At 32.1% G+C, this 72,089-nt stretch overlaps 3 protein-coding genes across 7 annotated transcripts; all 3 read left to right on the top strand.

Annotated features, from left to right (window-relative positions):
- The first annotated feature begins 3,308 nt into the window (after positions 1-3,308).
- On the top strand, positions 3,309-15,890 carry LOC148598193 (uncharacterized). Of its 4 annotated transcripts, XM_088562022.1 has the most exons (9): positions 3,310-3,413; positions 4,150-4,227; positions 5,058-5,298; positions 5,551-5,625; positions 6,546-6,617; positions 8,547-8,660; positions 9,459-9,556; positions 13,065-13,152; positions 15,315-15,890. In XM_088562022.1, the coding sequence occupies exons 3-9, from the start codon at positions 5,070-5,072 to the stop codon at positions 15,536-15,538; spliced, it is 900 nt and encodes a 299-aa protein (XP_088418148.1). In that variant the 5' UTR covers positions 3,310-3,413; positions 4,150-4,227; positions 5,058-5,069; the 3' UTR covers positions 15,539-15,890. The 4 variants fall into 4 exon arrangements, with proteins under 4 accessions (XP_088418149.1, XP_088418148.1, XP_088418150.1 ...); XM_088562023.1 differs by lacking the exon at positions 4,150-4,227 and having other exon boundaries at positions 3,309-3,413; XM_088562024.1 differs by lacking the exon at positions 8,547-8,660.
- A 9,702-nt stretch (positions 15,891-25,592) lies between these two features.
- Positions 25,593-35,351, top strand: LOC148598192 (perlucin-like protein). Of its 2 annotated transcripts, XM_088562020.1 has the most exons (7): positions 25,593-25,786; positions 26,057-26,131; positions 27,052-27,123; positions 29,053-29,166; positions 29,966-30,063; positions 32,490-32,577; positions 34,776-35,351. In XM_088562020.1, exons 2-7 carry the CDS (start codon positions 26,092-26,094, stop codon positions 34,997-34,999), a joined length of 636 nt encoding a protein of 211 aa, XP_088418146.1. In that variant the 5' UTR covers positions 25,593-25,786; positions 26,057-26,091; the 3' UTR covers positions 35,000-35,351. The 2 variants fall into 2 exon arrangements, with proteins under 2 accessions (XP_088418146.1, XP_088418147.1); XM_088562021.1 differs by lacking the exon at positions 29,053-29,166.
- Positions 35,352-45,532: 10,181 nt separating this feature from the next.
- Positions 45,533-48,357, top strand: LOC148598191 (perlucin-like protein). Its single transcript, XM_088562019.1, has 3 exons — positions 45,533-45,626; positions 46,439-46,526; positions 47,226-48,357. Exons 2-3 carry the CDS (start codon positions 46,454-46,456, stop codon positions 47,447-47,449), a joined length of 297 nt encoding a protein of 98 aa, XP_088418145.1. The 5' UTR covers positions 45,533-45,626; positions 46,439-46,453; the 3' UTR covers positions 47,450-48,357.
- The last annotated feature ends 23,732 nt before the right edge of the window (positions 48,358-72,089 follow it).

The raw sequence follows: 72,089 nt of genomic DNA, 5'->3' as shown, positions 1-72,089 counted from the left end.
ATAGCGAAAGGGTGAAACGGACAAATGGAAAATCATAAAAATAGCATCAATTTTCTTCTTAGACTACCAACATAGTACCATAATGCGTCAGATATTCCGAATTAATTGGTGCTCGTAAAAGATTTGACACACTATTTATGAATTAATTGTTTTGTGGAAAAAAGGAAATGTTGTGGGTCAAAGTCGAAATGTTTTATCGGATCTATACATTTAATGCAATCGCAATTTTTTAGGTTGCTTTCTTATTAGTAAGAAACAAACATTCCCATTTGTTAAGCATATGTACTTCATTTCAATTTTTGGCACCCTTATGATTTCTTATTTAGCTAAACCACTGATCCAACCCTCAGTTTTTAAATTCCTAAATGCTTTATTGACTAAAATTTATTTCAATAGGGTTAGGGACATAACTCCAGAAAACAGTGATATGTTTGTATCATATTCAATTTCACCAAAGTATATCAAGCTTTCATTTGAAACAGTATGAAATCAATTCAAGTTACTTTGATGTTTACTTGAAATTGATGTAACATACTGAATACAAACTAGTTGTGCCTCTACCCTAGGTCTATCACCTCAAACCATGCAGCATACGACTGATTAAATTGTCAAGTTTAGGTTTGCTTGGACACCTGACACATATAACCAGATAATTACATGTACGTCTCAACATGTTGATCGATATGATGTATCCATCTGCACCATAAATATCAATTTGTTCATCCTGTAATTGTCAAGACAAGGAAATTTTTCTTTTTCGGAAAGGAACGTTTTTGTTTACGTGGTAGGCACTTTAAATTAAGTTTGAATTCATTTCCGTTTTTATATATACGGTTTAAGGAGATTGGTTTACCACATACCACAGATTTTGTCTAAAAATTGACTTGAAGGATCAGATTACTTTTATTTAAATTATTCCATCTAATTATAAGCCAATACTTCTAATATGCAAAATGACTTGCTCAGATTTGCTAACTACAAATTACAACATATTTCTTTTTCTATACTTCAGCATTATCATATATTTCAAACCTGATTTTCCTATCAGAATTATAAATTTTGAAGCATTAAAAGGTAACCTAATCTCACCAAATGGCTCATTCTACTACATTGTATATTGGCATTTTACCCTCTCCTGACTCTGGAATTGAACCGCTCATGGTTTGACATGTATAATAATATTTATATGTTTAATACTGTAATGTGTCATAAGACCTAGGGTTAGGGACATAACTCCTGAAAACAGTGATATGTTTGTATCATATTCAATTTCACCAAAGCCTATCAAGCTTTCATTTGAAACAGAATAAAATCAATCCAAGTTACTTTGATGTTTACTTGAAATTGATGTAACATACTGAATACAAACTAGTTGTGTCCCCTACCCTAGGTCTACCTCCTCAAACCAAGCAGTATGCAACTGTTTAACTGATTAAATTACCGGTATAGCGAAAGGGTGAAACGGACAAATGGAAAATCATAAAAATAGCATCAATTTTCTTCTTAGACTACCAACATAGTACCATAATGCGTCAGATATTCCGAATTAATTGGTGCTCGTAAAAGATTTGACACACTATTTATGAATTAATTGTTTTGTGGAAAAAAGGAAATGTTGTGGGTCAAAGTCGAAATGTTTTATCGGATCTATACATTTAATGCAATCGCAATTTTTTAGGTTGCTTTCTTATTAGTAAGAAACAAACATTCCCATTTGTTAAGCATATGTACTTCATTTCAATTTTTGGCACCCTTATGATTTCTTATTTAGCTAAACCACTGATCCAACCCTCAGTTTTTAAATTCCTAAATGCTTTATTGACTAAAATTTATTTCAATAGGGTTAGGGACATAACTCCAGAAAACAGTGATATGTTTGTATCATATTCAATTTCACCAAAGTATATCAAGCTTTCATTTGAAACAGTATGAAATCAATTCAAGTTACTTTGATGTTTACTTGAAATTGATGTAACATACTGAATACAAACTAGTTGTGCCTCTACCCTAGGTCTATCACCTCAAACCATGCAGCATACGACTGATTAAATTGTCAAGTTTAGGTTTGCTTGGACACCTGACACATATAACCAGATAATTACATGTACGTCTCAACATGTTGATCGATATGATGTATCCATCTGCACCATAAATATCAATTTGTTCATCCTGTAATTGTCAAGACAAGGAAATTTTTCTTTTTCGGAAAGGAACGTTTTTGTTTACGTGGTAGGCACTTTAAATTAAGTTTGAATTCATTTCCGTTTTTATATATACGGTTTAAGGAGATTGGTTTACCACATACCACAGATTTTGTCTAAAAATTGACTTGAAGGATCAGATTACTTTTATTTAAATTATTCCATCTAATTATAAGCCAATACTTCTAATATGCAAAATGACTTGCTCAGATTTGCTAACTACAAATTACAACATATTTCTTTTTCTATACTTCAGCATTATCATATATTTCAAACCTGATTTTCCTATCAGAATTATAAATTTTGAAGCATTAAAAGGTAACCTAATCTCACCAAATGGCTCATTCTACTACATTGTATATTGGCATTTTACCCTCTCCTGACTCTGGAATTGAACCGCTCATGGTTTGACATGTATAATAATATTTATATGTTTAATACTGTAATGTGTCATAAGACCTAGGGTTAGGGACATAACTCCTGAAAACAGTGATATGTTTGTATCATATTCAATTTCACCAAAGCCTATCAAGCTTTCATTTGAAACAGAATAAAATCAATCCAAGTTACTTTGATATTTACTTGAAATTGATGTAACATACTGAATACAAACTAGTTGTGTCTCCTACCCTAGGTCTACCTCCTCAAACCAAGCAGTATGCAACTGTTTAACTGATTAAATTGTCAAGTTTGGGTTTGCTTGGACACCTGACACATATAACCAGATAGAGTTTCATGTCATCTAAACATTTAACATGTTGATCGATATAGTGTATCTATCTTCACCATAAATATTTATTTGTCCACCATGTAATTGTTTTCGATTCCTTTTTCGTCTTCCCCGGAAGTAGGTCTTTAACATTTAAATTTTATAGGTGGTGTTGGGTTTAAAATATCAAACTTTCATAGAGGACTGCGAAATGTAAACCAAGAAATATGCTATTGCTATTAGAAAGTCGAAGTTCATGCTGATAGGTCCTTACATTGACAAAAATATATAAATAAAACCGTAGATGGTATAGAACGACTCAGTTTTATAATACTCATTATTATATTTTTGTCACGACAAGGAAGTTTTTCTTTTTCGGAATAGACCGTCTTTGTTTAGATGGTAGGCACTTTAAATTAAGTTTGAATTCATTTCCGTTTTTATATATACGGTTTAAGGAGATTGATTTACCACGTACCACAGAGTTTTTCTTGACTTGAAGGGTGAGATTAATTTTATTTAATTAATTCAATCTAATTAGAAACCAATACTTCTAAATGAAAAATGAAGACTCAATAATGCATGGTGTTATAGTTTTATTGATTGGTTAACTAAAAGAAGATGGTGCCGTGTTGGTAAATTACTGCTACCAAATGTATTTTATTATTTTAAATTTGTTTAAAAATTTTTATCATAATTTCCAGAAAATTTAAAAATGAAATTCAAAACCGTCTTAATCATTAACAACAATATTAATCAAGTTCTATTTTTAGATGATAATTCTAAAACTAAATTGAATAAATGTAACAAGGAATGTACTGAAGTTTAAAATAATGTCTTTTACGCCGTTTTGTGTTGCTGGTAGTTATTGTCCTGTAGCTAGTTTCTTTGGGTTTCTCGCTATCTTTTCGAAGGCTTGAAATGGGGCTGTGTGTATCATGAGACCGCAATTGCTCAAATTGGATGCAGGATTTTTTCTATAATCTATCATGCGACGGATACGATTAAATATAAGAAAGTAGTTGGGTATATATATTAAAACAAAACAACATACACGAAGCCGAAGTCATAAAGTGTATCAGAAATTTATGTAAAAATGATTATATTTTCATATGATGATATACCAATTCACAAGTTAAACTCTTTATACTTTTTTTCAGACCATTACTTATTATTGATTGTTACATTTCATGTGCCAAATCTTTTGAAAAATATTCTTGTTATATGGTTTTATTTAAGGAGGTAGACCAAGGCTAAGGGAAGCAACTGTACCAAACCATTGGAAGGTTTGCATTCATCATTTTACAACAATCTCATGTAAGCATCAAAGTAACTTGGATTCATTTCATTCTGTTTCAAAGGAAAGCTTGAAAGGTTTTGGTGACATTTAATATGATACAAACATATCAGTTATTTCAGGAGTTATGTACCTTACCCTAGGTCTACTTCCTAAAAACGAAATTTGAAGTTATGTTTTGTGTTTTATGTCTAGTAAGACATCATACTGCCACAAGAATGTATTGAACAATATTGATTTGATCGAAATCGGAAGCGTGAAATAATGTTTTATGAAGAAGTACAAAACGAGACATACATCATGTCAAATTTCAGACACGCAGGTAGACGCTAAAATAATATATACATTAACTTTATTAGTGAAACAATGAAATGGTATAAGTTTAAGTGGCAAATGTGAACACTTGATGGTATCAAACTGCAATTGCTTCATACAAACATTTTAAAAGCGAGTTCACATTCATACATTTTTTACACTACTGAAGGGAATAATACATGTTAATTACAATTAACGATTACTACAGTAAATGTCGTTTTTGTTCGTTGAAAAAAAAAATATCTGGTGTTGCGAAAACAAAACCATTTAAAAAGTCATTACCGAGGAAATGTAAGGCAGAGACATTTTATACATCCATGAGCAATTTTTTGTTTCATCTAAGGCGATTCTGCGCGTAGTTTTTTCAGTATGTAAAACAACTCGAAATATCTAGACTTTTATGACCATTTTTGAAAAGGCATTTATGTAGACTTGCATTATTTGTCTCACTTATATTCTGAAGCCCGCAGTGTGATATTTAAATGTTTTCATCCTAATGTTGTTATAAATGACGTTGATTCAATCATTGATGTAGATTTAAACCGCCATGCAAGTTGACGACACTGAGCCTGCCTATGAAACTTCTTTTATCGAAACTGATTTGCATGAAAATCATTATGACACATTAGAGACAAGTAGAAAACAAAGAGGACTGGTTGACCTAGCAACACAAACACAATCAAAGTCAAAAGTCAGAAGATATTTTACAACAACTGTTGTGATCTCTGTGCTGTTGGTTTGTACTGCCGGTGCACTATACGTCAGACTGGAAATAGGTATGAAGTTCATCACTAAGTTAAATGGAGACAAATAATCCTGTGTATTTGTATAGCGATTAAACATCCACGTGTTTTAAGATTTTGCAATAATCAAGTAATAATATTTTTGCTTCATTTCGAAAAATTTACTGTCCAGCATTAGAAATTTGACATAAATTTTGGACAAATACTTCTCCCTATTCCTGTTTTCGTTAAGATTAGCAAGTCATTAACTGCATAATAAGTTTGCTTTACAACACGTTTTTATAGATACGTTCCCAAAGATACAGAAGAAACTATACACAATGGAAGGCAAACACAGAAATTTGACAGACATACTCTCAGGTATTAAATGTCTTATCAAAATCAATTTCCTGAAGATGAGGGTTTTTGGTCTGTTCCATCATTTTTTTATTTTCAGTATGCAAGTGTGCGATCCTGCTGTAATACTGACACCTAAAGGAATAGAATTATACTAGTGAAGTTCCAAAAACCTGTATTGGGTAAACATCCCATTCCATGGTATATGTGTATAGGGAGGGTAAAAATTGGGATTGCGTATGGGGAGATTGGGAAATTCAATCATGAAAAAAGGTCTTGTTTCGTTTTTACCTTTAGTGATTTTTTTATGTTAAAGTAAATAGGGGCAACCTTTTTCGTTGTACCTGTTTATACTGATGTTTTTTGGTCAGCTGCAGCCTGCCCTGTGGTGCCAGGGTATCCTCGTGTTTCATTGATCACAAGTGGGAAGCCTTGGCTAGACATTTTCATTCCAGTGGTGTTGTTGTCTCTTTGACATATACACCAAACTTATTTTCGATGCATATTTATATAAAAGATATTTTGAATTTAAATACATGTATGAATTAAAACTAAATCATTGAAAATTCTAAAAGTATAAAAATTTTAGTACAAAATACAATATTATAACAACGACAATTGGGAGTTTTGTTGGAAATTAACGTATACGTCAATGGAGGAATGAGGATAATGGCACTTGGAAATTAGGATGGTATATTGTTAGAAAATTGCAGATGAATATGCATTAATAATTGTATCGCAGCATTGCGCTATCTGCTGTTTAAATATACCATATACAAAAACCACAATGAAATCTTTATTTTGATATTGTTGTTTTATGAAGATTCCTTCTATTAAATACAAACCAAATAAGATGATTTTTGTTTGGAAGCATGACATTGTCAACGAAAGTGTCTTTTGTATTACATGTATAAAGCAAATCTCCAGTATGTTTATTTTCACAGATATCACATCTACGATGCAGAAACTAGAGATAATTGAAGGAAAACGAAGAAATGTAACAGATAACATATCAGGTATTGTAACCGAGATCAAGTACTTGGTGATATTTGATATTCGACATTCATTTTTTTTCAATATCAAACTAAATATCAAACGGTAAAATTTTACCTTTGGAAATTCGTTTTGTGTCTATTTCTTGTTAGCCTGAAGAATGTAAACTTTAACTTATACGTTATGCCAGAGCTTGCCGAAACCACGCAGACTTTTTGTATCGCGCTAGAACTCTAACAAATAGGCTTCTGGAACAGGGTTATGTTGCTACAAGATTGAAGTCATCACTACATAAGTTATATGGTCATCATCATGGATCGTTATGATGTGTCCATCAGCACCATGAAAACTGATTTATTCAACGGGTAATAGTTTACCTTTCCTCGTTTGTCTATCCGGACTTGACTTTTTATGAATAACTCGGCGGGTGTTTCTAGAAAAGCAGAGGACGCTTACCCTACCGGTGTACCTGGTCCATGCTCCCAGTTTTTAGTGGAGTCCGAGTTGCTCATTTACTTTTGTTACTTTGTATGTATGATTTTAGTTACTTTATGTTCTTTGTTGTGTATGTGTTTTCCATGTCTGGTCTTTATCCCTGGATTACATTCTTTTGATTACCACTATAACCTTGGTTCCCTTGATTACTCTTTCATATCCTACCTATATTCAGTAGATAACCCGAAAACGAATATCAAACGAGCATCGAACAAACAAAGAATCCTGTTTATTTTCCAATATGATATTCTAATCCGTTCTATATTTAATATATTACTCGGAAATGAATGTCAATCGAATATCGGACTGACTAAAAACATCAGTTTGATATTCAATTTGATATTCATAACCGTTCTATATTCAATTTATAACCTATAAAGGAATCTCAAACTAATATCGACCTGACTACAATTGATACTCTATTCCCTGCTATATTTAATATATAACTTGGAAATGAAAGTAAAAAGAATATCGGACTGACTGAAACTGAAACTCCAGTTTAATAAAATTTTCGAACCCGCTCAACATTCAATATATAACAGAGAAACGAATTTCAGACGGATATCGAATTGAAACAATCTTGTTCGATTGTAAATATGGTATTCATTACCGTTTTATATTCAATTTAAAACCCGGAAACGACTGGCAAACCAATATCTTCCTGACTAGAAATCCTGCTGATATTCCAATCCGACCTATATTCATTATAAAATCCGGTGAAGTATTTCAAACGAATATTAAACAGACCAAAAATACCACAGTTTGATATTCAAGTCGATATTCAAATTCGTTTTATATTCAATCTATAATCCGGGAATAAACGTCAAATAAATATTGGACAATAAAATCACGTTTAATATTTAGTTTGATAATCAATAGTTAACTTAGAAACGAATATCAAACAAATATGAAACAGAAAAACCGTAAATGAATATCAAATTATTTTCAAATGATAAAACTTTACCGTTTGATATTCAGTTTGATATAGAAAAGTTTGAATGTCAAAAATCGAACATCGAATACCAAACGTGCTTGATCTCGGCGTTATTGTTTAAATATGTATTATACCAAAATACATAAACGGCAAACTGTGATATTCTGTACGCTTGTTTCAAAAAATAACCTTGCATCAGCAGCATTGGAATCGAACATATAGGAAGATCTCAATCCAAAAAAATGATTGTATACAAGAAGTATTAAAAACCCAAACTATTGAGATAAGAAACCAAATAGGTTCTACTTGTGAAATACAAGTAAGAAATCCTCAGTGGTTTAGGTATGACCGACGTTGGAATAGTCATCGTTTTGAAATGCACATATAAATAAAGATATTTTTTTTTATGTTCAAATGTTAAGGAACAAAAGTAAAACAGAACCCCACGACAATTGTATCACAGACAGATTTTAGCTTTAAACAGTGTTATATGGTATATAATCAATATTTTTTTTTCTCTCAGAAATGATACTTCTGAAACAAAGATTTGACAATTACGATAAAGAAAAAATAATTCTTACTGACAAAATAAAGGAACAAGAAGAAACAATAAGAAATATACGGGAATCAATTCCCGGTAAGTTGAAAACTTGTTAAAAATTTTCTAACAATTTCCAAGCTCCGAACAGCGTCTGACGTTCGAAATGCACTCTAAAAGCTGCAACAAACCCTCTAAATAAGTGCAAAAAATTGAAAAATCTGAAAAAAATACTGATTTTACGCGTCTTTATCTTTGGATAATATCCAATAATTTCGAATGACCTGTCTGCAGCGGTAAGTAAGAGAGGAAAGGAACATCTGCTGCGAGGAGCTTGAAAATTTCGTTTGCTATAACATGGATTTTAGTTTTAAACTATATATTTTTGGCTTTTATGTTATCTTGTTTTGAATATCTATCCTACGGTTGTTATTGCATTTATAACTTTTGTTATTAAATGCATTCATTACAAGATAAGGTTAGCAACAAAAGTACCGAGCACTTATCAAATTCGTTTTTAAGTCAAGTCCTATAAAATGTTAGGGCTTAAAAAAAAACCCAGTTAAATTGCATTTTTATATCGCTGGTATAATTTTTTAATAACGTAATTATCTTCAAAAGTATTGTTTAATAAGCAAATGTTGTTTTTAGATTTTTTAAGTTAAAAAAAGGGCCACGAATAAAATCACAGTACTGTACTTAGTTTCGATGTATAAATCTGGATGATAACATTCTTTTCTACGTCGTTTGTTGAATACTAGAATAATACTTCAAATCAATCAAGTGAGAATAAACTTTGAAAAAAAAAAATGACTGCAAGTCTATTTTGTTACTAAATTGATTCAAACAAAGATGTGACGCATGTGATTGCGAATTCATGAATATTTATTTTTTTAGTTCTCATTTCATCAATTGCCTGCGGTAATAAGTGGAAATGGCTGTTCCGTCAATGCTACTATTTTGCCGAAGAAAAACTTTCCTGGGAATCTGCTCAAGTACGAAGTAGATATATTTCCATATTGACGATTTCCATTGAATCTAACATAAATATACAATATATTGCTAAAATATCAAATTTATTTGACAAGCTTTAGGAACAATAAGATTTCGAGGGTTTCCCGAGCTTATCGCTTCGAAGCGAGTACAACTAAACATCATTGATATATTCGGCAATGTTCATGTGTTTTTTTTATCCTGCAACCACGTTTTCTAATTAACATGCGAAATTTGTCCAAAAATTATTATTTTGTCAAGCCATCTTTTTGGCGCGGCGGTCGGTGAGTCCATTTTTAAACTAGGTATATTCGTGCTGTCTCATTACTTATAAACCATTCGATAAGTGTAAACACTTACAGGCAAGCGCCAATAGTAAAAAGGGCTCCCGTTAAGGTTTTTAATACACATACCTAACATATGGCTATTTTTTGTATGGATTGAAAGAAAAGTCTTCACAGCATAAGATTTGATTGGTCGTAAAAGTTTCCCATGGTCACGTTTCTTAAATATCTCGGGGGATCAAAGACAATCAACCCAATATGTCTTATAAATTCTTTTCATGATTGAAAGAAGGAAAATTGTCATAAATGTAGAAAATCTTAATAAAATAATATTAAAACATAAATAATCAATTGCAACGACATTATTGCCGACTTTTCTTATCGAAATAATCTATTTGAACTTTCATTAGTCTTTTTTATTCATATTTCGAATACATTTAAGCGATTAATACACTAAATGAAGATCAATGATGCTAATCAATATTTTTTGCAAGCCTTTAAAATAAATGGCGATGGTGCTGCCTTCTGGACTTATTTCATGTTTATCCCGCCTCGTTTTATTCATTGTGTAAATTGGAATATTCTTGGAAAAAATATTTACCTATAATGATTGAGTTTCAGTCCAGTTGAATGCATCATCGCCTCCAAAAGTTATAGGAAATCCCATAAACTGGCATCGTTGACTCATATGCCAAATTGTGACACAGCAGAATCTAACCGCGCATCAATGGCTAAAATATTCACCACTTCTATAAGTGCTTTAAGGCACGCGCACATATAGAATGTTACATATTGAATTTGATGCATTTTATGAAATTGCTTGGCCTACCGGTGCAGCTGGTCCATGCTCCCAGATTTTAGTGGAGTCCGAGTTGCTCATTTGCTTTTGTTACTTTGTATGCATGATTTTAGTTACTCTATGTTCCATGTTGTGTATGTCTGTTTTCCATGTCTGGTCTTTGTCTCTGGATTACATTCTTTTGATTACCGCTATAACCTTGGTTTGTCTTAATTACTCTTTCAAACAAAATCGGGTATATCAAAAGTTATTACAGGATTCATTCAAGTAAACGAAACTTTCAATCTCAAATTTTCCATAAACAGTTAAATCTAAGACCTTACACGATTGGTTGTCTTACTTTTATGTTAAAGAAAATTCATAAAGATCGTAATCCATCGTTTTCATTTGCATTTCAAAATAGTGTACCCTTAGCGTGACACATGTAGAATTGAAAAAAAAAATCAAATGATAATATGTTTGTGTACAATTCGCGGCACTTATTTAATTTATACGGTGGAAAAGTACAAATTATTTATGCAAACAGAAAAATCCTCTAAATACGTTTATTAGACTTCAAATCTTTCTTGGGGACAAAAAAAAGTTGTTGATGTGAATCATGGTCGAACTTTGTACCAAGAAGTTGTTTTCTCGCAGTCTTTGCCTTCTTTATCGACAGGGTCTTGATGCTAGCCAGGCCAATAGACAGACAAACAAATGTCCACGCTTAGTACTGATACAACCCAAGCAAAGAGCTGATCTTGTTCATGACGACTATGATTTTTTTCTAAGCTATTGGAATGTTCCCGTTTCATTGCAATACCTCTGATTACATGGTATTTCATTAGAAATTTACCAAGGAATTTTGTTGGGCAACCATGTTAAATTATCTACTATCAATAGACAGCTAATTCTTTCTGGACTGTGTTCAACTAGCATTAATGCAACATCAATATAACTTATCATGTTGTAAATCAAGCTATGAACCAATGACGAGATGTGATATATGCGGACAGACGTGTTGACAATTTTATATGCATACATGTTTGATTTTCAGTTACACATTCTGCAATTTGTTGACTTTTATACTCTGTCGTGTCTTATTACATCATTAGGAGAGACGTGGGTAATAGGTGTCTTTAATATCGGTTAGTAGATGTATGCAGCCACTCCTGTTTAGCTCTCTGAATCTGTTTTTTTTTTGGACATTGTATTAGGTAACAAGAATACCTTGAAATACCTGAAAGTGTTTTAACATGCCGCATACAACTTTTTACAGTTTCATAAGCCGTTCTCTCTCATTGGAGCATTAAAAATATTTTTGCCTACATATCCGAGGGAAAGTAAAACACAACATGGCCTACACTTGTTCGGACGGACGACGGAATGGACGTTTGGACTGACACTTGAAGGGATTAAAATACCAAAGCTTTGCAACTTTGCGTTGGATATAATAAACAAGTTTCTTCAATTGTAATACGCAAAAGTTGACGCTTTTTAAAATACCTTCTCCCGCGTTATTGCGTTTTAAAAAACAGCATTTCTTCCAATAAAGGGACGAAATAACCACGATATTACATTGAAAAAATAGTTAAAGATGTTCTTTAGACGAAAACATAAATTTTTCATGTTTATAAGGCAATGTCGTTTGATTTAGAAACCCCCAAAATTTATATATATTTTTTTACAAAATTGTGCGTTTTTTTCTTTAATTCTAGAGGATTTTTGAAAAGTAACTTTAAAATTGAATTAAGGTAACATTTAACTTGAATACAAAATATTTTTGATATTCTTTTAAAATATGGTTCCTTTTTTAACGACGTTCATCTTTAAATGTTATTTGATATTGAAATAATCATTTTCGTGTTTTTTTGCAGTTTAAAAAAAATGTGACCACTTCCCATGTTTACGACCAAACAATTCTGAGAATTCGACAAAAAAAAACCTTTTCAAAGATAAATAATATATCCGTATGTTAGGTAGGTGCTTTAATAAACTCACAATCCATTGTTCGATACTCGCCTATTAAGATACCAAAACTGAAAAAGAAGCACAGTATATAGTTAATGTTTGTATCTTCAAGATATGAATATCCTAACTAAAAAAAAAACAAAAACAAAAAAACAAAAAAACAATACATTTCATTTTTTGAAAAAGAAACACTGTTGAAATTACGCGTGACTGCGTATGGCTTCCGGCAACAAGGTATTTGAATGGGAAAACTCCTTAATTCGTTCACCGTCACGTCGAAAACATTTTCATTTTTGTTTTTACTTTTGCTAAAGCTAAGTGTTATTCCGTTACAGAAACGGGTTTTCATCTTATTTTATTTTTTAAATGTAAATATTCATTATCTCTAGAGAATAAAGGCAGCGAGAAAAATATTTACTTCAGTTACACGCATTAAATAGTGAAATTTATATAACCTAACTCAAAAAATGTTTGCAGAATAAATGTCAAGATATGTCGGCCAATCTCGTAAATATTGGTTCAAAAGAAGAAAATGACCTTATTGTTGAAACCATTAAAATCTTAGGTAAGAGTAATATTACTTTAAAATTGTTATCACACATTCAATAAATTGGTATTATTCATTCTTTCTTTGATTATCCGAAACAAACTAGTTTGTAATACACTGTCTATCAATTGATATTAATATGTTCATTGGTGGACTATGTCGAATCCCAAATGAGTTTATTGGTCAGTATTGATCCATCAGCATGCATTTTTGATGTTGTAAATTAAATAACATTGCTATATATTTGTATGTTGCTGAATTACTTAGTACTGCCGGGGTTTTCTATATATACACAAATACATAAAAAAATGTAAAAACGTGTTTAATATATATACAATATAGGTACAGTGTCGAAAATGTTTGAAGATATGTGATGAGGCGACTGAACGGGTAGGAAATGCGAGGCTCCGCCGAATAAACATATCTTCAATAATTTTCGACAATGTACCTTTATTGTTTTTATCCTGTTATATTAATAGTTTTGTGCGTGTGTACATTTTAAAAATAAAATTTTAAAATGCATATCCCCTGGGGAGCCCCGATCGTTAAACCCGAAGAAAAAAATTAATACGCATGTCGCATGACTCAGTAAACATTGAAATTCAATCCGCACCATATAATCTGTCAAAGCTGTTTGAAGAAAAAAAGCAATGCATCAAAATTTATTTAATTCCAAGAGACAAATATGTAAAATGAACAATAAATACAAATATTTTGAATGTTGTAAAGTCGATTTTAAGAACATTTAAGTTTTTAATTTCGCGAGGAAGGTGGAAGCTGACTTGTTTCTGTTTGGTACATGGCAGTAGAGTTCAGGAGTGAAATTTGTGCACTATTTTCTTTGGGATTTGAAATATTTGTTTGAAATTTTTGAAGAAGAGTTGTATGGGCAGATCTATAATGTAGTGTTCCTCTGATTCATTATCCTGGGGTTTATACTCGAATTCACCTCAGCCTGTTTGCAGTTTTTTTTAGATTATTTTTTTATTACTCATAAGTTCCTTTAAAAAATTGCCATTTAATTCATGTCGTTCTGTACTACAACTTTCATACAATTACTTCTCGTTCTTACCTCCGAGATTGAAAAAAATCAAAATTTATTTTTTCTACGAGAATTTTGCATTGAATGTATTGTTTATCCGCCGTCTTGTTTCTGTGGATATTTTGAGATGATCCCTAGTACCTCACAATTGAAGGGCTGAAATACCATGATTTCCCGCCATATATCTGGTTCCCCCCTGATTCAATACTTAATGTGGTAAGTCTCATATTAAGTACCAGTTGTAGCATTTTCATTCGGAACTTCTTTTTTTTTTACTAAAGGTAAAAAGCAGAAATATGGCGGGAAATCATGGTATTTCAGCTCTTCAATTGTGAGATAATAGGGACATGACATGACTTAAATGACAGGGGGGGTGAAGTCGTCTGTAAACTGATAATGAATTTGAACGAGATTTGGGATTTGCCATATATATGACGGTGAAAAAAATACAAAAAAAATTATTATTTGGTTAACATAAAATCTTTTATTTCATTCAGGTGTAAACGAAAAAAAAAAAAATAAAAATAAATAAACAAAAAACGATTAACCGGATACGCAATCGCAATTTGTTTATATGGTATCTATGGTGGCGGCTATGATTACTTTACGCATACCAGAAAAAAGTAGTTCCGCTGATTACGTGAGTGGGAGGAGCCCGAAAGTCGATAACCTGCTAATGTATGGATACAGCAACAAAAAAAAAAAAAAAAAAAAAAAAATAACAGTATACCTTTATTCGTTTAACAAATAACCTCATTGCAGGATAAAACATAATACATGTTCTGACAATCACAGTACTTTATCTGTTATTTTATAACAATATGGAGCCGTAGAAAAACAATTGAAAGTAAAATGTATTATAATGGTGGTGATTTTACATTTATGATACATAAATATCCGTTCTACGACATTGATGTAGATATAGCACCTTCATAGTATGGCCTTGTGTGCCTCAGTAAGTTTGTCGGTTTAAATTATATTTTGTAATTTGCTTCATTTGAACATTTTCCTTTGCTTTGTGTTTGTTATTTTAGTTTACATTATAAAATTATACTTGTTCTTTGATTCGTGTTTTCTGTTCCAAACATCTTGCGTTTAATTTTTTGTTTATATTTCACGCAGCTTTTTTATTGTATAGGAAATGTAAAAGAAAGTTATTGGATAGGACTCAGTGACCGCCAGAATGAGGGGAACTTTACATGGATCTCAGATAACTCCTCTGTTGGATACTCCAATTGGAACGGAAATGAGCCAAACAATGCCAATAACCAAGATTGTGGACGGCTATGGGGGAAATATTCACTAAGATGGGACGACTGGCAATGTTATTATAAACATCTATTTGTATGTGAAAAACATTGAATCGGAAAATTAATTTCTCATATCCTAGGTTAGTGAATACAAATTCACATAACTGTAATCCGTCGGCGGTAATTAAATTTCTGCGAGAGTTTTCTCGCCATTTATCATTTCCAAGTTTTCTACAGATTTCATGGGATGAAAGATCCCCGGCCCCTTCATCTTATTCTTGATTTAAACAATGTCTCCACGCTCTATGTTTAAATTTAGAGTTTTACATGCTCAATAAAGCTTGCATAGTCACAAAATTAATAGGACCACTTCATTTTGAATCGAAAAAATGTTTAACAACATTCTCTCCAGTTGGAAAAATAATATGCAAACCTTATTGTGACAATAAATTTCATTTATTTTTTATAGTTTATTATGATAATGTGGGTAAAAACCTGAAATGTTCTTAATGGTCTGAAATGAAATATTTTAAATGTAAAAATTGTCATTGTTTACATCATGTGCGTGTTTGCGACTCATATATCTCAGTCCAATTCTCCGAATAATAACCAGAAACGTGCTTTTAACTGTCTAAAATATCATACGACATTTCACTTAAACGCATTTTGATCTAAAAGAAATATATATATTGTTTATTGATTAGATGAAATACTCACATAATGGGATTAATTCTTCCAGAGAATCGACGAAATTAGTTGCATGATTTGTCTTTTTTTTTTGCTTAATGTTTGTTGTAATTATCGACTTCCGTGGTTAGTTAACAGCAAGTCCTCTGGAACGGCCCAAGATTTTTTTGTGAATTTTTAGTTAAAATCCCGACTTAAAAACATTATAAATCGTTGTTTTTTCCAAAAAAGATGGTACACATAGATACAAATATATAGTTCTTGGTAGAGATTTCTCATACTTTGTAAGAAATAATTCCAATTCGTCTTCCAAATATACAGAGAGAGGGACCAGGTTTATAGCGGTAATCAAAAGAATGTAATCCAGGGACAAAGACCAGACATGGAAAACAGACATACACAACAAAGAACATAAAGTATCTAAAATCATACATACAAAGTAACAAAATTAAATGAGCAACTCGGACTCCACTAAAAACTGGGAGCATGGACCAGGTGCACCGGTAGGGTAAGCGTCCTCTGCCTTTCTAAAACCCCCTCGCCGAGTTGCTCATAAAATGTCAAGTCCGGGGTAGACAAACGAGGAAAGGAAAACTATGATCCGTTGAATATATCAGTTTTCATGGTGCTGATGGATACACCATAACGATCCACGAGTTCATGATGACGACCATAAAACTTCAGTAGTGATGACTTCAATCTTGTAGCAACATAACCCTGTTCCAGAAGCCTATTTGTTAGAGTTCTAGCGCGATACAAAAAAGTCTGTATCTTACTAACAATACCGTTATGTGTATTTATGAAACAGAAAAATGCCACTACAAAAATACAAACTTTTTACGCAATTCACACATTTACATATACATGCATATGGTACAGTAAAGTTATGCTGCAACATGCGAATAAAAAAAGTATCTAAATATTATGCATTAGATTTAAAGAGAATATAACTTGCTGCATGAATACTCCTATACCCGAGCTTTTCAAATATAATTCAAAAGGAGGCCACTTACAAATAAAAGGCGGGAAAAGTTGACATGTAAAAAGAAATATCAATTAGAAGAGATACCTTACCGGAAGTCTGTAATCCGCAAAAAAATATTTCATTAAAACAATTACATCCATTCCCTAAATACAAACTGAATAAAAACCAAAGAAATATGGTCATTGAATGATTTATGACACACCAATGCGCGATCGCTTTCTTAAAAGAAGAACATTTCAGTGAAGATAACAATTATACAATAATATGGAGGCAGGTTATTACTTATTGTAGTTAAAAAAAATCAGTTAACTACAAACTGATTGATCAGATTACAGACAATGAAGGAAGAGTGATTCTGATAAAAATAGAATGATAAAATAATTCATTTACACTTACGTGTATATAATGCAGCTAATAATAAATCGAATAGAAACAAAAAATAGGTAACTATAGATACTAAACAATACTTTATAGATATTCCGGTTATAAGTATAATACCATAATTAAGGGAACCAGCCACTTGCATATACAAGAAAGTTGTTCGTAAAAAACAAAGTAGTTTATAAGATGCATTGTATATGTTGTGTTTTTAAGCCAGTATATGAAAACAGGGTATCATGTGAAAGCTAATCACACTAGGTACACACTGAATACAACAGTTTTGAAGGTTCCGCTAAAGGAAAACCAAAAACTGAAAGTTCAATATATCATTATTGTATGCCATAATAACACCATATCATACACCAAAATGTTCTTCATATTTAGAACAAGCTTTCTAGGCCATTTTAAAACATTTTTTTTTCAGTAACTGTAATCCTTAATTCTTGCATATAAAGATGCCAGGCTGCCTTTGAATACACATCTTTGTAAGTTCATATTTATAAAAAAATAAACAAAAATATTTAAAAACATGTATCTAGTGCAAGTTACTCTTTGCTATTGAAAATTGTTGTAAATCTTAAAACTGCACTTAATTATAATAAGTAAAATACTCAAAATGAATTAAAATGGAAGCCATTTATATTGGGACTACTTTCGATTCTATTTGTGGCTACTTTCACACTCTCTTTAGCGGGAAAAAATTGGAAAACCATTTGGATTTGATTCATGGCATTAGGATTAGATAACATAATTTAAATTAACTAATTAAGGCTACTATTACAATGTTTTAACAAATATAAAAGATGTTTGCTGGTTAAGAAACTGCTTGCTGAAATGATCAATATAGATGTACATGTACATGTATATGAAAAATATATACACATAACTTTATATAGATTTTGCAACCCTTAACATAAGGACAATGTTGTTGATTTGATGTGCAGACCAAAGACTTTAAAAGGGTAAATAAGGAATTGAGATTTGTTAATATTGTAAGAATGTTCATTCAGTATGACACTTTGGGAGGCACAATAAAGGGGTTAAGTTAAAGGTTTTGAAACAAACTTCCAAATTGTACACATTTGGCCCCTGAGGGATGGTTTAATCACACAACCTTGGTGAGCATGGCAACATAAACCCATGTGCACACATTTTCACTCTTAAGAAAAATTCAATTCAAAAATAAAAAAAAAAAAACAAAAAAACAAAAAAAAAAAAACTAACCCTCCTTATATGCTTTACTGTAGAATCAATTCTATTAATATAATATTGCTACTAGCTATTTAACAAATTTGAAGGTAAACTCAAATAAAACGCTTTGCAGGTTGCATGCAATATACATACTAATTTCTTATTGATAATTCTTTACAAACAAAAGCACAAAAAAAAAAATACAAAACAGAAAAAAAAACCAAAAAACAAGAAACAAGCAAACAAAAAAACCAAACAAACAAAAAGACATATGTTGTACAGATAATGCACATCTTTATAGATTATTCATTTTGACAAATTATATAAAGGAGCTAAATATAGAATTGAAAGATTCCTTATGCAATTCATTCCAATGATTCAAGGAATACTTAAACAAAGTGAATTGTCATATTCTATTTTTCACACACAAAGAAACGTTTGTAGTTACATTGGAAGGCATCCAATTTGAGTGCAAATTCACCCGCCAGTCGAACGCAGTCTTTTATATTATTATCCGGCATATTTTCTCTACAGGTAGAATATATTACAGTTGTGTTATCTGAGATCCAAGTAAAGTTGCCCTCATCCTGACGGTCATTTAGTCCTACCCAGTAGCTATTGTGTTCATTACCTATAAAATAGATAAAGTAGTGGAGAAGATGAAACAAATTTAACCAGATTAAAATATTCTGGTCCATAAATACACGAACTGTAGGCAAATGACTGCATCAATAAACTAACCCTTTTTTTATGTTCTACATGTAAATCAATAGAAGAACGGGCCATGGAGGGTGGGTACCGGAACCTCCTATGACACTATTTATATTTAAAGGGGGACTTCAAGGTAAACACCGGAGGTTGGGTACCGGAATCTATTATGACACTATTTAAAAAAATACTTTTATAATGTAAAAGAGCGATATATGGAGGGTCCAATTAGTAATTTTCATTTCCAAATACTACTCAAAGAGAAATTTAAACACACTAATCTTGCATGTTTTGACTTTAGTGATTCAATACCAAATTTAATGAGCGACAAATTTAAAATAGTATAACTAGACTGAATATCAGAGAATAAAATCAACTATAAAAAAAATGTTATTGTATGTCAATTACATGATGCATCGATTGGAACATGAAGATACTAGTTTCATGAAACCTCGATGATCTTAAAGGCAAAAAATAATCGAATGTCAAATTGCACTTTATTTGACAAGGCCTCAGGTGAATTTGTCTTCATATAAACAGAGTCAAATAGTTTACAACTATCTGTTTCATTGATAACTGGGTGGTGGTCGATTCTTCCCTTCCTGATACATTTTAATTCTGCTAGGGCTGCTTTGAAAGAAAACAAATAGCATCTAAAAAATCTGGGTCCTTGATAATATTGATTTTACGATTAAATGGAACACCCTAAAGATATCTGTTTATGGCGTGTTGCGTATGTGCAAGCGTGGTAGCGTTATAATGTTCGCCGTCGTCCTGCTTCCGTACATTCATGTAACATTTGTCCAACACATCATTCAATTGAACTGGCTCAAACTCTTCAAAATAGTCTTCCTGGCCGGTTTCCGTCAAATGAGTAATCGTGCGATCTTTTGATTACTTTTAATAGTTTCCTTTGAATTCAGCATCATTTTGTTTTTTATATATCATCTGCCGTAAGCGACGCAAAACGTTTGGTCGCATTTTGGTTGTAGTAAACTAAAAAAACGATTACTGACCGGATATTGCTAAAATAATGACCGAGTATCAGAAATACACCGTCTTCACGTGATCAAAATACGGAGCGCCGATTAGTTGATTTCAACTAATAGTTATCAGAGGTGGGGTAACTAAATCTATCTACATCTTCTAATTCTTCTTCACTTGGTTGAATTTTGTTGTGTTTTTCTCATTTATGGGCATAGTCTTTGTTTCCCCTAATTTATTTTGAGTCCAACCTTCTTAGCCTGTTGTTCAAATGTTGATAATGTATTTCAAGGTCTTTATGTATTTGTGATAGGAGGGCTATATGGTCTGCAAAGTCCAGATCTTCGAGATGTTTTGATAAGTCCACTGTATACCTCTGAATTGTGAATCTGTAGTTGTTTTCATTACCCAGTTCACTGCCAACAAAAAGAGGAAGGGTGGTAGTAGGTATTCCTACCGCACTGTTAAAATGTTGAAAGGTTCAGTAAGCGTGTTTGTTTTTGTGCGTGAATAACTTGGCATGTGCTTGGTTCATATGCCGATTTAATTATTTTTATGTATTTTTTAATAGAATACCATGATGGTATATTAGTTTCCAAAGTGATGATCTATCAATGCTGTCGAAAGCGTTTCCGAAGTCGAAATAGAGTGCAATAGCTGAAACATAATAAGCACACACACACACACACACACACACACACACACACTTGTTGATAAACATATTATTACTTACAATTTAATCAAAGTTTAAAATATAAAAGAAAAAAAAATAAATTGATGATTTTTCATTATAAGTTATGGATTACGGATAGTAGTAAATTGATGTGGGAAATGTTGAAATGAATGCATCCGTTTCAACACTTGTTTTGGTTAACGCTTGATCTATCTATAAACTAAGTAGCAAAAAATGACACTTTGTTTACTGAATAGCCTTCCATGGGGTTTTTGTGCATTCATTTCTAAATTGTTACTTTTTAAATTACAAACGTAATGCATAAAATTGAAATTTTCGATATGACTTACTTTATCATTGAGTTTCCTTCCGAGTTTATGATAATTATTACCGATTATTTCAGTAGACAGACTAAGGCCTTATCGGTCCTCATTCTTCCCTTTTCGTTTAGAAACAAATTTCGTGGTTAACAAAATCAACGAAACCACGACATTATTTTGTTTTTCATGTTGTTTGTCGTTGTTAGTTTATCAATGTAAGTGTTCTTTAAATGAGTGTGATTTAACCTCTGATATTTGTAATTGCGTTGTATTTTTTAATATAATTTCTTGGATAAATAAGGTTTTTCATTCGACATATTTTGACTTTAGCAATCACGACACTTATATAATAATATATAGTCCATTATGTTCTCTGGAGGTGTTTTAAGAGGCAATAATTTATAATCAGGCTTAATTTGCCACTTCTTTCATTTAATATTCGACAACAGTTCTTCATGGTGTTTGAATTTCTTTTTTTATGCCCAGTCGTACAGCAGACATAACCAAAAAAAAAAAAAAAATAAAGGAGGTCAAACATTACTCAATATATCCGAGTAGAATAATTGTTTGAATAAATTGAAGAATATCGTAATGTCTGAAAAAAATGAATGATGATATGTTATTAGCGGAAGTATGTGAATGTGCTGCAAATCCTATCAAAAATAAGTACGGTTATAAATTGGACGTCTTCTTCAAGATACTTGCGATCGTGAAGGATCTTCGTGTAAACAATTTCACGACGAGTGCATTTTTCCAGTGTAGTCATTGTTGTATGTTACCATCGTATTCGTACATGTCATGAAATCTCGAAGGAGGTAAATTCATAAATTTTTAGATATGTATGAACAAATTTTAAAATAAAATACACATCCTTATATATTGATCATCTCACTGAATACCATACTATATATGTTGTTAATCTTACCGATAATCGTACAAACATGTTCATATCTGGTGAAGTAACTCATGATTCAATTAATTCACACAACTTTTTTTACAATAAGTTGTAATACCTGCTTCAGATTTGCTAACTACAAATTACAACATATTTCTTTTTCTATGCTTCAGCATTATCATACATTTCAAACCTGATTTTCCTTTCAGAATTGTAAATTTTGAAGCATTAAAATGTAACCTAATCAAGTTGCTCATTCTACTACATTGTATATTGAAACTTTACCCACTCCTGACTTTGGAATTTAACCGTTCATGGTTTGACATGCATAATAATATCTATATGTTTAATACTCTAATGTGTCATCAAGAGGAAGACCTAGGGTAAGGGACATAACTTTGAAAAAAGTGAAATGTTTGTATCATATTCAATTTCACTAAAGCCTATCAAGCTTTCATTTGATACAGAAAAAAATCAGTCCAAATTACTTTGATGTTTACTTAAAATTGATGTAAAATACTGAATACAAATTAGTTGTGTTCTCTACCCTAGGTCTATCTCCTCAAACCAAGCAGCATGCGACTGATTAACCGATTAAATTGTCAAGTTTGGGTTTGCTTGGACACCTGATACATATAATCAGATAAAGCCACATGTACGTCTTAACATGTTGATCGATATGGTGTATCCATCTGCACGTAAATAGCCATTTGTTCACCCTGTAATTGTTTTCCCTTTCTTTTTCGTCTTCCCCGGACGTAACATACAATATGCAGCCCTAAGGGAAAGTGGAGGGTGTTCCCTTCCAGGACACATGTCCTATGCTTCTTGTTTTCAGTACAGTCCACATTGCTCAATTACTTATGCTTTGTGTAAGTGCTGTTTTGGTTTTTCATGTTCTTTGTCAAGTGTGTATCTCAAGTGTCTTGTCTTTTTCCTCTGAATACATTTTTCTCCTAACCGCTTGAATCTTGCTTTCCTCGATTACTCTTTGACCTTTGCTTGCATATAGTCTTTTACATTTAAATTTTGTCGGTTGTGTTGAATTTAAAATATCAACTTTCATTGAGGACTGCTAAATGTAAACCAAGAAATATGCAATTGCTAATAGAAAGTCAAAGTTCATGCAGATAGGTCTTTACATTGAAAAATCATATATAAAACCATAAATGGTGTAAAACGACTCAGTTTTATAATGCTCATTATTATACTTTTGTCACGACAAGGAACTTTTTCTTTTTCGGAATAGACCGTCTTTGTTTAGATGGTAGGCACTTTAAATTAAGTGTGAATTCATTTCCCTTTATATTCGGTTTAAGGAGATTGATTTACTACGTACCACAGAGGTTGTCTTGACTTGAAGGGTGAGATTAATTTTATTTAATTAATTCAATCTAATTATAAACCAATACTTCTAAATGAAAAATGAAGAATCGATAATGCATGGTGTTATAGTTTTATTGATTGGTTAACTAAAAGAAGATGGTGCCGTGTTGGTTAATTACTCCTACCAAATGTATTTTATTATTTTAAATTTGTTTAAAATTTTTGATCATAATTTCCAGAAAATTTAAATATGAAATTCAAAACCGTCTTAATCATTAACAACAATATTAATCACGCTCTATTTTTAGATGATAATTCTAAAACTCGATTGAATAAATGTAACAAGGAATGTACTGAAGTTTAAAATAATGTCTTTTACGCCGTTTTTGTTGCTGGTAATTATTGTCATACAGCTATTTTTTGGGGGGTTTCTCGCTATCTTTTCGAAAGGAGCTGTGTGTATCATGAGACCCCGATTGCTCAAATGGGATGCTGGATTTTTCTAAAATCTATCATGCGACGGATACGATTAAATATAAGAAAGTAATTTTGTATATATATTGCAACAAAACAACATGCACGAGACCGAAGTTATAAAGTGTATCAGAAATCTATATAAAAATGATTATATTTTCAGATGATAATTTACCAATTCACAAATTAAGCTCTTTATACTTTTTTCAGAACATTGCTTATTATCGATTCTTACATTTCATGCGCCACATCTTCTGAAAAATGTTTTTATTATATGGTTTTATTTAAGGAGATAGACCTAGGATAAGGGACACAGTTCTACCAAATCACTGGAAGGTTTGCATTCACCATTTTACATCAATCTCATGTAAGCATCAAAATAACTTGGACTGATTTCATTCTGTTTTAAAGGAAAGCTTAAAATGCTTTGGTGAAATTTAATATGATACAAACATATCAGTGATTTCAGGAGTTATGTACCTTACTCTAGGTCTACTTCCTTAAAACGAAATTTGAAGTTATGTTTTACGTTTTATGTCTGGCAAGACCTAATGCAGTCACAAGAATATATTGAACAATCTTGTTTTGATGGCAATCGGAAGCGTGAAATAGTTTTATGATATTTTATGAAGAAGTACAAAACGAGACATAAATCATGGCAAATTTCAGACACGCAGGCAGACGCAAAAATAATATATACATTAACTTTGTTAGCGAAACAATGAAATGGTATAAGCTAAAGTGGCAATTGTGAACACTAGATGGTATCAAACTGCAATTGCCTCATACAAAAATTTTAAAAGCGAGTTAACCTTCATACATTTCTCACACTAGTGAAGGGAATAATACATATAAATCACAATTAATAATCACTACATTTAATGTTGTTTTTGTTCGTTGAAAAAAATAAGTGGAGGTGCAAAAACAAAACCTATTTAAAAAGTCAATACCGATGAAATGTATGACAGAGACATTTTATACATTCATGAGTAAATTTTTGTATTATCTAAGGCGACTCTGCGCGTATTTTATCTCAACCATAGGTGACACGATAATCTAACATAGCATAGCGTGGAAGACGGTGAAGTCTCAAACACCTCACGATAAAAGTTATTGTACGAGGCTCATACTAGATGGTCTGACTTTTTTTGTCTGTCAAATTTGCCTATTTACAGATTTGATATATGTGCGAAGGGCCTATAAGGCCCATCTGACAGGGACTTTCATGTTTCAATTGATAATAGTTTTAGAGTCAACAAAGATAGTTCGTAGTGGTCTGTTAATCTCTTATGAATTTAAGAAAAAAATACAAAGTTTGTTTTTCAATATGTAAAATTACTAGAAATATCTTGACTTTTATGACCATTTTTGAAAAGGCATTTATGTAGACTTGCATTATTTGTCTCACTTATATATTGCATTTTAGCCCAGAGTATGATATTTAAATGTTTTCATCCTAATGTTGTTATAAATGACGTTGATTCAATCATTGATGTAGATTTAAACCGCCATGCCAGTTGACGACACTGAGCTTGCCTATGAAACTTCTTTTATCGAACCTGTTTTGCATGAACATCCTTATGACACATTAGAGACAAGTAGAAAACAAAGAAGACTGGTTGACCTAGCAACACAAACACAATCAAAGTCAAAAGTCAAAAGATGTTTTACAACTATTGTGATCTCTGTGCTCTTGGTTTGTACTGCCGGTGCACTATACATCAAACTGGAAATAGGTATGAAGTTCCTAACTAAATTGAATGGAGGCCAATAATCCTGTGTATTTGTATAGCGATTAAACATCCACGTGTTTTAAGATTTTGCAATAATCAAGTAATAATATTTTTGCTTCATTTCGAAAAATTTACTGTCCAGCATTAGAAATTTGACATAAATTTTGGACAAATACTTCTCCCTGGACAAATACTTCTCCCTATTCCTGTTTTCGTTAAGATTAGCAAGTCATTAACTGCATAATAAGTTTGCTTTACAACACGTTTTTATAGATACGTTCCCAAAGATACAGAAGAAACTATACACAATGGAAGGCAAACACAGAAATTTGACAGACATACTCTCAGGTATTAAATGTCTTATCAAAACCAATTTCCTGAAGATGAGGGTTTTTGGTCTGTTCCATCATTTTTTTATTTTCAGTATGCAAGTGTGCGATCCTGCTGTAATACTGACACCTAAAAGAATAGAATTATACTAGTGAACTTCCAAAAACCTGTATTGGGTAAACATCCCATTCCATGGTATATGTGTATAGGGAGGGTAAAAATTGGGATTGCGTATGGGGAGATTGGGAAATTCAATCATGAAAAAAGGTCTTGTTTCGTTTTCACCTTTAGTGATTTTTTTATGTTAAAGTATATAGGGGCAACCTTTTTCGTTGTACCTGTTTATACTGATGTTTTTTGGTCAGCTGCAGCCTGCCTTGTGGTGCCAGGGTATCCTCGTGTTTCATTGATCACAAGTGGGAAGCCTTGGCTAGACATTTTCATTCCAGTGGTGTTGTTGTCTCTTTGACATATACACCAAACTTATTTTCGATGCATATTTATATAAAAGATATTTTGAATTTAAATACATGTATGAATTAAAACTAAATCATTGAAAATTCTAAAAGTATAAAAATTTTAGTACAAAATACAATATTATAACAACGACAATTGGGAGTTTTGTTGGAAATTAACGTATACGTCAATGGAGGAATGAGGATAATGGCACTTGGAAATTAGGATGGTATATTGTTAGAAAATTGCAGATGAATATGCATTAATAATTGTATCGCAGCATTGCGCTATCTGCTGTTTAAATATACCATATACAAAAACCACAATGAAATCTTTATTTTGATATTGTTGTTTTATGAAGATTCCTTCTATTAAATACAAACCAAATAAGATGATTTTTGTTTGGAAGCATGACATTGTCAACGAAAGTGTCTTTTGTATTACATGTGTAAAGCAAATCTCCAGTTTGTTTATTTTCACAGATATCACATCTACGATGCAGAAACTAGAGATAATTGAAGGAAAACGAAGAAATGTAACAGATAACATATCAGGTATTGTAACCGAGATCAAGTACTTGGTGATATTTGATATTCGACATTCATTTTTTTTCAATATCAAACTAAATATCAAACGGTAAAATTTTACCTTTGGAAATTCGTTTTGTGTCTATTTCTTGTTCGCCTGAAGAATGTAAACTTTAACTTATACGTTATGCCAGAGCTTGCCGAAACCACGCAGACTTTTTGTATCGCGCTAGAACTCTAACAAATAGGCTTCTGGAACAGGGTTATGTTGCTACAAGATTGAAGTCATCACTACATAAGTTATATGGTCATCATCATGGATCGTTATGATGTGTCCATCAGCACCATGAAAACTGATTTATTCAACGGGTAATAGTTTACCTTTCCTCGTTTGTCTATCCGGACTTGACTTTTTATGAATAACTCGGCGGGTGTTTCTAGAAAAGCAGAGGACGCTTACCCTACCGGTGTACCTGGTCCATGCTCCCAGTTTTTAGTGGAGTCCGAGTTGCTCATTTACTTTTGTTACTTTGTATGTGTGATTTTAGTTACTTTATGTTCTTTGTTGTGTATGTGTTTTCCATGTCTGGTCTTTATCCCTGGATTACATTCTTTTGATTACCACTTTAACCTTGGTTCCCTTGATTACTCTTTCATATCCTACCTATATTCAGTAGATAACCCGAAAACGAATATCAAACGAGCATCGAACAAAAAAAGAATCCTGTTTAATTTCCAATATGATATTCTAATCCGTTCTATATTTAATATATTACTCGGAAATGAATGTCAATCGAATATCGGACTGACTAAAAACACCAGTTTGATATTCAATTTGATATTCATAACCGTTCTATATTCAATTTATAACCTATAAAGGAATCTCAAACTTATATGGACCTGACTACAATTGATACTCTATTCCCTGCTATATTTAATATATAACTTGGAAATGAAAGTAAAAAGAATATCGGACTGACTGAAACTGAAACTCCAGTTTAATAAAATTTTCGAACCCGCTCAACATTCAATATATAACAGAGAAACGAATTTCAGACGGATATCGAATTGAAACAATCTTGTTCGATTGTAAATATGGTATTCATTACCGTTTTATATTCAATTTAAAACCCGGAAACGACTGGCAAACCAATATCTTCCTGACTAGAAATCCTGCTGATATTCCAATCCGACCTATATTCATTATAAAATCCGGTGAAGTATTTCAAACGAATATTAAACAGACCAAAAATACCACAGTTTGATATTCAAGTCGATATTCAAATTCGTTTTATATTCAATCTATAATCCGGGAATAAACGTCAAATAAATATTGGACATTAAAATCACGTTTAATATTTAGTTTGATAATCAATAGTTAACTTAGAAACGAATATCAAACAAATATGAAACAGAAAAACCGTAAATGAATATCAAATTATTTTCAAATGATAAAACTTTACCGTTTGATATTCAGTTTGATATAGAAAAGTTTGAATGTCAAAAATCGAACATCGAATACCAAACGTACTTGATCTCGGCGTTATTGTTTAAATATGTATTATACCAAAATACAAAAACGGCAAACTGTGATATTCTGTACGCTTGTTTCAAAAAATAACCTTGCATCAGCAGCATTGGAATCGAACATATAGGAAGATCTCAATCCAAAAAAATGATTGTATACAAGAAGTATTAAAAACCCAAACTATTGAGATAAGAAACCAAATAGGTTCTACTTGTGCAATACAAGTAAGAAATCCTCAGTGGTTTAGGTATGACCGACGTTGGAATAGTCATCGTTTTGAAATGCACATATAAATAAAGATATTTTTTTTTATGTTCAAATGTTAAAGAACAAAAGTAAAACAGAACCCCACGACAATTGTATCACAGACAGATTTTAGCTTTAAACAGTGTTATATGGTATATAATCAATATTTTTTTTTCTCTCAGAAATGATACTTCTGAAACAAAGATTTGACAATTACGATAAAGAAAAAATAATTCTTACTGACAAAATAAAGGAACAAGAAGAAGCAATAAGAAATATACGGGAATCAATTCCCGGTAAGTTGAAAACTTGTTAAAAATTTTCTAACAATTTCCAAGCTCCGAACAGCGTCTGACGTTCGAAATGCACTCTAAAAGCTGCAACAAACCCTCTAAATAAGTGCAAAAAATTGAAAAATCTGAAAAAAATAATGATTTTACGCGTCTTTATCTTTGGATAATATCCAATAATTTCGAATGACCTGTCTGCAGCGGTAAGTAAGAGAGGAAAGGAACATCTGCTGCGAGGAGCTTGAAAATTTCGTTTGCTATAACATGGATTTTAGTTTTAAACTATATATTTTTGGCTTTTATGTTATCTTGTTTTGAATATCTATCCTACGGTTGTTATTGCATTTATAACTTTTGTTATTAAATGCATTCATTACAAGATAAGGTTAGCAACAAAAGTACCGAGCACTTATCAAATTCGTTTTTAAGTCAAGTCCTATAAAATGTTAGGGCTTAAAAAAAAACCCAGTTAAATTGCATTTTTATATCGTTGGTATAATTTTTTAATAACGTAATTATCTTCAAAAGTATTGTTTAATAAGCAAACGTTGTTTTTAGATTTTTTAAGTTAAAAAAGGGCCACGAATAAAATCACAGTACTGTACTTAGTTTCGATGTATAAATCTGGATGATAACATTCTTTTCTACGTCGTTTGTTGAATACTAGAATAATACTTCAAATCAATCAAGTGAGAATAAACTTTGAAAAAAAAAAAAATGACTGCAAGTCTATTTTGTTACTAAATTGATTCAAAGAAAGATGTGACGCATGTGATTGCGAATTCATGAATATTTATTTTTTTAGTTCTCATTTCATCAATTGCCTGCGGTAATAAGTGGAAATGGCTGTTCCGTCAATGCTACTATTTTGCCGAAGAAAAACTTTCCTGGGAATCTGCTCAAGTACGAAGTAGATATATTTCCATATTGACGATTTCCATTGAATCTAACATAAATATACAATATATTGCTAAAATATCAAATTTATTTGACAAGCTTTAGGAACAATAAGATTTCGAGGGTTTCCCGAGCTTATCGCTTCGAAGCGAGTACAACTAAACATCATTGATATATTCGGCAATGTACATGTGTTTTTTTTATCCTGCAACCACGTTTTCTAATTAACATGCGGAATTTGTCCAAACATTATTATTTTGTCAAGCAATCTTTTTGGCACGGCGGTCGGTGAGTCCATTTTTAAACTAGGTATATTCGTGCTGTCTCATTACTTATAAACCATTCGATAAGTGTAAACACTTACAGGCAAGCGCCAATAGTAAAAAGGGCTCCCGTTAAGGTTTTTAATACACATACCTAACATATGGCTATTTTTTGTATGGATTGAAAGAAAAGTCTTCACAGCATAAGATTTGATTGGTCGTAAAAGTTTCCCATGGTCACGTTTCTTAAATATCTCGGGGGATCAAAGACATGTCGAAACGGATGTAATTTTACAAAGAGAATCAACCCAATATGTCTTATAAATTCTTTTCATGATTGAAAGAAGGAAAATTGTCATAAATGTAGAAAATCTTAATAAAATAATATTAAAACATAAATAATCAATTGCAACGACATTATTGCCGACTTTTCTTATCGAAATAATCTATTTGAACTTTCATTAGTCTTTTTTATTCATATTTCGAATACATTTAAGCGATTAATACACTAAATGAAGATCAATGATGCTAATAAATATTTTTTGCAAGCCTTTAAAATAAATGGCGATGGTGCTGCCTTCTGGACTTATTTCATGTTTATCCCGCCTCGTTTTATTCATTGTGTAAATTGGAATATTCTTGGAAAAAATATTTACCTATAATGATTGAGTTTCAGTCCAGTTGAATGCATCATCGCCTCCAAAAGTTATAGGAAATCCCATAAACTGGCATCGTTGACTCATATGCCAAATTGTGACACAGCAGAATCTAACCGCGCATCAATGGCTAAAATATTCACCACTTCTATAAGTGCTTTAAGGCACGCGCACATATAGAATGTTACATATTGAATTTGATGCATTTTATGAAATTGCTTGGCCTACCGGTGCAGCTGGTCCATGCTCCCAGATTTTAGTGGAGTCCGAGTTGCTCATTTGCTTTTGTTACTTTGTATGCATGATTTTAGTTACTCTATGTTCCATGTTGTGTATGTCTGTTTTCCATGTCTGGTCTTTGTCTCTGGATTACATTCTTTTAAATCCCGCTATAACCTTGGTTTGTCTTAATTACTCTTTCAAACAAAATCGGGTATATCAAAAGTTATTACAGGATTCATTCAAGTAAACGAAACTTTCAATCTCAAATTTTCCATAAACAGTTAAATCTAAGACCTTACACGATTGGTTGTCTTACTTTTATGTTAAAGAAAATTCATAAAGATCGTAAGCCATCGTTTTCATTTGCATTTCAAAATAGTGTACCTTTAGCATGACACATGTAGAATTGAAAAAAAAATCAAATGATAATATGTTTGTGTACAATTCGCGGCACTTATTTAATTTATACGGTGGAAAAGTACAAATTATTTATGCAAACAGAAAAATCCTCTAAATACGTTTATTAGACTTCAAATCTTTCTTGGGGACAAAAAAAAGTTGTTGATGTGAATCATGGTCGAACTTTGTACCAAGAAGTTGTTTTCTCGCAGTCTTTGCCTTCTTTATCGACAGGGTCTTGATGCTAGCCAGGCCAATAGACAGACAAACAAATGTCCACGCTTAGTACTGATACAACCCAAGCAAAGAGCTGATCTTGTTCATGACGACTATGATTTTTTTCTAAGCTATTGGAATGTTCCCGTTTCATTGCAATACCTCTGATTACATGGTATTTCATTAGAAACTTACCAAGGAATTTTGTTGGGCAACCATGTTAAATTATCTACTATCAATAGACAGCTAATTCTTTCTGGACTGTGTTCAACTAGCATTAATGCAACATCAATATAACTTGTATCTTCAAGATATGAATATCCTAACTAAAAAAAAAACAAAAACAAAAAAACAAAAAAACAATACATTTCATTTTTTGAAAAAGAAACACTGTTGAAATTACGCGTGACTGCGTATGGCTTCCGGCAACAAGGTATTTGAATGGGAAAACTCCTTAATTCGTTCACCGTCACGTCGAAAACATTTTCATTTTTGTTTTTACTTTTGCTAAAGCTAAGTGTTATTCCGTTACAGAAACGGGTTTTCTTCTTATTTTATTTTTTAAATGTAAATATTCATTATCTCTAGAGAATAAAGGCAGCGAGAAAAATATTTACTTCAGTTACACGCATTAAATAGTGAAATTTATATAACCTAACTCAAAAAATGTTTGCAGAATAAATGTCAAGATATGTCGGCCAATCTCGTAAATATTGGTTCAAAAGAAGAAAATGACCTTATTGTTGAAACCATTAAAATCTTAGGTAAGAGTAATATTACTTTAAAATTGTTATCACACATTCAATAAATTGGTATTATTCATTCTTTCTTTGATTATCCGAAACAAACTAGTTTGTAATACACTGTCTATCAATTGATATTAATATGTTCATTGGTGGACTATGTCGAATCCCAAATGAGTTTATTGGTCAGTATTGATCCATCAGCATGCATTTTTGATGTTGTAAATTAAATAACATTGCTATATATTTGTATGTTGCTGAATTACTTAGTACTGCCGGGGTTTTCTATATATACACAAATACATAAAAAAATGTAAAAACGTGTTTAATATATATACACAAATACATAACAAAATGTAAAAACGTGTTTAATATATATACAATATAGGTACAGTGTCGAAAATGTTTGAAGATATGTGATGAGGCGACTGAACGGGTAGGAAATGCGAGGCTCCGCCGAGCTATTTCCCCCGTTCCAAGCCGAATAAACATATCTTCAATAATTTTCGACAATGTACCTTTATTGTTTTTATCCTGTTATATTAATAGTTTTGTGCGTGTGTACATTTTAAAAATAAAATTTTAAAATGCATATCCCCTGGGGAGCCCCGATCGTTAAACCCGAAGAAAAAAATTAATACGCATGTCGCATGACTCAGTAAACATTGAAATTCAATCCGCACCATATAATCTGTCAAAGCTGTTTGAAGAAAAAAAGCAATGCATCAAAATTTATTTAATTCCAAGAGACAAATATGTAAAATGAACAATAAATACAAATATTTTGAATGTTGTAAAGTCGATTTTAAGAACATTTAAGTTTTTAATTTCGCGAGGAAGGTGGAAGCTGACTTGTTTCTGTTTGGTACATGGCAGTAGAGTTCAGGAGTGAAATTTGTGCACTATTTTCTTTGGGATTTGAAATATTTGTTTGAAATTTTTGAAGAAGAGTTGTATGGGCAGATCTATAATGTAGTGTTCCTCTGATTCATTATCCTGGGGTTTATACTCGAATTCACCTCAGCCTGTTTGCAGTTTTTTTAGATTATTTTTTTATTACTCATAAGTTCCTTTAAAAAATTGCCATTTAATTCATGTCGTTCTGTACTACAACTTTCATACAATTACTTCTCGTTCTTACCTCCGAGATTGAAAAAATTCAAAATTTATTTTTCCTACGAGAATTTTGCATTGAATGTATTGTTTATCCGCCGTCTTGTTTCTGTGGATATTTTGAGATGATCCCTAGTACCTCACAATTGAAGGGCTGAAATACCATGATTTCCCGCCATATATCTGGTTTCCCCCTGATTCAATACTTAATGTGGTAAGTCTCATATTAAGTACCAGTTGTAGCATTTTCATTCGGAACTTCTTTTTTTTTTACTAAAGGTAAAAAGCAGAAATATGGCGGGAAATCATGGTATTTCAGCTCTTCAATTGTGAGATAATAGGGACATGACATGACTTAAATGACAGGGGAAGTCGTCTGCAAACTGATAATGAATTTGAACGAGATTTGGGATTTGCCATATATATGACGGTGAAAAAAATACAAAAAAAATTATTATTTGGTTAACATAAAATCTTTTATTTCATTCAGGTGTAAACGAAAAAAAAAATAAATAAAAAAAAAACGATTAACCGGATACGCAATCGCAATTTGTTTATATGGTATCTATGGTGGCGGCTATGATTACTTTACGCATACCAGAAAAACGTAGTTCCGCTGATTACGTGAGTGGGAGGAGCCAGAAAGTCGATAACCTGCTAATGTATGGATACAGCAACAACAAAAAATAACAGTATACCTTTATTCGTTTAACAAATAACCTCATTGCAGGATAAAACATAATACATGTTATGACAATCACAGTACTTTATCTGTTATTTTATAACAATATGGAGCCGTAGAAAAACAATTGAAAGTAAAATGTATTATAATGGTGGTGATTTTACATTTATGATACATAAATATCCGTTCTACGACATTGATGTAGATATAGCACCTTCATAGTATGGCCTTGTGTGCCTCAGTAAGTTTGTCGGTTTAAATTATATTTTGTAATTTGCTTCATTTGAACATTTTCCTTTGCTTTGTGTTTGTTATTTTAGTTTACATTATAAAATTATACTTGTTCTTTGATTCGTGTTTTCTGTTCCAAACGTCTTGCGTTTAATTTTTTTTTTATATTTCACGCAGCTTTTTTATTGTATAGGAAATGTAAAAGAAAGTTATTGGATAGGACTCAGTGACCGCCAGAATGAGGGGAACTTTACATGGATCTCAGATAACTCCTCTGTTGGATACTCCAATTGGAACGGAAATGAGCCAAACAATGCCAATAACCAAGATTGTGGACGGCTATGGGGGAAATATTCACTAAGATGGGACGACTGGCAATGTTATTATAAACATCTATTTGTATGTGAAAAACACTGAATCGGAAAATTAATTTCTCATATCCTAGGTTAGTGAATACAAATTCACATAACTGTAATCCGTCGGCGGTAATTAAATTTCTGCGAGAGTATTCTCGCCATTTATCATTTCCAAGTTTTCTACAGATTTCATGGGATGAAAGATCCCCGGCCCCTTCATCTTATTCTTGATTTAAACAATGTCTCCACGCTCTATGTTTAAATTTAGAGTTTTACATGCTCAATAAAGCTTGCATAGTCACAAAATTAATAGGACCACTTCATTTTGAATCGAAAAAACGTTTAACAACATTCTCTCCAGTTGGAAAAATAATATGCAAACCTTATTGTGACAATAAATTTCATTTATTTTTTATAGTTTATTATGATAATGTGGGTAAAAACCTGAAATGTTCTTAATGGTCTGAAATGAAATATTTTAAATGTAATAATTGTCATTGTTTACATCATGTGCGTGTTTGCGACTCATATATCTCAGTCCAATTCTCCGAATAATAACCAGAAACGTGCTTTTAACTGTCTAAAATATCATACGACATTTCACTTAAACGCATTTTGATCTAAAAGAAATATATATATTGTTTATTGATTAGATGAAATACTCACATAATGGGATTAATTCTTCCAGAGAATCGACGAAATTAGTTGCATGATTTGTCTTTTTTTTTTTTTGCTTAATGTTTGTTGTAATTATCGACTTCCGTGGTTAGTTAACAGCAAGTCCTCTGGAACGGCCCAAGATTTTTTTTTTAATTTTTAGTTAAAATCCCGACTTAAAAACATTATAAATCGTTGTTTTTTCCAAAAAAGATGATACAAATATATAGTTCTTGGTAGAGATTTCTCATACTTTGTAAGAAATAATTCCAATTCGTCTTCCAAATATACAGAGAGAGGGACCAGGTTTATAGCGGTAATCAAAAGAATGTAATCTAGGGACAAAGACCAGACATGGAAAACAGACATACACAACAAAGAACATAAAGTATCTAAAATCATACATACAAAGTAACAAAATTAAATGAGCAACTCGGACTCCACTAAAAACTGGGAGCATGGACCAGGTGCACCGGTAGGGTAAGCGTCCTCTGCCTTTCTAAAACCCCCTCGCCGAGTTGCTCATAAAATGTCAAGTCCGGGGTAGACAAACGAGGAAAGGAAAACTATGATCCGTTGAATATATCAGTTTTCATGGTGCTGATGGATACACCATAACGATCCACGAGTTCATGATGACGACCATAAAACTTCAGTAGTGATGACTTCAATCTTGTAGCAACATAACCCTGTTCCAGAAGCCTATTTGTTAGAGTTCTAGCGCGATACAAAAAAGTCTGTATCTTACTAACAATACCGTTATGTGTATTTATGAAACAGAAAAAATGCCACTACAAAAATACAAACTTTTTACGCAATTCACACATTTACATATACATGCATATGGTACAGTAAAGTTATGCTGCAACACGCGAATAAAAAAAGTATCTAAATATTATGCATTAGATTTAAAGAAAATATAACTTGCTGCATGAATACTCCTATACCCGAGCTTTTCAAATATAATTCAAAAGGAGGCCACTTACAAATAAAAGGCGGGAAAAGTTGACATGTAAAAAGAAATATCAATTAGAAGAGATACCTTACCGGAAGTCTGTAATCCGCAAAAAAATATTTCATTGAAACAATTACATCCATTCCCTAAATACAAACTGAATAAAAACCAAAGAAATATGGTCATTGAATGATTTATGACACACCAATGCGCGATCGCTTTCTTAAAAGAAGAACATTTCAGTGAAGATAACAATTATACAATAATATGGAGGCAGGTTATTACTTATTGTAGTTAAAAAAAATCAGTTAACTACAAACTGATTGATCAGATTACAGACAATGAAGGAAGAGTGATTCTGATAAAAATAGAATTATAAAATATTTCATTTGCTCTTATGTGTATATAATGCAGCTAATAATAAACCGAATAGAAACAAAAAAATAGGTAACTATAGATACTAAACAATACTTTATAGATATTCCGGTTATAAGTATAATACCATAATTAAGAGAACCAGCCACTTGCATATACAAGAAAGTTGTTCGTAAAAAACAAAGTAGTTTATAAGATGCATTGTATATGTTGTGTTTTTAAGCCAGTATATGAAAACAGGGTATCATGTGAAAGCTAATCACACTAGGTACACACTGAATACAAAAGTTTTGAAGGTTCCGCTAAAGGAAAACCAAAAACTGAAAGTTCAATATTTTATTATTGTATGCCATAATAACACCATATCATACACCAAAATGTTCGTCATATTTAGAACAAGCTTTCTAGGCCATTTTAAAACATTTTTTTTTCAGTAACTGTAATCCTTAATTCTTGCATATAAAGATGCCAGGCTGCCTTTGAATACACATCTTTGTAAGTTTGGCCCCTGAAGGATGGTTTAATCACACAACCTTGGTGAGCATGCTAACATAAACCCATGTGCACACATTTTCACTCTTTGAAAAATTCAATTCAAATATCAAAAAAAAAAAAAAACACTAACCCTCCTTATATGCTTTACTGTAGGATCAATTCTATTAATATAATATTGCTAAAAGCTATTTAACAAATTTGAAGGTAAACTCAAATAAAACGCTTTGCAGGTTGCATGCAATATACATACTAATTTCTTATTGATCATTTTTTACAAACAAAAGCAGAAAAAAAAAACAAAAAACAAAACAAAAAACAAAAACAAAAAACAAGCAAACAAAAAAACACCAAAAAGTTAGATATGTTGTACAGCTAATGCACATCTTTATTGATTATTCATATTGACAAATTATATAAAGGAGCTAAATATAGGATTGAAAGATTCCTTATGCAATTCTGTCAAATGATTCAAGGAATACTTAAGCAAAGTGAATTGTCATATTCTATTTTTCACACACAAAAAAACGTTTGTAGTTACATTGGAAGGCATCCAATTTGAGTGCAAATTCACCCGCCAGTCGAACTCAGTCTTTTATATTATTATCCGGCATATTTTCTCTACAGGTAGAATATATTACAGTTGTGTTATCTGAGATCCAAGTTAAGTTGCCCTCATCCTGACGGTCATTTAGTCCTACCCAGTGGCTATTGTGTTTATTACCTATTAAATAGATAAAGTAGTGGAGAAGATGAAACAAATTTAACCAGATTAAAATATTCTGGTCCATAAATACACGAACTGGAGGCAAATGACTGCATCAATAAACTAACCCTTTGTTTTTTATGTTCTACATGTAAATCAATAGAAGAACGGGCCATGGAGGGTGGGTACCGGAACCTCCTATGACACTATTTATATTTAAAGGGGGACTTCAAGGTAAACACCGGAATCTATTATGACACTATTTAAAAAATTACTTTTATAATGTAGAAGCGCGATATATGGAGGGTCAAATTAGTAATTTTCATTTCCAAATACTACTCAAAGAGAAATTTAAACACAGTAATCTTGCATGTTTTGACTTAAGTAATTCAATACCAAATTTAATAAGCGACAAATTTAAACTAGTAAAACTAGACTGAATATCAGAAAATAAAATCAACTATAAAAAAATATGTTATTGTATGTCAATTACATGATGCATCTATTGGAACATGAAGATACTAGTTTCATGAAACCTCGATGATCTTAAAGGCAAAAAATAATCGAATGTCAAATTGCACTTTATCTGACAAGGCCTCAGGTGAATTTGTCTTCATATAAACAGAGTCAAATAGTTTACAACTATCTGTTTCATTGATAACTGGGTGGTGGTCGATTCTTCCCTTCCCGATACATTTTAATTCTGCTAGGGCTGCTTTGAAAGAAAAAAAATAGCATCTGAAAAATCTGGGTCCTTGATAATATCGATTTTACGATTAAATGGAACACCCTAAAGATATCTGTTTATGGCTTGTCGCGTATGTTCAAGCGTGGTAGCGTTATAATGTTCGCCGTCGTCCTGCTTCCGTACAGTCATGTAACATAATTCAATTGAACTGGCTCAAACTCTTCAAAATAGTCTTCCTGGCCGGTTTCCCTCAAATGAGACTTAAGTAATCGTGAGATCCTTTGATTACTTTTAATAGTTTCCTTTGAATTCAGCATCATTTTGTTTTTTATATATCATCTGCCGTAAGCGACGCAAAACGTTTGGTCGCCATTTTGGTTGTAGTAAACTAAAAAAACAATTACTGACCGGATATTGCTAAAATAATGACCGAGTATCAGAAATACACCGTCTTCACGTGATCAAAATACGGAGCGCCGATTAGTTGATTTCAACTAATAATTATCAGAGGTGGGGTAACTAAATCTATCTACATCTTCTAATTCTTCTTCACTTGGTTGAATTTTGTTGTGTTATTCTCATTTATGGGCATAGTTTTTGTGTCCCCTAATTTATTTCGAGTCCAACCTTCTTAGCCTGTTGTTCAAATGTTGATAATGTATTTCAAGGTCTTTATGTATTTGTGATAGGAGGGCTATATGGTCTGCAAAGTCCAGATCTTCGAGATGTTTTGATTAGTCCACTCTATGCCTCTGAATTGTGAATCTGTAGTTGTTTTCATTACCCAGTTCACTGCCAACAAAAAGAGGAAGGGAGGTAGTAGGTATTCCTACCGCACTGTTAAAATGTTGAAAGGTTCAGTAAGCGTGTTTGTTTTTGTGTGTGAATAACTTGGCATGTGCTTGGTTCATATGCCGATTTAATTATTTTTATGTATTTTTTTATAGAATACCATGATGGTGTATTAGTTTCCAAAGTGATGATCTATCATTGCTGTCGAAAGCTTTTCCGAAGTCCAAATAGAGTGCAATAGCTGAAACATAATAAGCACGTACACACACACACACACACATACACACACACGCACTTGTTGATAAACATATTATTACTTACAGTTTAATCAAAGTTTAAAATATAAAAGAAAAAAAAATAAATTGATGATTTTTCATTATAAGTTATGGATTACGGATAGTAGTAAATTGATGTGGGAAATGTTGAAATGAATGCATCCGTTTCAACACTTGTTTTGGTTAACGCTGGATCTATCTATAAAATAAGTAGCAAAAAATGACACTATGTTTACTAAATAGCCTTTCATGGGGTTTTTGTGCATTCATTTCTAAATTGTTACTTTTTAAATTACAAACTTAATGCATAAAATTGAAATTTTCAATATAACTTACTTTATCATTGAGTTTAATTTCGAATTTTTGATAATTGTTACCAATTATTTCAGTAGGCAGACAAAGGCCTTATCGGTCCTCATTCTTCCCTTTTCGTTTAGAAACAAATTTCGTGGTTAACAAAATCAACGAAACCACGACATTATTTTGTTTTTCATGTTGTTTGTCGTTGTTAGTTTATCAATGTAAGTGTTCTTTAAATTAGTGTGATTTAACCTCTGATATTTGTAATTGCGTTGTATTTTTAATATAATTTCTTGGATATATAAGGTTTTTCATTCGACATATTTTGATTTTAGCAAACACGACACTTATATAATAATATATAGTCCATTATGTTCTCTGGAGGTGTTTTAAGAGGCAATAATTTATAATCAGGCTTAATTTGCCACTTCTTTCATTTAATATTCGACAACAGTTCTTCATGGTCTTTGAAGTTCTTGTTGTATGTTGCCATTGTATTCGTACATGTCATGAAATCTCGAAAGAGGTAAATTCATAAACTTTTAGATATGTATGAACAGATTTTAAAATGAAATACACATCCTTATCAGATATTGATCATCTCACTGAATACCATACTATATATGTTGTTAAGCCTACCGATAATCGTACAAATATGTTCATATCTGGCGAAGTAACTTATGATTCAATTAATTCACACAACTTTTTTTTTACAATTATTTGTTATACCTGCTTCAGATTTGCTAACTACAAATTACAACATATTTCTTTTTTTATACTTCAGCATCATCATACATTTCAAACCTGATTTTCCTATCAGAATTGTAAATTTTGAAGCATTAAAATGTAACCTAATCAAGTTGCTCATTCTAGTACATTGTATATTGGAACTTTTCCCACTCCTGACTTTGGAATTTAACCGTTCATGGTTTGACATGCATAATAATAATCTATATGTTTAATACTATAATGTGTCATCAAGAGGAAGACCTAGGGTAAGGGACATAACTTTGAAAAAAGTGATATGTTTGTATCATATTCAATTTCACTAAAGCCTATCAAGCTTTCATTTGATACAGAATAAAATCAGTCCGAATTACTTTGATGTTTACTTAAAATTGATGTAAAATACTGAATACAAATTAGTTGTGTTCTCTACCCTAGGTCTATCTCCTCACACCAAGCAGCATGCGACTGATTAACCGATTAAATTGCCAAGTTTGGGTTTGCTTGGACACCTGATACATATAATCAGATAAAGCCACATGTACGTCTTAACATGTTGATCGATATGGTGTATCCATCTGCACGTAAATATCCATTTGTTCACCCTGTAATTGTTTTCCCTTTCTTTTTCGTCTTCCCCGGACGTAACATACAATATGCAGCCCTAAGGAAAAGTGGAGGGTGTTCCCTTCCAGGACACATGTCCTATGCTTCTTGTTTTCAGTACAGTCCACATTGCTCAATTACTTATGTTTTGTGTAAGTGCTGTTTTGGTTTTTCATGTTCTTTGTCAAGTGTGTATCTCAAGTGTCTTGTCTTTTTCCTCTGAATACATTCTTCTCCTAACCGCTTAAATCTTGCTTCCCTCGATTACTCTTTGACCTTTGCTTGCATATAGTCTTTTACATTTAAATTTTGTAGGTTGTGTTGAATTTAAAATATCAACTTTCATTGAGGACTGCTAAATGTAAACCAAGAAATATGCAATTGCTAATAGAAAGTCAAAGTTCATGCAGATAGGTCTTTACATTGAAAAATCATATATAAAACCATAAATGGTGTAAAACGACTCAGTTTTATAATGCTCATTATTATACTTTTGTCACGACAAGGTCTATTTTCTTTTTCGGAATAGACCGTCTTTGTTTAGATGGTAGGCACTTTAAATTAAGTGTGAATTCATTTCCCTTTATATACGGTTTAAGGAGATTGATTTACCACGTACCACAGAGTTTGTCTTGACTTGAAGGGTGAGATTAATTTTATTTAATTAATTCAATCTAATTATAAACCAATACTTCTAAATGAAACATGAAGACTCGATAATGCATGGTGTTATAGTTTCATTGATTGGTTAACTAAAAAAAGATGGTGCCGTGTTGGTAAATTACTGCTACCAAATGTATTTTATTATTTTAAATTTGTTTAAAATTTTTGATCATAATTTCCAAAAAATATAAAAATCAAAATCAAAACCGTCTTAATCATTAACAACAATATTAATCAAGTGCTATTTTTAGATGATAATTCTAAAAATAGATTGAATAAATGTAACAAGGAATGTACTGAAGTTTAAAATAATGTCTTTTACGCCGTTTTTGTTACTGGTAGTTATTGTCCTACAGCTATTTTTTTGGGGGGTTTCTCTCTGTCTTTTCGAAAGGAGCTGTGTGTATCATGAGACCCCGATTGCTCAAATGGGATGCTGGATTTTTCTAAAATCTATCATGCGACGGATACGATTAAATATAAGAAAGTAATTTTGTATATATATTGCAACAAAACAACATGCACGAGACCGAAGTTATGAAGTGTATCAGAAATCTATATAAAAATGATTATATTTTCATATGATGATATACCAATTCACAAATTAAGCTCTTTATACTTTTTTCAGAACATTGCTTATTATCGATTCTTACATTTCATGCGCCACATCTTCAGAAAAATGTTTTTATTATATGGTTTTATTTAAGGAGATAGACCTGAGATAAGGGACACAGCTCTACCAAATCACTGGAAGGTTTGCATTCACCATTTTACATCAATCTCATGTAAGCATCAAAATAACTTGGACTGATTTCATTCTGTTTTAAAGGAAAGCTTAAAATGCTTTGGTGAAATTTAATATGATACAAACATATCAGTGATTTCAGGAGTTATGTACCTTACTCTAGGTCTACTTCCTTAAAACGAAATTTGAAGTTATGTTTTACGTTTTATGTCTGGCAAGACATAATGCAGTCACAAGAATATATTGAACAATCTTGATTTGATGGCAATCGGAAGCGTGAAATAGTTTTATGATATTTTATGAGGAAGTACAAAACGAGACATAAATCATGGCAAATTTCAGACACGCAGGCAGACGCAAAAATAATATATACATTAACTTTGTTAGCGAAACAATGAAATGGTATAAGCTAAAGTGACAATTGTGAACACTAGATGGTATCAAACTGCAATTGCCTCATACAAAAATTTTAAAAGCGGGTTAACCGTCATACATTTCTCACACTAGTGAAGGGAATAATACATATAAATCACAATTAATAATCACTACAGTTAATGTTGTTTTTGTTCGTTGAAAAAAATAAGTGGAGGTGCAAAAACAAAACCTATTTAAAAAGTCAATACCGATGAAATGTAAGACAGAGACATTTTATACATTCATGAGTAAATTTTTGTATTATCTAAGGCGACTCTGCACGTATTTTATCTCAACCATAGGTGACACGATAATCTAACATAGCATAGCGTGGAAGACGGTGAAGTCTCAAACACCTCACGATAAAAGTTATTGTACGAGGCTCATACCAGATGGTCTGGCTTTATTTGTCTGTTAAATTTGCCTATTTACAGATTTGATATATGTGCGAAGGGCCTATAAGGCCCATCTGACAGGGACTTTCATGTTTCAATTGATAATAGTTCAAGAGTCAACAAAGATAGTTCGTAGTGATCTGTTAATCTCTTATGAATTTAAGAAAAAAAAACAAAGTTTGTTTTTCAATATGTAAAATTACTAGAAATATCTTGACTTTTATGACCATTTTTGAAAAGGCATTTATGTAGACTTGCATTATTTGTCTCACTTATATATTGCAATTTAGCCCAGAGTATGATATTTAAATGTTTTCATCTTAGTGTTGTTATAAATGACGTTGATTCAATCATTGATGTAGATTTAAACCGTCATGCCAGTTGACGACACTGAGCCTGCCTATGAAACTTCTTTTACCGAACCTGTTTTGCATGAACATCCTTATGACACATTAGAGACAAGTAGAAAACAAAGAGGACTGGTTGACCTAGCAACACAAACACAATCAAAGTCAAAAGTCAGAAGATATTTTACAACAGCTGTTGTGATCTCTGTGCTGTTGGTTTGTACTGCCGGTGCACTATACGTCAAACTGGAAATAGGTATGAAGTTCATCACTAAGTTAAATGGAGACAAATAATCCTGTGTATTTGTATAGCGATTAAACATCCACGTGTTTTAAGATTTTGCAATAATCAAGTAATAATATTTTTGCTTCATTTCGAAAAATTTACTGTCCAGCATTAGAAATTTGACATAAATTTTGGACAAATACTTCTCCCTATTCCTGTTTTCATTAAGATTAGCAAGTCATTAACTGCATAATAATTTTATTTTACAAAACGTTTATATAGATACGTTCTCAAAGATACAGAAGAAACTATACACAATGGAAGGCCAACAAAGAAATTTGACAGTCAAATTTTCAGGTATTAAATGGCTAATCAAAATCAATTTCCTGAAGATGAGGATTTTTGGATTTTTCCATCATCGTAGAATAGAGTAGAATTATACTAGTGAACTTCCAAAAACGTTTATTTGATAAACATCCCATTCTATGGTATGTGCGTATTGGGAGGGTAGGATACTGGAATTGCGTATTGGGAGATTGGGAAATTGAATTATGAAAAAAGGTCTTGTTTCGTTTTCACCTTTAGTATTTTTTTATGTGAAAGTATATAGGGGCAACTTTTTTCGTTTTTTCGAATGTCCTGTCTGCAGCTGTAAGAGAGGAAAGAAGCGTCTGCTACTGCGAGAAGCTTGACAAATTTCGTTTACTATAACACGGATTTTCGTTTTAAAATATATATCATTGTCTGCTTGGTCATCTTCTTTAAAACATCTACAAAATAACGGTAGGCACAAAAGTACCGAAGACTTATCGAATCCATACTTAAGTCAAGTCCAAAAAATGTAAGGGCTTTAAATAAAAATAGTAAAAAATGCATTTGTTATATCGTTGGTAGAATGTAGACTGTTTTTAATAACGTCATGAGCTACAAAAGTATTCTAAAAACAAACGTTGCAACTAGAATTCTTTAGGTTAAAAAAAAGGCCACGAACGAAATCAAAGTAAACTTTTTAAATAGTTTTGACTTTTACATAATGCAACAACAAACTCGATTGTTGTGGTCATCTATTGCCTATCATATTCAAACCCACCTTTTACGAAACTAATATTAAAGATATCGAAGATTAAGTTATGAAATCAAATGACAGCAACACTATTCTGTTACTAAAATGATTCAAACAAAGATGTGACGTATGTGATTCTTCATTGATGAATATTCATTTTTGTAGATATCATTTCATTAATTGCCTGCGGTAAAAAGTGGAAATGGCTGTTTCTTCATTGCTACTATTTTGCCGAAGAAAAACTCTCCTGGGAATCTGCTCAAGTACGAAGTATATCTATTTTCCTATTGATATTTTTTTACTGAAGCTAGCATAAATATACAGTATATGTATATTGCTAAAAATATCAAATTTATTTGACGGGCTTTTGGAACAGTATGATGACGAGGGTTCCTCGAGCTAATTGCTTCGGAGCGAGTGCAATTAAATACTATTATACTGTATAATTTTCTTATGAGTTTATTGATTTCGAGCAACCAACATTAAGCCTCAAATATTTTAATTTTTTAGACTTTAAGCTTTATCCTAAACAACATCTGTCTATATTAGCAATAGGAGAATTTGAACCACTTGATGTGGGAAGAAATCATGCCGTCTCATTACTTACAAACCATACAATAAGTGTTAACATTTTAGATACCCAACCATTAATTAACTGAAAAAGAAGCACAGTTTATAGTTAATGTTTATGTCTTCAAGATATGATTATCCTAACTAAAAAAAATGAATACATTTCATTTTTAAAAGAAACACTCTTGAAATTAATGTGGTTAATGTTTTTATCCTTTATCTCAAGGTGTCAGAGTATGGCGTCTGACAACAAGGTAATTGATTGGAAAAAACTCCTTAATTTGTTCACCGTCACGTCGAAAACTTTTTCATTGTTTTTTTTACTTATAAAATGAGTATTTTCCTTAAGCTTGGTGTTATGCGGTTACGGAAACGGTTTTTTCTTCTTATTGCAATGTAAATAATCACTTTTTGTAGAGGATATACGCAGCGAGAACATTATTTACATTATTTACATGTATCAAATAGTGAAATTGATATAATCTAACTAAAACATTGTTTGCAGAATAAATGTCAAGATATGTCGGCCAATCTCGTAAATATTGGTACAAAAGAGGAAAATGACCGTATTGTTGAAACTATTAAAATCTTAGGTAAGAGTAATATAACTTATTACACATTCAGTTAATTCGTATTACTCATTCTTTCTTTGATTATCCAAAACAAACTATTTTTTAATACACAGTCTATCAATTAATATTAATATATCCATTGCTGGACTATTTCTAATCCAAAATGAGTTTATCGGTCAGTATTGATCCATCAGCATGTATTTTTGATGTTGTAGATTTTAAAACATTATTTTATATTTGTATGTTGCTGAATTACTTAGTACTGCCGAGTTTTTCTATTAACTACAAAAATACATAAAAAATGTAAAAACTTGTTTTAGATAACATAATACATGTTCTGACAATCACAATACTTTATCAGTTATTTTATAACAATATAGAGCCTAAGTTTTCATCGCCGTAGCAATACAATAGAAAATAAAATTTATTATAATTATAATGGTGGTGATTTTACATATATGATAGATAAATATCCGTGCTAAGACATTGGTGTACATATAGCACCTTCAACGTATGGTCTTTTGTGTCTCAGTAAGTTTGTCGGTTTAAATTATATTTTGTAATTTGCTTCATTTGAATATTTTCCTTTGCTTTGTGTTTGTTATTTAAGTTTTCATTATAAAATTATACTTGTAAGTTGTTTGATTCCTGTTTTCTGTTGCAAAAATCTTGAGTTTAATTTTTTGTTTATATTTCACGCAGTTTTTTTTTATTGTATAGGAAATGTAAAAGAAAGTTACTGGATAGGACTCAGTGACCGCCAGAATGAGGGAAACTTTACATGGATCTCAGATAACTCGTCTGTTGGATACTCAAATTGGTACGGAAATGAGCCAAACAATGTCAATAACCAAGACTGTGGACGGCTATGGGGGAAATATTCACTAAGATGGGATGACTGGAAATGTTATTATAAACATCTCTTTGTATGTGAAAAACATTGAGTCAGAAGATTAAATTCTCCTATCCTAAGCCAATGATTACAACATGTACAAGTTCACATAACTTTTAAAACCGGCCCCGTCACCCTATTCTTGATTTATACTATGTCTCCATTCTCTATAAAAATGTAGATTTTTACATGTTCTCTAAAGCTTGCATTTTCAGAAAATTAATATTACCATTCTATTTTGAATGGGGAAACGTTTTAAACCATTCATTAATATGCAAAGGTTATCATTTTTTTTTATAATTTGTTATGAAATTACATTATGTTCATTATTTATAATTAAATATAAGATCTTTTGATTTAAGCATGATGAGTAGGCCAGATCATATTTCGACGCTATTTGACTGTTTTCTCGGACATTTCAATATTAGTGTAATGTGGGTAAAAACTTGAAATGTTCTTAATGGTCTGAAATAATTTAAAAGAAATGTAATAATTGTCATTGTTAACATCATGTGGGTGTCTGCAACTCATGTATTTCAGTTTTAATTCTCCAATATAATATTTCTCCACTCCAAATGATAACCACCAACATGTTTTTTCCTGCCCAAAATATCACACGACATTTCACTCAAACGCATTTTGTGTCTGAAAACTAGTATAAATGGCGAAATTAGTTGCATGATTTGTCCTGTTTTGTCAGTAACGTTTGATGTAATTTACAGCAAATTCTCTGAAACCTCTCAAGAAATGTTTCTGAAATTTTATAGGAAGGTCGGACATCCTATAAGGGAAACATGAGCAACTAAAGTCTTAGTCGGATGATTCATATGAGAGAAAGTTGAATTTACGGTTTGGACAGTGTATTATACTTAAATTGTAGGATATTCTCTTTGTGAAATTGCTCACAATATTTCTTGTTATTATTGTTATTATTGGCTTCATCACATTAACAATTATCGCTAGAATATGGCCCCCATAGCTGATGAACATCTGCGTAAGGCCACGAATTTACATGCTTTGGTCCTTGATTACTGTAGTTAAGCACATTTTTCTCTGTTTTCTATTAATACTTGCAGGTACATAAACACATACACTGTTGGCCTGTTAGCTTTTTCAGTTGTTTAGTTAGAGTAATCATTTTGGCTCCTTTTATTGTCACCATTCTTTTTCGTTTGTTCACAAACTGTTAAGAAATTATATATATCTTATATGTAGAGTATGTAGAAATTAAAAATGTTAGTTTCATAATAGTGAATGTGACACCTGTATTTAAGTAAAATTATGCAATATGCATGAGTGCGAGCACTTTTATTTTTTTTATAATATTCTAAAACTATTGACTAAAATGCTATTTTTTTTCGAGAGAATTATCATGTGGGTGACTGAAAGATATATTTTTGTCAAAATTTTTCACAAATGTCATATTCCAGCATATATATATATGAGTGCCAACACTTTTAATTCTATGAGGGTCTAAAATCTATGACTGAAATGCGAAATTTTTCAATATAACTTTCATACAGTGGCTGTGACATATTAATTTGAGTCAAAATTCTTTAAAAAATGTCATATTCTCGCAAAATGTATGAGTGCGAGCACTTTCAATTTCAATGAGGTTTTAAAGTTAATAAATAAAATTCTATTTTGTTCAATATAACTATCATGTGGTGGCTGTGACACATTAGTTGGCGTCAATATTTATTAAAAATGCCATTTTTTTGCAAAATGTAGAGTGCAAAAACTTTTAATTTGGTTGAGGGTATAAATTTTTGACTGAAATGCTAATTATTTCAATATAACTATAATGTGATGGCTGTGACATACTAATTTGAGTAAAACTTTGTAAAAATGTCATATTCTTGCAAAATGAATGAGTGCGAGAACGTTTAATTGCCATTAGGGTCTTAGAATAATTGACTTAAACCGCCATTAGCGGTAATACCTACCGATATAAAATGTCAACTAGTGAAACTGACGTACATTTACTATCGATGTTCTCGTTCCAGTCCAGTATAGCCATTTGTGTTCGTCGCTTGTATTCTGTGAAATATTAAACATGCAATATTGAAAGACTCTACATAGTGACTATCAATGCATTCTACGTAATCCTGTGGAATCTTGCAAAGTTGCATATTGTGAATTGCTCTTTCTAACAACTTAATTGCGACTGGATCCGTCAGAAGGATTTTGATCTTTTGGAGACAATCAAGATTATTATCTGAATATAATAGCATAAAAATCTATGATTTTTTTCAATACTGTATACGTTCATTCCCCATACTCAGTTAAAATCCCGACTTAAAAGCATTATACATCGTTGTTCTTCCAAAAAAGATGGTACACCTAGATAAAAATACATGTATATAGTTATTGGTAGAGATTCCTCATAATTTGTATGAAATAATTCCAAATCATCTTTCAAATCTACAGAGGAAGATGTTTACAAAATGGTGGAATTTTTAATCGACAACATATTTGTCCAGTGTGGTGGACGTGTTTTTCAGCAAACGGTCGGCATTCCAATGGGAACAAATTGTGCTCCTTTACTTGCTGACCTATTCCTCCACTCGTATGAGGCTGACTAAATAGCTGATCTGATCAGAAAGAAAGAATATCGTTTGGCCAGATCCTTCAATCTCAGTTTCCGCTATACAAATAACGTATTATCTTTAAACAATCCTAATTTCGGGGATTTGATACATCGCATGTACCCAAAAGAACTTGAGATAAAGGATACTACAGGCACTTTGAAGTCAGCCTCATATCTTGACCTACACTTAGAAATCCATGGTAAGGGTAAACTATTGACCAAACTTTACGAAAAACGTGATGACTTTTCATTAAGAATTGTCAACTTTCCTTTCATCTGTGGCAACATCCCTTCAGCACCTGCGTATGGAGTGTTCATATCACAACTCATACGTTATTATGCTAGAGCTTGCCGAAATTACCCAGACGTTATGCATCGCGCTAGAACTCAAACAAATAGTTATAACAAAATGGAAATATAAGTATGAATAATTATCCATCTGCACCATGAAAAGTTATATTAAAATGTGTATGTCTGTTTTCCATGTCGGGTCTTTGTCCCTGGATTACATTCTTTTGATTACCGCTATAACCTTGGTTCCCTTGATTACTCTTTCTATATCAAAGCATACTGTTCTAAAGAGTAATCAAGGGAACCAATGATATAGCGGTAATCAAAAGAATGTAATCCAGGGACGAAGACCAGACATGGAAAACAGACATACACAACAAAGAACATAAAGTAACTAAAATCATACATACAACGTAATAAAAGAAAATGAGCAACTCGAACTGGGAGCATAGACCAGATGCACCGGTAGGGTAAGCGTCCTCTGCTTTTCTAGAAATGGTTTATTACATTGTCAAATGAAGAATGGCAAAAGACAATTTGTCCGCTATTTCAAAGAAAGTTTAAAATGACGAGTTACAAACTAAGTATATTTGGATGATTTACATGTCTCGAAAAACGCATTACGAAGTGAGAAGTTGCAAAAGAAAAAATTCATAGTTAGAAAAGTTGTATTTCAAAGTTGCAAATACAGATTTTCAATGTTCAAAATGGAAAGTTACATACTAACAAGTTACAAATTGACAATTTACAAATCAAGAAGTTTCAAAGTAACAATTTACGGATTAATAATTTTGACCCCGTTGTCATTCCATACATTTTCTAAAAATATGATATCGAAAGTGAAAATAATTTGACACCGAACTCGACATCTAGATTTTCTGAAAGTCAAATTTTCATCATACAAGATATATCAATGAAATAAGGCACATACATGTTTTCATGGTTTTCATGAGGGCCTGAAATTTTATGTTGTGTTAGAAAAAGAATTTTTTTTTCAGCAGCAGCCGAAGTTACAATTGATTTTTTGAAAATTTACATTTCTAAGGAATGGGGGAAATACTTGAATCATATTCCCCTTGGAAAAAAAATGGTATCAAACATAATGATGGCTGCCTTGTCTAAGGGTTTGGCTCATTTCGTAATTCCGAACCAATGACCATGCCTCTCAATTGTAAATCAGGGGCGGGGTTCTCGAAGCTATCCTACGACATGTCCAAAGTCACGTCCTAAGACTAACTTTAGAATGGAGTTAGGATCATCTTATGACAATGCTAGGTTGTGTCTCGAAGCTATCTCAGACATGTCTCAAGTTAAGACGTCAGAAAGAAATCCTAAGTATATTTTGTGAAAGGCTTATATTATAATTTATATTAAGTTTTTATCTAAAAATATCAAATACGGGTAAATGGTTGATATTGTTTTATCAAATAAACAAAAATGCATATAATGATAAGGCAAAAATCATCGGGGGTGGGGGTGGGGTGGCTATGGATTTTTTTTTGTTTTGGCAAAAAAGTTTTGTTTCACATTTTGGTGAGAGAAAAAAAATTATATGACTGCTTTCTAATTTTAAGCATGTGAGTGAATTTAAAAACCGAATGAAGTTATCGATTGTTACATGTATGTATTAGAAATAGAAACAGTAGCAAAATTTATTTGTCACTGAATCGTGAAACATTCAGATCAAAGTTTAAAATCATGCACATTCCTTAAAAATATGCTTGAACCGACGCGCGCCGGTCATTCTGTGGTAAATGATGAGCGGGAATAAAAGAAACCCAAACTTTAGTTAGGCAGAGTTGCATAAGTTATCCTAAGACACCTATTTAATCGTCCTAAAGTTAGGATGAAAAGTGCGACTCGTCTTATGATGTCTTCAGAAATTCAGAGAGTGCCCGTAGCAGAGGTAAATCATAGTATGGACTAAAATACATCAAACGAATAATGATTGTTTGAACTATAAATGTTTTTTCGTAACGATAGGTTTTTTTTTTGTTTTTGTTTTTTTTCTGTATTTTTGAGAAATTCATACATTCATCTTCCGTAAATCCACTAAATCATGCAATGAGTTCTATGAATATTTCAGAGTGGGCATCTTGTTAAAAATGATTTTCATCTTTAATTTCATTATTATATACAAAAAATGTAAATGGCAAAATCTACCTCCTTATTTCAAGCACAAATACCTGTCCCTTTCTATACTTAATAAATGTATGTGAATTTATTCGAAATTTAATGAGTAGTTATCTTTCTTGTGTATTATTATTATGAAGTAAATAAGGTTAAAATGTAATTATAATATTTTTGCATTTTCTATATGTTCGTGATTTATCTTTTATTTACTACATGTATATGAAGAAAATGATAAATATGTAATATTTTCCACATGATTACGGTTTCAAATTGTTATATTCTCATTTGTCTGCTTATGCTGGTGACGAAAGTTAAAAATACTTATAATTTTAACTTTTGTAGCTATTGAAGGTCTTGCTAGTAACAGTGCAAGGTATGATTAATGTTGGTCGCAGCCCAACTTTTGATTATTCAACTGACAAATTTTTCATAACAACTCTCAAACAAAATCATTACCTTTACATGGCCTTAGAAGTAGAATTTGTTAGGAGTCCTTTTCCTATAAACTATTCCTTGTCTGCTTCTCTCACAGTAGTTCATACGACTTGAGCAGCGAGCTCCGTCATTTCAAACTCTTGCAAAGTACAAAAATTCATACATGATCTAAACGATTTGTATCTCGAAAGTGTAACATCAGCCGAGCTTTTTGGCCTGGAACGGTTTTTAATTAAGTGGGATTTGACATGTATGAATCACTTCTTGTCTTTTTTTTTATAAAGACTGTTACTTAATTAGTTTTCTAACAATTGTAAGATTTTGAAATTACGGAGCTCGCTGCTCACGGCGCAGGGGCTAATTTTTCTGCTTATGATGGTAAAAAGTTGCTTAATTTCAACCTTTGTAGTTACTGCAGATCTTGTTGATAAAGGTATAGGGTATGATCAATGATGGTCACTGTCCAACATAGATTATTCAAATATTCAAATGACATTTCTTGCAAACAACTCTCAACCAAATTAAAAGTTTTCAACATGACCTTAGAAATGACATTTTCTTAAGAGTCCTTTTTCCTAAAAAAATATGCTAGGTCTCTTGGTCAAATAATCGGCTCAGATACGTAAGTCTCGTTGTAGTTTTCTTTCCAAACGATTTCCGATGTAGAACATATTAATGTCCAAAAATATATGCATTTTTTTTAACTTCAGGGATATCGAAACTTTGTATCGCAATGCAAAATCTTCAATTTCATGCTTTTCTCAACATTTTTTAGCATGTAGAATTAGATATTTGTCATTTTTCATCTATCCTTTTCAATCTTCTATTTTATGCTTTTCTTAACATTTATTTTAGCATATAGAATTAGATAATTGTCATTTTCATCTATCCTTTTGAATCGTAGATGCATTTTGTAGCGTAATACTATCATTGGAAATATACGATGGGCATTGAAAAACAAATTTTATCAACTATGTCAATCTGCTCCACGCTGCAAACTGACCACAGGTGGCAATAATGGCTAAAAATTGACCATCGTGACGCATATCGAATGCACCATGTCACATGAGATTTACTATTTATAGTAGGAATTGTTTGATATACAGCATGGTGGGACTAAATCAGATCTATCTCCTTTTAATTTTACTAATATAGTAACTAAAACAGGGCGAAGGGAGGTAACTTAACTTTGTTAATTTCCATTGTACAATGGAAGTTAACTTAATGCGTACAATGTATCGTCAACCCTTCAATTATCTGTGTCAGTTTAACCCACTGTTTATTGTTAGTTGAATATCAGTATCAAAAAGGAGTTTTACAGACTAAGCTAAATTTCCATGGACGATATTACTGATGGAAAATATAAATTCAGATGTATTGCAAAAAAAAAGTTTGACTAGTCCTTACAAAATGTGAAGTGCAATTAAAAACTTGGATTTGTAGTGAATTAATATAACGAAAAACTCCAAGAACTAACGGAGTTTTTCAGATCATGAAAAATCTTCACAGTTTTTCAGGAGCGAAGAATTTCCAGGCGCGGATCCAAGGACTGGAATGTAGGGCCTACGCCACCTATAAATTTGTAACGAAAATTTTGTTCCACCACAAGTTTCACCCCATAATATTTTTTTGCCTTTCTTTGCACGGCATTTGATTCAATTATATAATATATTTAATTGCCGTCATTTCGCATTTTTTGTATTCATTGTTTGTATTGGAGATGACCTCCATAGTCTTGTTATCCAATTTTAAGGAGTCCAAAATTAATGTTGAGTTTTTCAATTAATTTCGACAGCAAACGAAAGATGAAAAAAAAAATGAAATATACAAAACATTGACAGGAATTTCCTAAAATCCATTTCTGCAAAATCACCAGTTATAAATTACCGTAATTATATTAATTATTTTTGAGCGGATCCTGCATTGTACATGCAGTACATGTACATAGTTTCCTGTAATGCTTTATTATCATATGGCGATACAATGTATAACAGATAGACGTAGCGCAATGGAAGGTACAAACAAGGAGAACTCTTCCGGTAAGACAAAGCCGAAAACACACACACAAACAAAACAAAACAAACAGAAGTTCTGGAGAAAAAACTACACACACATATACAGAAAATGAAATATAGTCAGCACAAATCCCCTTGAAATCCGATGTTGAATACAGGGGCTAGGAAGGGGAACAGTTACTGTTTTGTGTAGTACACCAGCCATGCTGCTTGAAAAATGTCAAGCTCACTGATAGTGAGGGGACTTAATCTTTTCACTCAATCACCGCTTACATTTGTGATCAATCGCTATGATCATAAATTCCGTTTATTGAACTTTTTTCGTTCTGAAACTGAGTTCATCAGGGGATAAACCAATAACCATGTATCTATTTTTAGCAGTGGTAAGTACCAGTTTTGAAATTCAAAAATGACATGAATATAAATGATTTCTTGAATCCTATTTTCAATTACTGTATTGCATATGCAGATATGAAATTCAATATTTGTATAGTAAACATGGATCAGTTATTATATATTTAATTGCAGTCATTTTGACCCCCATAGTCTTGTTATTACTCGAGTCTAATCCAATCCAATTTTAAGAAGTCCAAAATTAATGACGAGTTTTCCAATTAATTTCGACAGCAAACAAAAGATGAAACGAAAATAATATGTACACACATGTATTGACACGAAATCGCTAAAATTTATTCCTGTAAAATCACCAGTAATAGATTACGGTATTTATATTAATTCATTGTTGAGTGGACCTTTGTACATTGTTTCCTGTAATGTTAAACGTATACTATTGAGAAAAAAAACAGATAGACGTAGCAGACTCGAAGGTACAAACATTGAGAAATCGTCCGGTTAGACAAAATCAAAAACACACAAAAAAGCAACAGAAGTTCTCAAAAATGACACACACAGAAAAAAAACCCCGGTCAGCACAAATCTGATGTTGAACACAAAAGCTAAGGAAGGGTTAACAGTTCCTTTTTCGTGCAGCACAACCGCCATTGCTGATTGATGAAGGCCAAGCTCAATGATAGCGGAGGGACTTAATCTTTTCACTCGATCACCGCTTACATTTGTGATCAATTGCTATAATATATCTATGCAAAAAGGGGCAAAAGTCCATTTCTATATGTAATTAGTGTATATAAACTGTTAATAACATGAACAGAGAGTAAATTTAACACATTTCACGTATGAGAATAGCGGAAGCGATTTCACTCTTGATGCGCACGCATCAAATCAATGGGCACTACAATCCTGATAAACACTTTCGATATTCACCATTTCTGGTCCATTATTCTTTATTTTATCAGTCCGTAAGAAAATGTTTTTGAAGTTAAGGGTGTTTGCTACTCATGTTCAGTCATTTTTGTCCGATTTTTGGACTCCTTAGGCGTCATCAATTCCATTACACACACATTTTTCCCAGTGACTCCACCTTTTCTATTTTCTTTTCATGGTTTCTTTAAACACGCTTTAAAATATTATTATTATTTTTTCTATTTTTTTAATGAGATTATCATTACTTCGGCGTTGTTTGTAATAAATTAAACCTTCTAAGACAAAACCTATGGAAAATCAAGAGAAATATTTTCCCGCCGAAATTTCAAATGCTTATTTTCAAAAACGAGCATTTTTTTCTACTCATATTGTTCTAGCATTTAAACAGATTTGCGAACGTTTTGTCATTATGTCTAATATAAGCACTGTAATGGAGGGTACACGAGTCACGTGTAAGGATGATGGAGGGTACACGTGTCATGTGTAAGGATGATGGAGGGCACACGAGTCACATGTAAGGATTTTCTAAGTTCATACAACAAGAATCGTTCATGATCATCGGGAGAACTTTAGTTATCCAACAAGGCTTAATATATAGACAGTTTCTATTTTCTGTAAAACACACACACACACACGCACTCAAAAACCAAAAAACAACAAAATAAAAAAAAATACTTGATTTATCTGAATTGAATAACTTGACTTATTAAGTTCTGTACTTGTTCGATAGAAATGGTTCGAATTTTTAAAGCATAAATAAGTTGGTGTTCAATTTAGCAGTTTCGACTCCTGCAAATACACCGGGAAACACGAATTACGGTCGAATTAAGCCAGCAAAAATATACTCAACATTAAGAGTGTTACATCTTTAATCATATGGTAACATATACGGTCATTGACTAGGCCAGTGTACGGTCAATTATACAGGAGGATTGCGAATGGCGTTTCTAAAAAAAAATAAATCTAAATGATTATGTCGTTTATTTAAACAGCAGTGTAGCTAATTAAGGGACCAGGCAATATTTCCCACCGGGGTGGGACCGGTACAAAATAATGTACCAATGAAAAATATCTATTATGCGATAGACTGAGTACGAGTAGAAATATAGTTTATACATGAAAACACATCTCGGTTATTATAAAATGCACTGTGAATTTATCGTTATTTCTTTACAATAAGGAAGTAGATTTTCCATACAATATCTGGGGGCAGGGGTGGTGTTTGAGTTAGAGGTTGAACCTCTTCCCATTCTGTTGAAATACTTTCTTGATGTTGAGCTAAATCTATGCACAAATTGAGCAAGTTACATCGTATAGCATGGACTCCTTCCTCTTTTATCAATTTCTGAATCGGAACCCTTTTAAAATTATTTTGGCTCCGCCCCTGTTTTTAATTGAATTAAATATATGAATAGGAAATTAAAAGGTTATGACAAATACTGAAGGTTAGGAATGTTAGACAAGTCAGACAGATTGTACATGTTATATTATTTTCCCTTTTAGAATAGAATAAGACTACTAATTGAACATTGTAACGCGGACCTCGAAGACGACTTCATAATTTTGTGAAAGATAATTTTGGGGTTGAAAATACAGTAGGTAAATTATTCGTAAATTGTAGTATTGAGGTAGATTTCTGAAATCGGAATAAAACAATATTTGTACTTTTCCAGTATAATTTCATTTGATATCCACAAATAAAATGTATTAAATACATGAAATAGGTGTCTATATATTTATTGTCTTGAGAGACAAAAAATCGACCTAGATAAATTCGTATGCATGTGACTTCTGCTGACCTTATTCCGCGCATGTGATGTAAGGGTCGCTTCTTTAATTATAACAAATCTGATTGCAAAGCGAAAGTGGTTATTCAACGGCAAGGAAGACCGTCAGACTCAAGTCGTAAAAGAAAAAAGTTCGAATACAACGCAAAGATCCTTTTGGAAGTTTACGTTCTGTGATATAATGTGGCACAAATATTGTCATCATTTATTTGAAAACTAATCAAGAAATAGATGAAATGAAGTGAAAACAAGACACGTGCTTACTTGTGTATCTGTGTATTGTTATATTTTACCAAGGTTAAAGTATTTTTAACCCACGTGTATGTCTAGTCTATTATCTTCGGAAGTAATGGCGTAACATATTTAGATCATAGCTTTTGATCTCTGATTAAAAAAAATGTTGTTTTCACAATATTCTGTAGGTATTATCAACATTTATTGCTTCAGTTGCATTATTACAAAATTATTTCATGGAACAAATTTGACAGCTAATGCAGTTCTAAGTTCCCCTATAAAAGAGTTATGAATTCGGTTTCAATATGATCAGTTGAAGTGGGAACAAAATTTGTCAAGGTTCTTGCAGTGAGGCAGAATGTTAGCTCGTGGTGGTGATAAAGGCAAGTGATTCTTTACATTTCTGACTTCCTATGAGGTGAAATATTGCATGAAATGTTACAAATATTCACTAATGCTCCAAATAAATATCAAAATCTTAAGTAAGTAGAAGGAATATTATTTCCTATAACTATTGCAATTACAACTTATGGAAAATGTCCTTTACTGTTGAAAGATAAACAAATTTAAAAATATTGAAAATATAAGGGAGGTAACTGACATTTTGAATAAACAAACATGTGCAACATGTAATTGTTTACACCATAGTTCTACAGAAATTAGACCTGTTAACTAAAACATATTTGTAAAATTACTTGTTCGGTAGAAATTAAGTATTAATCAATGATTGCCTGTCCATAAAATTGGTATATATCCAATCGAAATTCATTTTCTACTTTTCAACCATTATCTGATAACCCTGCCCAAGATAGCAAGCAGATGTTGGGCCAACGTTGGCATTATATTGGCATCCTAGTTGGGTCAACGATGGCAAATGATGTTGACCCAATGACATTTTTGCTCATCGGGCCAACGTCATCCCCAACGGATGATGTACATATATATTTACTATAATTGTATAATAATTATTGATAGTTATAATTTAGATTGATCAATGAATGACTACATCTTTATATGGCAGTCTATTGTCCAATAAATTTCACTGTTGTTTTGTTTATAAGTGATAATAACTTAATTATCTTTACTTTGGCTACTTAAATCTCCATTTCGCCGCCTAGATTATGTCCTTGAAGGGAAAGTGATGGCAGCTGTATAAACATTTTTATAATTTGCAATAGCAATACACATTTTTATATTTTGCAATAGCAATAAACATTTTTATATTTTGCAATAGCAAGAAATAATGACAAACTGTATATGCAAATTACAGCAAAAATAATCATCAGTTGACAGTATAATCACGAATGTTTTGTCCTCTGCCCTTGTCTAGATATTGCGTTGTAGCATGTCACATTAGACTTTTTTTTGTTTCTGGAAATGTAAAACTATAATAGAGATAGGCGTGTACAGCTGGGCCATATATGTACATGTATTTCGCGATTAGAACATGCAATGACTACATTATCATATACCAATATTAAAATTCGCCAAACGTTAGCAAGTTATAATAAGATGTCTGAAATCATCTGGATTTCGCAAGCCTGTTGGTACACTGGCGTACCGGTATATGTAGTGCACCATCATGCACAACTACACAAACATTGTGTTCATCTTTTATTGATATGTACAGTAGCAAAGAAATTTCATCACACTAGGTAACTGCTAGTGATGTAAGCACCGGACGTATTTGGACCAAGTGAATCGTACAAGCGACTACTAATTACGATTGTATTTTGTTAGGCTGGAATAGGATTGGGATATCTACAAAATACTGTCAGCAAGGTGACAATTAACAATACAACCGTCGTGCATTAACCCGTTCAAAGAAATTATTTGCTTAACAAAATATTTCTCATCTTCCTTGGTAAAATTCTTTTCTCACGACAGCCACATGCATGCGTCCCATATTTCGAAAAAATGAAAAGAAAGACCTGTTGAATTAAATTGCAAGAAAACTACGTTATTTATAGTATGGCCCAAGGGCAGACCCAAACATTTTGAAAAGGAGGCGTGCCAGCCGAGGTTCCTCAGATATAGGGGATGTTAGTTCATTCTATACCATTTTTTGTCACTTTTACACATAAGAATGACAAATTTGCCAATAAAAAGGAGGGGTGTCATCCCCCTGCACGCCCCTGGATTCGGCTAACAACATGACCGAGTAGTTCCGGTGGGACTTGCAGATAAAAATAAATATTTGTTGATCTGATTCCCGCTGCAAGTTTTACCGCATAACCGTTCAATAATACATATTCATCTGTACCAGTCCAAAGCTTTCAATGAAAATAATGAAGACGCTTCAACCGTGCATGCTGGGAGGCGGCACTCAGTTAACTTGTTTCTAAATTTGATCAATTATATAACCGGAATGCCTTACCATCGAGTCATTCAAGCGTGAAAAGTTTGATTTTATTCAATGAGACAATATTCTGCCCTTATTTTCTGACATGTTTCATTTTCAATTCATCTACAGAGAGTCGACTAATTAAGTACAGAAAATCCCACCGCTCAAACGATTTGAGTCTATATACACCATATTGTATGTAACTATAGATTTCTCTGTAAACATGTGATGTATGTAATTTGGAGAACAATATGCATTTAAAATCTCCCATTAAAGTCAACCAAATCAAGAACGATAACTATTGCAAAGTGCAACTTTCAAATACATGTACATAGTTTTGTCTCAATAATTCAACAATCTAATGACAAACTTAGACTGGCTATGTAGTCTTTCACTGTTTCTGAATTAGAAATAAAAGTGATTTTTGTGTTTGCTTATTCTGTTTCCGACGCAGTCGGTATACTTTCGCATTTTACCCTTTGACCTTAAAGACGCTCTTCAATGGAAATGCAAGCCACCTGATCGCAATTCTGTTTCCCGATTGGCCAACTACTGATAACGTAGTGACGTTCGAAAAAAAAAACATTATCGAAAATTGAAATGACGTGCCATGTGCTATTTCTAGAATGAGATGTAGGAAATTATAAGTAAGAAAGACAAAATTTTATTGCGTCGGCTATTTTTCAACGGAGAGTACACATGTACTTGTTTTACATGCATGTGTTTCTCCTTGTCTGATATATATTTATTTATTTTCACCGATAGTCAGGAAATAATACCTACTTATTTATTTTTTTAATGTAAAAATCATTATATTCTTGATCACTTAGAGGATTACTGTTTACAAGTCCCAGAAGATTTATTTTATACTTAGAAAGCTTTTAGACAAGTTAAGCGTAGTTGTGTAATCTATTAGGTAACCATATCAATAAAAAAATAACGGAATGGATTGAATAAAACAACCGCCATTAATGGTCGTCTGTTAGTGATAAAAAAGGAATAAGATTTGTAAAAAGATCTATTACATTTCCGCACAAACTGTAGTCAGTGAAATATACGACAGATGTAACCTGTAAGGTCACGAAGATATAAGCTAGTAGACCTTAAAGGACAAATATATCAATTTTCAAAATTTGGGTGACGTCATACATAGAGTCCCACTGCAGTAAACTTTGGACGACTGCCTGTAGGACGAGATGTCCCATACATATTTTATTCAACCTTATTTGCGACAGCTAATTTATCAATCCCATCCGCATTTATATAACTTCTTCCTGTTTAACATCGTGTAACTCCTCTAGATTATACCCTCTGCTATACAGGATGTGGAAAAATTCACAAGGGACAATCAAATCCATGAGTTTTTCCTAAAATCTTTTATTTCAAGAGATTTGATTGGTCGAAGTATGAATTGAGGAAAATTTAGAGGAAAATTCTTTTATTTGAGATTCTTTATGAAATCGTGACCAAATAATAACATTGATGAGTTAAATGTACGTTTTCAGGTTCTTTTCGCTCACTAATTACATGAGTACATGTGTTAAAGCAATGACTGTTATATTTTTCGGTCTATGAAGAAACAACCTCAATCACGCTGCGCAAAGGTTATTTTTAAGTGTACACCACGGACATTGAGGTTACATGGACTTCAAATAGTCGGAAAAATATAACAGCCATTTCTTATAATATAAATTTAGTACATGTACATGAAATGGAGAATAAGTTTTGATGGATGGCCTTTGAAAAAAGTGGTTCACGGTGTAATTTGCTACTTTTTGTCGAAACTGTGAACAAATCAGATAACAAAATTTCCAGCAAAGGGGGGGGGGGGTCCGAGTCCAGGAACTGTCCTCTGGATCCACCACTGGGCTTTACCATATACGCTATCAAGCTTTAATGTTCACTCATTATGTATTGACTCAAACTAGTGCAGGACTAATAATTACTGCGGAAGGAAGTCTAAACCAAAACAAATTATGTAATTGAGCCTCGGATGCATGTGAGGAGAAGCTTTTTCAAAACTGCATTTTTTTAACTCAAAAGATAAATGGAGTATTCTCCTTATTAAGAAAACTATTACAATGATTGCTTGGAATTCTCTTAAGATTTATAGTATAGCCACAGAGCTTTTAGACAAGTAAAGCGTGTTAATCCAATCCATGAACCACAACAACTGATGGAAATGACTTCCGAAGAGTTATAACTAAAGAATTGCAGACATTTATTTTCCAATGTTCGCCAGATATTGTCAAGTAATTTACTTGGAACATTAAGTTTTACGAATCCGGTCTTAATGACTTCCATATCAATATCAGATCTTATACTAACTATCAATCGGAAAGCATCTGTTGGATGTGCATGTAGAAATTCACCACGTGTAGGTTTTTGTAAGAATAATGCAAAATTGAAAAAAAATCAGGAACATGCATGTCAAAAACCCATCAATCTGACAAAATAATTTCGCTCAAGAATGCTTTCTCTATTTGAAAATACCACTATTAGATATCTGTATCATTTGGATTTGCTAGAATTTTAAAAGAATTAATAACATGTAAGAAAAATGAGGATTTAGACGGAGTTATCTGCCCATGATTTTTTATGTTCATTTTCAGTGCATTTCAATGAAATTATAAATCAATTTACCAAAATAATATGGAAAATCTTATCGCGTTTCCTTGATTGGTCCAAATAGTCAAGTCACACTTTTCAAAATGGTTGTGTTTTTTTTACTCACTGCCTGGTTCTCACCGAGACTGACACATAATAATTAAATTCCAGTCTGTATCAGAATTAAGCGGTGGGTGAAATATTGTATGAAATAATCAACAATTTGGACAGTGAAAATTGTATTTTTAAAATCAGAATCAAGGAATAAAAGCAATATTCATTTTCCCATGTTCGCCATGTAACTAAATATAACTGTTACTTTGTTAGAAATGAATGATTATGCCGTAATGCCAATAGAGTTTGACATGTGTCGCGAAATTGCTTTATTTTTCTTAGATTTTTACTGGATTATGCTCACTTACGATATGGCGAATGCCACTGGCGGAGCAGGACATGCTTACCGTTCCGGAGCACCTGATGTCACTACCAGTTTTTTTTGTGGGCGTTCATATTGCAATTGCGATGTTTTGTTTCTCTCATCTTCATTTTTTACATGTATGTGTTATCTTTTTTTTTATTCGGTTCGCTACATTGTGTATATTGATCATCTCTATTTCATCTGTTCACGATTAGGCCATGTTTTTTTTTCTTTCGACGTATTTGAATCACCCCACATATGACGCTTCGTTATATATTATTTTTTGCTACAATGTATATCAGTTTGGTAAAATGAGTTATAGTGTCATTGAAATCCATTGCAAATGAATGGTTCAGGGTCAGAAAACCTAAATTAAGTAACATTCTGACGAACAATTTTCCGAAATGGAGAGGACTCTATTGAGTTAAAGTATATAAAGTATATTGTTCTTTCAAAGACAGGAGTAAAGACTCCAAGATAAAAGTGTGAAACCTCGTGAAACCTGTGTGCTAAGTACATGGACTTATAACTAAATTTAGATCAATAATATGAGGCTGGCGTTACCGATAAGTATACTGACATTTTCAAGTCGGAAATATTGTTAGCAACATCTTGCACTCGTAATGTCAGTACTTTATATTCGCATATGATTTGCATAATTTGTATTACTACACGTACTCCACGTTATGCTGCAGATCTGGGCCGTGTTTACCGCCATAGCGTCATACATGTAGTTCTAGCTTCTTATAAGATAAAGATATACTTCTTAAATATCAAACACGTGTGTTTACATAAACTGGTCGGTTAGCATTGATATTACTCAGTTCCCGATTCAGGTACAGGGGCTCATTTCAAGTCTATATAAGTCATATGCATTAACAGGGCCCCTATAGATATTCATTGCCAGTTGTTTAATCTGGTTCCTAATCTTGTTCCCTGGTCAATGTAATAAGCGACTGAAAGATCGTTAAAATGTACCTCTTTTGAAAAAAAAAATAGCATACACATGTCTATTTGTGTATTTGCTTGTATGAGAATGGGAAGTTTACTTTAAAAGATGAAATGATAGATTAGCATTGAATTTATGTTTCCGATTCAAACACAGGGACTCATTACAATTGACTATTTAGGTCATACTTGTATACATTATCATGGCCCCGATATCTATATATAGTCATTTCCAGTCGTTCCTGGCAACCAGATGTTTTGATTTCAAAAACATTCGGGTTATCACGGTTACGAAAGAGTAATCATATCACAGGAACGTAAAATATCCAATTTCTGTATTACACTTGGTATTACAAGTAAACTTCCTGTCATGATACTGAAATCAAGCTCTCAGTGCTTCTAAGATCAAAGGTTAAATTTGCATGGACCACCATTTTGAGAACCTCGTCCTCTATTATTTACCATATGTATAGTGGTTGAAGCAGTTTAATGCTTCAAATGTTAGTGTGGAGATACCACTTTTGAAGATTCAAGCCTTGAGGATGTTACAAATGACTGCGGCAAATAGTTCACTCAGAGATAGTACAGGGAAAAAGGAATTATGTTACAATATTTCTAAAATAATGCAATCCCGATGTTCCGAGTGGTTACATCGACACAAGGCTGCAGTTCTAATAGTTTTCCGTCTCAGCAAAGAAATTGGTATCCATTCACTGGCACATCCGCACATATTGTCAGCTCTGTGGGTTTTGACTTGCATTCTTACATGTACAAAGCCTTGTTTTTAACATTTACACCGACTAGCAGGCGTTTTACTTAATTCAGATTTCTTCGGAATGTTATTGGATAATGTACATGTATATTGAATATTACATACCAAAATCTGTTTCACATGCTATATCAACCATAGACTCCTATATCACCCGAAAGCCACCGGCCAGAGTAGTGATTTGGGTCGATTATTGATACATGTGATACTTATTTTTACATGTCGCAATCATTATACATGTATCATTAATTTTGACTTTACTTCACTTGTGTTCCTTGTATGAATGCAATATAGGGTATGTGATATAGTGTATAGATCTTGCGTACGTTGTTGGTGTCACATTCGATTGAACCGGGGCTGGTTGCGAAAACCGAAATACTGCTACTAGAATGTGGAGTTATCAAAGTCAATATAGATATTAAAATGTTCGAAAGTGGTTGTTGTTTTAGGATTACAGTCATAATTCTTTGAAAGATGCCGTTAATTGTAGAGGGAAAGCATTATTCGATCACATGAACGTCCATATTTATATGTTGACGGGTAACAGTAAGAAATGCTTGCTTCCCATTTCACCAATATATCTAAGTTCCTTCTTGGAGTATTTTGATAAAACAAACTTTTTTTGAAAGAGCAGAGTGTGCTGCAGACGATGTCATATTTTCATGACCTAATGATAAGATCAATGCGTATTACAATATCACAAATATCTTCCCTTTGATGTGGACGTTGTAAGAAACCGATTTGAAGACAAAATGTCAGACTTTTTTTTAAAGTTATGCGAACAGTTTTTTTTTTTTTTTCAATCGGGACGTTTATTAACTATATTGACAATTTATTACATAACCCCAATGAAATTATATATAAAATGTTCAATCAGTATTTTTGTTAAAAGTCGTTTTGTCCGTATTTTAATTATGTCACAAATCTTAATTTTTTCGACGTTGGCCATTGGCTACTTTCTCCCTTACGGTTGTAAAATATAACAACGAATAGTTTTTTTTTACTAAAGTATATTTACGCTTAAAGGACTGTATAACTATTAAAAATATCATGTTTATTCTAAGAAATAATGAGTTTAATTGCCTAATAGTGGATAAATACGCACGTATGTTGTGATGTCACGTTGTCTTTTTTTCCGACGTTTTCTACACGTTGCGTGCTACCCAGTCTTTTTATAAGCTTTTTTCGTTAGCTTTGAGTGAACTAACATGAAATTTTGAATGTTACATGTATATATGCTGCAGATAGTATATTATTAAAATAATGGTATTTGGTTGAACGCGTAATTAAGCGCAGCATTTTGTCTGTATCTAACCAAATGTCACAACATCTAAAATTCCTATATTTCTATTTATTCATGCGTACACCATGCGAAATCCGAATGAATTGTTCAAAAAGGCAAATGGTGTTGAGTCGATTTCTTCATACACTTAAAAATGAATTCATCCTCCTCTATGGTTTTATCATTTCATTTTTTCTTTGGCTTAACAAATGCAAAAATGTCACATAGCGCATTTATGACATTTCCAAAGTAACGTTCTGTTTTGCGACGTAAAAACTCTTTTAACGTCAATTTTAAAAACAATAAAAAAGCATTGAAAAGTTATGACACTAGATTAAATTACTACGACTGTCAAATGAATAAAAAAAATATGATTTAAGCGAATCTGAAAAAAAAATAATCAAAGAAATGTTGAAAAGAAAGCCCCCCCCCCCTTTGCGCGCACTCCTGTCTGTTCATATGCAATGATGTCCCGGTGAAATCAGGATCAGCGTGCCTGCAATAAATAGTTTGAAATGTGTAGACACGCGCTTGCACATTCGCTGGTGAAATATTGTAAAATCAACGTATTTCATGATGGTCTAATTACCTCTTAACAATTATTTTAGCTATAATATATATTAAGCTGTACAAATATTGCAAAAATATTTTTTCAATTATTTTTTTCAAATCGGACCAACAACAAAACAAAAAATGATATATTCTGGTGTGGCCTTTTTGATCCCTTTTAACTCGAAAACTGTAAGAGATATCCGAAATCTGATTGAAAAATGTAGGCAGGATTATTAATAAGGAATCCAATGAAATAAAAAAAAAATCGGACAAAAAAACAAAGTTATGAAAATGTTTTTTCGGCGTTGCCCAACTTTGACCCCATATAACTTGAAAACGGTCCAAAACACATAAAATCTGCTGTACATTTGTTTAGCCGAATGAAATAAGGAATACATCGAAAATAGAATATTTAAAATCGAAAAAAACATAATAACAAATCTACATGGGTTTTGATGAAATATGTATTTTTAACCTTTTTCTAAAGCGGCAAGGTAGAACGTTTACACTTTTCAATCATAGTTCAGATTGGTGTATTATTTCAACACGAATGCAATGCAATAGCGCACGTAACGTCAGGGTAAACGTTATATGATTTAAACATTTACTTATATTTGCATATGCTATGTACGTTTATTTCAACTTAATATATGATTCATAAGAAAATTAATTGGAAAGAGTAGATAATTCAATTTTCAAAATATGGCCAAAAGTGCAAAAGAATGCTTAGATTCACATGTGTCCGGACTTTGTTCCGCGGACGAGTTAAGTAGCTGTCTTTGTAAGAATCATGCAAAATCTGAAAAATATGATACCCCCATCCCCAAAATGCTACATATTTTTATTTTTGTAATTAAGTTAATTTATGGGTGTTAATTATGAAATGTGTATTTATTCATTCCGATCTGTCTGCTCTTAGGAGATAATCAACATTGAAAATCCAGTAGATTTTATTGTATTTGAGTGTCATTTACATAGTTATCTCCCTTAATTTTGAAATTTACAGTGCATTCTATATAGTTTTTATCTCCTATGAACACGGGTTACATGAAAAGCCAAATGTAAATTTTATTTACTAAAGCATTTTAAACACAATATCAAAAATAAAAATATGTAGGCTTTCCAACCATGTATCACATTTTGCATTGATTCTTAGCTGGAGTGCTACTTAAATCAAAATGCGCTTTTGGCACGAGTGGTGATTTTTTGGTTATTCACGATAGCCAATTGATTGTCCCACTTGTGTTTATCATATGAAATTTGATATGAACTTATTGCTACTTTTAACATAGTTGTGACGTGTCGACGGGAGAAAATACCGAATTTATTTGACAGTGTGAATTTTCGAAATTTTTAACACAGCTACGGAAATCTGATAAACCACTGTTTTCCATATAATTATAGATATGAATAAAATAGTATGTATTTAATCCAGTTTTCTCAATAATTTGATAATTCGACAGCAATTATATTTCTTGTCGTTTAATAACACTTCAGTATGCTCATCGCCACTGCGCTAAAATTAGCAAAATGGTGTTAAGGCATAGTTTTAAAAAAATTACTATAGGGTTTTCCTCCAGTCATTAATTGGATTAATTTTAATTTTTAAAAAGCCTTGTTTAGTTTTAAGTCGTATTCTTTCTTGAGGATTTTGAGATATTTAATTTTCAAAATCTGCAACTTTTCGGGGTGGGAGTAGAAAATACCTGTCGATAACATGTAATACTCTGACCGAAATGTTTTGTCGGGTATTTTGACGACTGAAACCTCCACCGTATCTTCATTATAAGTATTTGCAGACGGTAACAAAGGGAGATTCTTTTTTTTAGACAACTGAAGGTCGTTTGTAAATTTGTTTTTGTGATAAACATGCCTTCAGCTGAAAAAAAACTACAAAGTTGTTCAAATTGAACAAGTTTTAGCTATAGTGACATTTGGGGTTAGACGTACGGAGGATGAATGTCATTTTTGTTTATCAGGATCCTAAATCACAAAATGGGGAAATTTTCTTCTCAGCGATCGCCAATCAAATATGTTGTAAATGTCTATTTCTATGTTAGCCAAAATACAAATTATTTTAAAAGGTCACTTTAGGAAAGCGTTATATCTCTTGTAAATCATTGACACGTTTGTGTAAATCATTTTACTTACATCTTATGTAAGCATCTGAGAAACTTTGATTGATTTCATTCTGCTTCAAATAAATGCTTGACAGGCTTTCATGAAATTGAATATAATAATACAAACATATCATTTCTGTCAAGAATTATGTCTGCCATATGTGTACCGCTTCGCATGCATCTATTTTACTAACATTTTCGATTCAAGTACAATGTAATTAACAAATCACTTCCTGGGAATAGAAATATTAGTTCAGCTGTGTTGCGTTTATGCCAATTATGAGTATACTGTCATCTATACAATATTTTGTAGAAGATTTCTATGCCTGATATATGTAAATCAATGAAATACTTAATCTTTATGAAATGATAGCAGATTATAAAATGATACTTTAAGGCACGAACACGGAGCATAAATATTAAATAATAATATATAATTTGGAATAAGTATGTACCAAAAGTCTGTTGGAAGTTTCTAGAGCATAGGAATTCGTTGACTTTTAGAAATTCAGAGTGGATAATGAATTTCGTTTAGTAGTGTTTTTGTATAAATCGCAACGGATGCTTAATCTTTTTGTTGTACGTACTTTAAGGTGAGTCCTGTAACTACATGTAGAAATCTAAAATTTTGGAAAATCCTACCGTTCATACTAATGATAACTTTACCGTAAACAGTACGTTTTTGTGAATATAAAAAAATGCGATTCCGGAAAGAAATTTTATATTATTTTTACTGTAAATTGATTGCATGTATTTAACTGTTACTTTATTTAACATCACAACTTTAAAACCGGAAGTAAACAGGTGTATGGTATAATATACAATGCTCAATATTTTAAAATCATGCAATTTAAAACACTTTGTGCAACAGATGGCATTACACATACACAATAAATAAATAAAGAAATAAAGAATATATAAACACGACATCCAGGTTAGTGGCTTGGGTTTCTCAGTTCCATTATAAATTCTTTAAAGTATTTTTTAAAATGTCAATAAAAGGTTGATTTGTTTCACAGACAGTGGGATTGGTCGAGTGGTGTCTTTCATCGCTATTTCTTCCGATCTGTGTCGGTAATTAAAAATTGAACAATTAAATTTAAAAAAAAATATGAAGTTTTCACGCCATTTCACAATTTCCAAATTTGATGATAAAACAGATTTGTTTAGCCTATTCTTGATTTAAATAGTTTCCCCACTCTTTAAGGTAAAATTAAGAATTTGATATGTTCAAATATTGGCATATTGGCAATTTTGATTTTACCATCTCGAATGGATAAATGACTGATTACACCATCTATTGAAAGAGAATCTATACTTCCATACCGATTATATCTCATGATAATTAAATCTTACTGCTGGTTGAAAAAATAGTGTAGCCTTCAGTACGCTTTAGTAGGCTCCCTTGTAAAATTTTTAAGTGTAAAAGCATGAGATATTTGTACATGTACATTGTACATATCTGATTTGTTTATCTGACTTTTTTAAGATAATTCACACTACTTTAAAATTTTTAGCGCTTGAAATAATTTTTGAATTGTATCTGAACATTTGTTACATAAAATCTTTATGCAAGTATGGCAACATCAGAGGCATTTTCCTAAAATGTCTCCTTAAATTGGCGGGAAAATTTTCCGTTAAAAATGTTATGGAATTCCGATTTTGGGAATCAAGTTTAATGACCCATTATTATCTTCTTTAAGCATCAGTCTTCAAAAACATCAAACAGCTGGTGATTCATGCATGCCAAAATCCACCGAATTTAATTTTATTTCTTGTTCAGAAACAGTTACTGGTCACAATATGTTGTTGCGCTTTTGAGAGGAAAATCATATAAATTGTTCATGAAATTGACACTTTAAAAGAGTTATCTTTCTTGAATCTGTTTGATTTGATTGACTCTAGTGGGAGATAAATGCATGATTTTTTTTATCAAAAATACAGAGCTGGATAACGAAAGGATTGCTGTTTTGTAAATAAAGGGAACAACAAAATTACCGAACACTAATCCGACTCATATTCAAGTCAAGTCAATAAATCTGGCAAAATAGATATTACACCACCGGGGCAGGTGGTACGGCAGTGGTCGTGAGTTGGTACAGGCATTTCAAATGAAATGGTAGACTTAATCTAGGTATTACAACGCGCTTAAACCCTCTCTTCCATTACGGCGTGAATATACCACCGGTGATTAAAATAGCATTTGCATGCTATTGCGTCATAATCGGTAAATCAGAGGTCACATCACATCAGCACAACGATCAATTTACCAAAAAAAAAATTACTCATCATTTTAGAAGAAACTGATTTTCCAACAAAGGACTGATATCTAAAAAGAATGTGGTAAGAGACTTTTTTAGACGCATTACCTCATACGCCTGTTTCAGGAGTCAGGAAATCAGAGTAGTTAGTACTTGCTCTAGTGTAGCGCATATGCATGAGATGATGGTATATTGTAAGGTAAGGAAAATGTATGATATTAAAATTAAAATCATCTCTTTTATCATAAATTGTATTGATGAGATGACCAGTGTTGCCACGTTCATGATACATGTATATGTAAGTGTAATAAAATGCAGCACAAACTGTTTCTGTGGTCTCCTTTATCTCGAGTTCTGGTGGATATATTGATGGTAAACATTTACCAAAGGAAGGGTTTCTGATTTCATTTTTAATGATTTTGAAAGCATTATTCGAAGAAAAAAAACGAGGATTCTGATTTGGTCAACTGAACGCAAAGTAGAATGGAGTGTTGTTAGATCCTACATGCAGTGACTGATTGGAATAATTGATAGGTCGAATTTTAATTAGATTGTGTAAAGTCTACATGTCTGAAGTGACTGTAATATTGCTTTTCTGAACGAAACATCATCGATATACCTTTAT

This window comes from Perna viridis, chromosome 14, assembly GCF_037379345.1.
Source record: "Perna viridis isolate PV_CMFRI_1.1 ecotype Kerala chromosome 14, ASM3737934v1, whole genome shotgun sequence".
NCBI lineage: Eukaryota > Metazoa > Mollusca > Bivalvia > Mytilida > Mytilidae > Perna > Perna viridis.
The sequence above is the reverse complement of the archived record's forward strand: the minus strand, read 5'-3'. Positions and strand labels throughout refer to the sequence as shown.

Coding starts and splice junctions, on each gene's coding strand:
- LOC148598191 (XM_088562019.1), top strand. CDS start 46,454: ATGTCGGCCAATCTCGTAAATATTGGTACAAAAGAGGAAAATGACCGT. Junction 46,527..47,225: donor TGAAACTATTAAAATCTTAG/GTAAGAGTAATA, acceptor TTTATTGTATAG/GAAATGTAAAAGAAAGTTAC.
- LOC148598192 (XM_088562020.1), top strand. CDS start 26,092: ATGGAAGGCAAACACAGAAATTTGACAGACATACTCTCAG. Junction 27,124..29,052: donor TGTAACAGATAACATATCAG/GTATTGTAACCG, acceptor TTTTTCTCTCAG/AAATGATACTTCTGAAACAA. Junction 30,064..32,489: donor TTTCCTGGGAATCTGCTCAA/GTACGAAGTAGA, acceptor AAATGTTTGCAG/AATAAATGTCAAGATATGTC.
- LOC148598193 (XM_088562023.1), top strand. CDS start 5,070: ATGCAAGTTGACGACACTGAGCCTGCCTATGAAACTTCTTTTATCGAA. Junction 6,618..8,546: donor TGTAACAGATAACATATCAG/GTATTGTAACCG, acceptor TTTTTCTCTCAG/AAATGATACTTCTGAAACAA. Junction 8,661..9,458: donor TATACGGGAATCAATTCCCG/GTAAGTTGAAAA, acceptor TTATTTTTTTAG/TTCTCATTTCATCAATTGCC.